The sequence below is a fragment of the Ovis aries genome, chromosome 7 (assembly GCF_016772045.2).
Source record: "Ovis aries strain OAR_USU_Benz2616 breed Rambouillet chromosome 7, ARS-UI_Ramb_v3.0, whole genome shotgun sequence".
Taxonomy (NCBI): Eukaryota; Metazoa; Chordata; class Mammalia; order Artiodactyla; family Bovidae; genus Ovis; species Ovis aries.
Window position 1 is genome coordinate 26217022 of NC_056060.1, and position 72089 is coordinate 26289110.

Consider the following 72089-nt stretch of genomic DNA (forward strand, 5'->3'; position numbering starts at 1 on the left):
AACACTTTCACAGCATCATCTTTCAGGATTTGAAATAGCTCAACTGGAATTCCATCACCTCCACAAGCTTTTTTCATAGTGATGCTTTCTAAGGCCCACTTGACTTCACATTCCAGGATGTCTGGTTCTAGGTGAGTGATCACACCGTCGTGATTGTCTTGGTCATGAAGATCTTTTTCCTACAGTTCTGTATTCTTGCCACCTCTTCTTGATATCTTCTGCTTCTGTTAGGTCCATACTATTTCTGTCCTTTATAGAGCCCATCTTTGCATGAAATGTTCCCTTGGTATCTCTAATTTTCTTGAAGAGATTTCTAGTGTTTCCCATTCTGTGGTTTTCCTCTATTTCTTTGCATTGATCGCTGAGGAAGGCTTTCTTATCTCTCCTTGCTATTCTTTGGAACTCTGCATTCAGATGCTTATATCTTTCCTTTTCTCCTTTGCCTTTCATTTCTCTTCTTTTCACAGCTATTTGTAAGGCCTCCCCAGACAACCTTTTTGCTTTTCTGCTTTTTCCATGGGGATGGTCTTGATCCCTATCTCCTGTACAGTGTCATGAACCTCAGTTATCATTCATCAGGCACTCTATCTATCAGATCTAGTCCCTTAAATCTATTTCTCACTTCCACTGTATAACCATAAGGGATTTGATTTAGATCATACCTGAATGGTCTCATGGTTTTCCCTACTTTCTTCAATTTAAGTCTGAATTTGGCAATAAGGAGTTCATGATCTGAGCCACAGTCAGCTCCTGGTCTTGTTTTTGTTGACTGTATAGAGCTTCTCCATCTTTGGCTGCAAAGAATATAATCAATCTGATTTCAGTGTTGACCATCTGGTGATGTCCATGTGTAGAGTCTTCTCTTGTGTTGTTGGAAGAGGGTGTTTTTTATGACCACTGCATTCTCTTGGCAAAACTCTATTAGCCTTTGACTTTGGAGGCAACAAATAGTAGAATAATGGAGGCAGAAGATAGGATTAGTGAAGTAGAAGATAGAATGGTAGAAATAAATGAACTAGAGAGATGTTAACTCTTCTCTAAATGTTTGATAGAATTTACTTGTGACGCCATCTGGTCCTGGACTTTTCTTTGTTGGGAGTTTTTAAAATACTGATTTAATTTCTGTACTGGTAATTGATCTGTTCATATTTTCTACTTCTTCCTGATTCAGCCTTGGGAGATAGTAACTTTCTAAGAATTTGTCCACATCTTGTAGGCTGTCCATTTTGTTGGCATAAAGTTGTTTGCAGTAGTCTCTTATGATTGTATTTCTGCTGTGTGGATTGTAACTTGAGTGTACTATTTTTTGCCCTGGCAGGATACAAAATTGAAGATTGAAACTTTTGTCTTATTACCTAACAATCACACTGTCCTGAAGTACTTGTCAAAAAAAGTTTGTTGTCGGTATTTTCAGATACATACATATAGGTACAGATGTAAATAGATAGACATAGAGATATTTATTGCACAAGATCATACTATGTGTGCTATTTTACTATCCACAGTTCCACTCAATAATGTGTATGGTGTCCTTAACTGTATAGAATTCGAACTTGCTTTTAGTGACTTTAGAGGATTTAACTGTATGGATGCATCATAATTTTTTAAATTTATCATCAGTTGGTATCTGTTTCATTCACTTTTAAGCTTTATTCACTGAACTTCTGTGTTGCTAAATCTTTATACACATCCATGTGCTTAGTCATTCAGACATGTCTGACTCTTTACAACCCCAAGAACTGTAACCCACCAAACTCCTCTGTCCATGGGGGTTCTCCAGGCAAAAAATTTGGAATGGGTTGCCATGCCCTCCTCCAGGGGACCTTCCCAACTCAGGGATCAAACCCAGGTCTCCTGCATTGCGGGAGGATCCTTTACTGTCTGTACCACCAGGGAAGCCCATATATATCCATAGTTAGTCAATATAAGATTGAATAAAAATTGTCACATATGTTCTGCTATCTAAACTATAACAGAAAAATTGATATGATTAGAGTTAAATTTTGAGTTAATATTTATCTATTTTGAGTTTATTTCTAATGGGTGATTACCAATATTTATAAAATTTTCAACCAAATGGCACAGAAATATTTTGTACTATTATATACAAAATATTCCACTTTTGTTTCCCTCTTTCTCTCTAGCGTCTTATTATGAGTTTTTCGATCCTTTGGTTGCTCTGGTCAAACCAATTAGTTCTCTAGGGGCAAAGTCCCATGATCCGTGAGCTCCTTCTAAACTGTTTTTGCACTATCATTTGGTCACTGTTCTCTCAAGCTGTAAATTGCTTCCTTCTAATGTAATTCTTCTTATGAAAGAATTTTATATGGCATTTTGTTTTGTGGAACATAGGAAAATCTCAGACTCTTCTCTTTATACAGGTAAAATGGAATCATGGAAATAAATTTGACAATGCAAAGAGTGCCTTAATTTCAGGCATAATTTATGTTGTCATAAGTACTATAAATAATAGTAATATCCTTAAGTTTATGAGTGTTATCCTAAAGCAAAGTAAATAGCATCCAGGATAAGGAATTGAATAATACGAAAAATAATTGTACAAAAGTTTATTGACACACTGGAAAAGGCTAACTGACCGTGACTTTTAGGTAGTATCACATTGTTCTTGGGGTAATGTGAAAGATATTAAAAAAGGTCAAATGGTTTTGTAATATTTTTGATTCAGCATTTGTTGCAATCAATCACATTTACAGTCAATGGCAATCAGTTCATTCATGCTGATTAAAAATGCTTCTCACCATCTGCCACATAATAAACAAGCAGTAAAAATTAATGACACTTGAAAATATTTTGTTAAAGGTAATTGTGTTTTTCTCTCCATTAGCTTTGCAAAAGAAAGTTGTATAAACTGATCATCTTCTGTGAAAAAGGGAAGCAATTTATTTGAACTCAAATTTATAAGGTGGGAAAGGATTACATAAATATCTCAATAGAAATAAAAGGTATTGAAACCAAGAGATGCAAAGTTGAATAAATAATTTCCAGTGTAATGGCGCTTTAAAATACGATGTGGAAAAAAATTTTAAACACTTAAAACTACCAAGAGCTTGAATTTGTTTTCCTGGTCTCTTGGTTATAAATAGATTATTTTGTAAGCTTAAGGAGAATGAAGAAAGGTTTAGAGAAAGTTAAAAAGTGAAATTTGGGCGATGTAGCTGAAAGAGGGAAAGTGAAAAAGAAGTCCTAGGAGGAAATTTTAAAAGGTAATGAGTTTGCTGAATCTGAAAACAGAAAGCTAAGGGATTACTTAATTTGTTGCATTTATGTACGTAAAGGTTATTGGAAAAGGTCACAGAATTATCTATATTTACCATTGTTATAGAAAGTAAAAGTAGAGATAGTCTTAAATTAGAGGAGGCAGTGTTTTACTTGGTTGTAAACAAGGTTTTGTAACAATTTGAAAAAAAATTTGAGCCGAGGACATTGTTAAGCTCACAATATTTTTAAATTGAGGGAGAAACATATAAATTATGATTAGGGTTAATATTTTGCTTAAATCAAACAGCTGTACATAGATCCCTTTCAATTTGGTGACTATTGTTTGAAACTTCAGTTACCAATATTTCCTTCATCTGTAAAGGATTAAATGTCTGGCAATCTGTTTGAAGGATTAATCAATTCTCCATGGAACAAAAAAAGGACTAATCACATCAAGAGGGCAAGGCATTATGCCTTGGCTTTTGAATTATGGGTATCTAACAAGTTTAAAAACATGGGCATAGCTAATTTGTTTAAGAAAAATTATTTCAAAACATAGCCAATAGACAAAAGATTTTAGAACACCTTCATTCAGTTTTCCCCTGTATTTGATGACTTTTAGGTGAATAAAGTCTCCATCTAGAATCGTCTCTATACTTTTTCTCTGAACTGAGATTGGGATCCTGTCTCAAGTGACTTTAAAACTGTGATGACACAAACTTTTCAAATTTTTATGTTCCTTGACATTTGGATAGATACACCTAAGTTCCATATTTATATCTCAGTCTGCTTTAAACTCACCTTTCTTAAAATTCTTGATTCTTGCCTAGTTGATAGGGATTGCAGAGTCAAAAGGCAAATAAATTCACAGCTGTATGCACATAGCTGATAAAAGCTTATTAAGAAATTCTGACCATCTGCCAGGCTGAATCCCTTTGCTGTTCACCTGAGAGTACCACATTGTTAATCAGCTAATACTCCAATATAAAATACAAGGTTTAAAGCTAAAAATAAAAGAAATTCTCCCCAGAGCCTTAGTACTAAAAGACACCTATAATTGTTTAATTACAGAATTTCTGAAGACTGGGTTGAGAAAGTACTGCAAATTACATCTCATAAACTACTTTTCACTTAATTTAAAGTAAGACTTATCCTTCTTTTCTTTGTCATAATACACATGAAAAGTGAAAGTGAAGTCACTCAATTGTGCCCAACTCTTTGCGACCCTATGGACTGTAGCCCGCCAGGCTCCCCCTTTGTCCATGGGATTTTTCCAGGCAAGAATACTGTAGCCCGCCAGGGTCCTCTGTCCATGGGATTTTCCAGGCAAGAACTCTGGAGTGGGTTGCCATTTTCTTCTCCAGGGATCTTCCTGACCCAGGGATCAAACTCAGGTCTCCTACATTGCCAGCAGAGTCTTTACCCTCTGAGCTACCAGGGAATCCATTATATACATACTTTCTTAATTTTTTTCACCCTTATTAGATTTTCCTTTTATTTCTTCTTTTTCCCTAAGTCTTCTTTACTTTTATAGTTCCTCATTTTCTATTATTCTTGGTTGCTTAAGAGCTATGCACAGGTTCCTTACTCATCTTCCTTAATTATATAATTATATGTACCTTGACCTGTTTTGAGAAACCTATATACAGGTCAGGAAGCAACAGTTAGAACTGGACATGGAACAACAGACTGGTTCCAAATAGAAAAAGGAGTACATCAAGGCTGTATACCATTACCCTGCTTATTAACTTATATGCAGAGTACATCATGAAAAACGCTGGGCTGGAAGAAGCACAAGTTGGAATCAAGATTGCCAGGAGAAATATCAATAACCTCAGATATGCAGATGACATCACCCTTATGGCAGAAAGTGAAGAGGAACTAAAAAGCCTCTTGATGAAAGTGAAAGAGGAGAGTGGGAAAGTTGGCTTAAATCTCAACATTCAGAAAACTAAGATCATGGCATTTGGTCCCATCACTTCATGGGAAATAGATGGTGAAAGAGTGGAAACAGTGTCAGAATTTATTTTTGGGGGGCTCCCAAATCACTGCAGATGGTGATTGCAGCCATGAAATTAAGACACTTACTGCTTGGAAGGAAAGTTATGACCAACCTAGACAGCATATTCAAAAGCAGAGACATTACTTTGCCAACAAAGGTCCATCTAGTCAAGGATATGGTTTTTCCAGTAGTCAGGTATGGATGTGAGAGTTGGACTGTGAAGAAAGCTGAGCACCGAAGAATTGATGCTTTTGAACTGTGGTGTTGGGGAAGACTCTTGAGAGTCCCTTGGACTGCAAGGAAGTACAACCAGTCCATCCTAAAGGAGATCAGTCCTGGGTGTTCATTGGAAGGACTGATGCTGAAGCTGAAACTCCAACACTTTGACCACCTCATGTGAAGTGTTGACTCATTGGAAAAGACCCTGATGCTAGGAGGGATTGAGGGCAGGAGGAGAAGGGGATGACAGAGGATGAGATGGCTGGATGGCATCACTGACTCGATGGATGTGAGTCTGAGTTTAACTTCGGGGGTTGGTGATGGACAGGGAGGCCTGGCGAGCTGCGATTCATGGGGTCGCAAAGAGTCAGACACGACTGAGCGACTGAACTGAACTGAACTGAATTATATTCATATAATTTTAGTTACCTAAATACATCCTCTTTTATCTTTCAAAAAATATTTAATTCCTGATATATTTACATAGCTCTTTTATGTCGAGGTATCATTCTAAGTTGGGGATATGTGGATAACTACACAGGTGTAGTCCTTAACTTTCTGGGAGTCACAATCTAACTGGACATGAGCACAAACAACAACAACAGAAAAATCAGTGAACTACATTTATAGTACTATAAAAAAATGCAGTGTTTCTTAGAAAGAAAACATATTTAATCTTCACAAGATGGTTTTTAGTTTGATTTCTAAAAGAATGTGTGTGAATAAGTGTGTCCAACTCTTTAACTGCAATCTGCCAGGCTTCTCTCTCCATGGAATTCTCCAGACTAGAATACTGGAGTGGCTAGCCACTCCCTTCTCCAGGGGATCTTCCCAACCCAGAGATCAAAGCCGGGTCTCCTGCATTGCATGCAGATTCTTTACCATCTGACCACGAGGGAAGCCCCTAAACAATATGAATATTATATTCTCCAATTATTATATGAAAGGAGATAATTATAACAGGTAATGAAATATCTTTTAGATATGGAAATTTGATATTATCTCCTGGCCAATACCATTTATTTTCTCATTATTAATTTATGTTTTATATTGAGCACTATTATAGATGTGTGAAAAAAGGAAAAATAACATTTACTGTATATTTACCTATAGTAGGTATACATTGAATGCACTATTGCAAAACTTAAATTATTTAATCATTATTCAAATGATTTTATACCCCAAATTCCTCTGAGTTAGTATTATTAATTGTAATCTTATGGATAAATGAAGGTTCAAGAACTTGCCCAAAACTACCTTGTCAGTAACTGAAGTACAGTTTAAATCTTGATTTACAGAATCCAAAGGGCATATTCCTTCCACTGTGCTCTGTTGCTCCTGTAACTTAAACTAAAATTACAAGATATTGTGATAAATTCTTACATAGAGGTTTGAACAAGATACTTTTTGCTATTGCATGATGCCCTTCACAGTTTTAAGCTTCACAGACTATGTGCTAAGTACTTTAGGGCAGTACTTCTCAAAGTATCTTTGGTGAAGAATCAGGTATTCTTCTTCAGTCCTTCATGGACTGACATTTTAACAAATGCAAAATTTTATACTTGTTTGCTATCCTGCGAAATTTCTACATAATTTTCTAAACCCTCAATTTCTGCACCTAACATGATGCAGACTTGTAACAGTTTGTGGACCTGCACCTCTGTGTGGCTCATTTTTCATTGCTTCAAGGAATCTAAATATGAATAAATCATAATCCCTGCCTTCCAGAAGCTTATAGCCTATGAGGTGAGTTAGACCAGTACTCAGTTTACTAAAATATAAGAAATAGTAAAATAAATGCTTGTAGTATAAAATAAGACCTCACAAATATGGTTAAAATTTAATAGAACTTGAAGACAAATATCTTCCAGAGATGGGGAGTCAAAAGGAAGTCCCACTGCTGGGCATACACACCGAGGAAACCAGAATTGAAAGAGACACATGTACCCCAATGTTCATCGCAGCACTGTTTATAATAGCCAGGACATGGAAACAACCTAGATGTCCATCAGCAGATGAATGGATAAGAAAGCCGTGGTACATATACACAATGGAGTATTACTCAGCCATAAAATAGAATTCATTTGAATCAGTTCTGATGAGATGGATGAAACTGGAGCCGATTATACAGAGTGAAGTAAGCCAGAAAGAAAAACACCAATACAGTATACTAACACATATATATGGAATTTAGGAAGATGGCAATGACGACCCTGTATGCAAGACAGGGAAAGAGACACAGATGTGTATAACGGACCTTTGGACTCAGAGGGAGAGGGAGAGGGTGGGATGATTTGGGAGAATGACATTCTAACATGTATACTATCATGTAAGAATTGAATCGCCAGTCTATGTCTGACGCAGGATGCAGCATGCTTGGGGCTGGTGCATGGGGATGACCCAGAGAGATGTTATGGGGAGGGAGGTGGAAGGGGGGTTCATGTTTGGGAACGCATGTAAGAATTAAAGATATTAAAATTTAAAAAATAAAAAACTAAAAACAAAAACAAAAGGAAGGCTCTGTCTATGAGAATAAGGCTTGTATTCTTAAAAGTTGATGGAAGAATTGAGAAGTGATGAAGAGTATGTGTGATTGGAGCTAGCCTATATTAGTTTTGAACCAAAAGTCAACAATTTCAGGTTGAATCCCTATTACCCATGTTGACCAATCTTGTATGTCCTGAATAACATCATAGCATCTACCCTAGAAGGAAGCAGAGTGGTATTAAATACAGAGAAAATTTGGTAGTTATGCTAATAATTTAAATTCTAGTAATAATAAAGTAAGACTTCATAGATGCAATCAATATGTAAGTAATATTGAAGATGAATGTGTTCCCAGAGGTAGGGACAAGGATGGAGGGGATAGATCTTTCTACTGGATGAAGGTTTATAAGGCTTCAAAGACATTGCAGTAGTGATTAGTGCTATATGACTGGGCAGATCATAATAGTTTTGAACCCAAAATCAAAAAGATTTGGGGTTAAATGCATATTACTCATGTTTATTTTCTAGTGTCTCATGAGTAATACAGTGTATCAACCCATGGAGGAAGAAAAGGCTATTAAATGCAGGGATAAGTTGGTGGCAAAAAGAGCCACCAGTTTTATTGTGTAAACACAGTTTAGAGGTCATGAACATTTTAGATCAGTTTTTATGGTAATATGTAAATTGGCTTTCATAACTTTGACCTTTCTTCTTCAAATTCATCAACACAGTTGTTATAATTTGCATTTTTCCTACTGTCCTCCTTCAGATAACAATGCTACCAAAGTCCATGGATGGAGCAAATCAGTCTGTGGTATCAGAGTTTCTGTTCCTGGGACTCACCAACTCCTGGGAAATGCAACTTCTCCTCTTTGTGTTCTCCTTCACATTTTTCATGGCAAGCATGATGGGAAACTCCCTCATTATACTCACTGTGACTTGTGACCCTCACTTACACTCTCCCATGTACTTTCTGTTGGCCAACCTCTCCTTCATTGACATGGGTGTTTCTTCTGTCACTTCTCCCAAGATGATTTATGACCTTTTCAGAAAACGTAAAGTCATCTCCTTTAGTGGCTGCATCACTCAGATCTTCTTCATCCACGTCATTGGTGGGGTGGAGGTGGTACTGCTCATTGCCATGGCCTTTGACAGGTATGTTGCCATATGTAAGCCTCTCCACTATCTGACCATCATGAGCCCACGACTGTGCATCTCCTTTTTAGTGGCTGCCTGGATGATCGGTCTCATCCACTCCACAGTTCAACTGGTTTTTGTGGTAAACTTACCTTTCTGTGGACCTAATATGTTGGACAGCTTTTACTGTGACCTTCCTCGGTTGATCAAACTTGCGTGCATGGACATAAACCAACTAGAGACCATGGTCACAGCCAACAGTGGGTTCATCTCTATTGGCTCCTTCTTCATTCTGATCATCTCCTATATCGTCATCATTCTCACTGTTCAGAAACACTCTTCAACAGGTTCATCCAAGGCTCTGTCCACACTTTCAGCTCACATCACTGTAGTAGTCTTGTTCTTTGGTCCTTTGATATTTGTCTATACATGGCCATCTCCCTCTATACACCTGGATAAGTTTCTGGCCATCTTTGATGCAGTTCTCACTCCTTTCCTGAATCCAGTCATTTACACACTCAGGAATCAAGAAATGAAGGTTGCAATGAGGAGGGTATGCAGACAGTTAGTGAGTAATAGAAAGATTTCTTAAGTGATGCCTGTATTGTAAAGGTCCCTTGTTGATTACTGACAGTCATTACTGATGATCAAACTCAGACAGAAGCTTTTGATTGTTCTACCTTAATTTAATTATGCACACTGATATCAAGTCTATTTTGTCTTTCACTTAGGAGGGAGTGACATTCGCTTCTGAAGAGAGAGGTGTTACGTATTAAGTATTTATAATCAAAGATTATAGTAATCTTGAGCCTCAGTTCCTAAGGAATAATATTCATATGAAGTAACTATTAGAAATACAAAACAGGTAAACTTCTTTATGGCCTTGAGAACAGGAGAACATGTCTCTCTCCTTTTAACAGGAGCCCTTCTCAGAGACAGGAATTCCTATCAGCACCTAGCAGGAGACTTGCTAAATGAGGACTGAAATGAGTCTTCATATTAAATGCTGCAACTTTCCCACATACCCTTCCTTGGGTCTCTGCCAGGGCTGTGCAAAAGAGGGCAGACTCTTCGAGAGCAAACACACAGTCTGAGAACATACATGTAGGAACCCAGTGGTCACACAACTCTGGGTAGAAGTCACAGAAGTTGTTCTTGGAATACAAAGATCTGGGAAATACCAGCTTTTTTCTCTGTGATTAGCGTTATTCTTGAACCCATTACATTTCCTTCCTTTTTTCTTCCTGTATCTTCCTCTTCATTTTTCTTCAGCCTAGGCTTATGGGCTCTGGGCTAGGAAAAATTTTCTCCCTTTCCCTCTCCTTTCTCAGGCCTTTCTTTCTTTTCTTTCTTCCCACCCTGTTGCTCCTCCTTGTTTCCCCCTGCCCTGCATTTGCTGCTCTGTCCACTTCTAACTTCCCTTCCTGATGTCCCTTTTTAATTGCTCTATTGTAATTAGTATAAGTCACCAACTCAACACATTTCATGTCTGCTGCTGCTGCTAAGTCACTTCAGTTGTGTCCAACTCTGTGTGACCCCATAGACGGCAGCCTACCAGGATCCCCCGTCCCTGGGATTCTCCAGGCAAGAACACTGGAGTGGGTTGCCATTTCCTTCTCCAATGCATGAAAGTGAAAAGTGAATGTGAAGTCGCTCAGTCGTGTCCGACTCTTAGTGACCCCAAGGGCTGCAGCCTACAAGGCTCCTCCACCCATGGGATTCTCCAGGCGAGAGTACTGGAGTGGAGTGCCATTGCCTTCTCCCATTTCATGTCTAAAAAGGATTTATTATTCTTCAGGAGTTCAGCTGTTGAGTGTGATTGAAGGGAAAATAAAAGGCAAGGGGAGGGTCCCTTATAGAAGTGATTTTCATACTTTTTGACAGTGATTCATAGTAAGAAATATAGTATACATTGTAGTACATACAATATCCCATCCCCATAAAGAACTGAACTAAGGTTTAACGTAGCAATATTTATATTTATGAAATTTTGCTTTCATTTCATTTTCTTCCTACAAAGAATTGTTTAAAACACACTTTGTGAGTTGTTTATAGAATCTCTGATTACTAAGAAAATTAAACAGAAGTAGAGCATTACATTCACTGCTTCTAGTTAAAAGCAGAATAAATATACCAAGATCAGTGTGTTACATCATTCTAACAGATATCCAAAATCTAGTCCTGCTTTAATATAATATTTAATAGTATAGCACTTCTAAATTTATTTAAATAAGCTTATCAAACCTTTACTGTGCAAATGTTGTCAAAACTAATATATACCATTGCTTCAATTTAGCTCATTATTTGAAATTATGTACATGCATATATAATTATATGATATATATCCAAAGCAAATAGAATTTGCTTCCTGAAAACCATCTATAGCTCTCTATATCCATTCAGGTCTTCTTTTATAAGTACACATTAACAATACCTTCTTTTTATTCAAAACACAGTGCATTATTTGTAGTGAAAGAAAAATCATGCCTTGATTAGCACAATTTTAATATATCAAACTCTTATTAAAGCAAATTATACATTTGATTCTTGGTGTCTATACTTAGTATTCTTTAGTACTAAAAATGATTACATGCATGTATCAAACCCATTCAGTTTTGTTGTTTACTAACCACTTTCAATTTCTGGAATAACATTTTATCTTAGGATAAATGTACCCTTTTTCCCCTTGATAGTTTTTGGTCATGTTAATTCTGGTATATCCTCAGTCACCCATATTAATTATTACTTTTAACCAACATAAGCAATTTATATTCCACTGAGAGTTCTTGAAGGAGAATAAAGGAGAATTGTCTGTCATATACAATCATTTTAGTAAACTAGCAAAACTCATGAACACACTAATATAACCCCTAACAGACACACACATATTCTGTTCACATTTTCTTATAGATAGTATAAGTGGTATTCTTAAAGTTGCAAAAATGAACATAAGCAGTAACTTGACCAAAAGATACAGACGATCTATAAAGATGTAAATAAGTTCTCACACACACCACTGAGTGTTTCAGCATTCAATCTTTGAATAATTCAAAACTTATTCAAAGAATATCTACTAATTACTATGTTTAATAGTAAACCAAGGTCTTAAAATTGCTGAAGATATTAAACATTTTGTTTAAATAGACACACTACAGAGCTGTCAGAATTATAACTCAAATTGAACACATAAGTTTGCATTTTTTCTAATTCTAAATGCTTGTCTTATAATCTTTACTTGGTAAGGTTGGAAAGGATATCTATCACTGTTTTATTAAAAATATAATAAACTGAATCTGAATTTTCCAAGGATTTGTTTTCACTATGTGAAGTTGGATTTTCATAGAAAAACACTTCTGAGTTAGCATTTTTATAAGAAATTTTCTGAAAAATCTAATTTAAAGGAGTAGAAGTTCATTTTAAAAATTTTGCAATATGGCTGTTTTATTGTAGATTCATGTCAGCCTCTTTTAGAGGCTTTGTACAAAAATTATTATTATCTCCTTGAGTCGGACTATTTCACATTCACATGAGTTTCTCAATTGCAGAAGTACAGCCACACATAAAGTTCTCATGTTCAAATTTACAACCTTACCTACAGACCAAGAGTAGAATCAGATTTACCAAGACATCAAAAGAAGAGACACACACAGGCATTAGATCGCAAATAAACTTTCTACTTATAGAGAAAAAGAGACATATTCTTACACAAATAGATTTTTTTTTAATTTTTAGTTAAGTAACAGAGCAAATTCTCTATCACTTCTCACCTGATAAAGAGTAGTTTTTGTACTAGTTTGCTAGGGCTGCGATACAGCATACTACAAACTGGCTGGCTTGCATAATAGAAATAGTTTCACATTCTGGAGACAGTAACTCCTGACTTCCCTTACTGCTGCCCCTTTTTAATCGCTCTTTTGTAGTTATAAGTTGCCTCCTCAAACATACTTCATGTCTTGAAGAGTTTATTACTCTTCAGGAGTTCAGCTATCTAGTATGAGTGAAGGGAAAATAAATGGCAAGGGTGGGGTTCTGAGGGTACTCAACCCATGATGCTTCCTGATGTCTCTGACCTCAAGAGGGCTCTAGCAGTTCATGGCTTATTGTCACTGCTACTTGAGTAACTGAATTTTCTTCCTATATTGCCTAGATGGGCTTTAAGTTGGTGTTTTGTCACTGTCTGCGGGGTGGGAGAGTCTGCACTTAAGTCCCTCAGTTATGACCCTCCGTGTCACATCACAATGAGGATAAGGTTGGATTCACATGGATATTGTGTCTCCATCTTTCCTCACCTCTATGCAGGAGCTGTCAAATCTCCCCTCAGGTCTTCTTCAGGAAAAGTTGCTCTGTATATAGCTTTAGATTTGTTGTGTCCATGGAAGGAGATGAGCTCAGCATCTTCCTATGCTGCCATCTTGCCTTTCTTCCAGTCAGGGAATAACCTTTAGTTGTACACTTCTCTTGGAAGGGGAGATGGCCTATTGTACAGATCATACTAATTTGTGAGGAGGGCTAGTGATTGATTTGTTTCTTTAAGACCTAAGAAAGAACACGAGTATAAATTTTTTATGGTGGAGTCTGAGGAGAAGTATATATGGATGGACTTTTCAGAAAGGACACAGAGACTGCCCATGTAAAAGACTATTGGAGATTATTCACTATACAGGAACAAGAAGACTTCCTTCTGTAATGTAAAACAACCTCTTTTCCCAGCTATCCTGGTATTGTTTTATGGCATCATATACTAGTCATTATTCAGTTCAGTTCAGTTCAGTCGCTCAGTCATGTCCAACTCTTTGCGACCCCATGAGTCGCAGCACACCAGGCCTCCCTGTCCATCACCAACTCCCGGAGTTCATTCAGACTCACATCCATCGAGTCAGTGATGCCATCCAGCCATCTCATCCTCTGTCGTCCCCTTCTCCTCCTGCCCCCAATCCCTCCCAGCATCAGAGTCTTTTCCAATGAGTCCACTCTTCGTATGAGGTGGCCAAAGTACTGGAGTTTCAGCTTTAGCATCCTTGCTTCCAAAGAAATCCCAGGGCTGATCTCCTCCAGAATGGACTGGCTAATTGGTACTAAACAGTGCTGATAGAAGCATAGTTGAAGCCTCTGCATAGATGAAGCAATGTGAATTTCCCTCTCACTATGGGTAATCTATATTGTTGAGTGCCAAAACTTCCCATGCAGATGTAAAGCTTCCCTGTATGGTGCCACACCTCATCATACTCTCCATAGACTCACTGTCTACCTTTCCTGCAAGTATTAAAGATTTGTCTCCACACTGTGCTGATTTTTCTTTCCCAAATGTGGTGCTTCTGCTAGCACTACCATTTGTGGACTTACAGAATACCTTTCTGCCTTAGCTGTTCCTATGATGTCCTATGCAACTTTGGCTCTGGACATAATTTTATAGGAAATGAAGTGTGATAATAAGCTTACACGCATGGAATTTACTACACTTACCAGAAGCATCTCATTGATGGAGTGGCAGAATGGACTAGTTAATGGTCAGATTTCTATCAACTGGGAGGTGAACAACTTTCAAATTTAGGATGCTTCCTATTTGGTGCACTACATATCTTAAGCCAGTGAACAATATATCTTGCCTTCTATCCTAAAGGCAGCATATATAAACTCACAGTATAAAAAGTCACTTTTACAAAGGACCAAATCATTTACAATGTCACGAACCTCTGTCCATAGTTCATCAGGCACTCTATCTATCAGAACTAGTCCCTTAAATCTACTTCTCACTTCCACTTTATAACCATAAGGGATTTGATTTAGGTCATACCTGAATGGTCTAGTGCTTTTCCCTACTTTCTTCAATTTAAGTCTGAATTTGGCAATAAGGAGTTCATGATCTAAGCCACAGTCAGCTCCTGGTCTTGTTTTTGCTGACTGTATAGAGCTTCTCCATCTTGGGCTGCAAAGAATATAATCAATCTGATTTCAGTGTTGACCATCTGGTGATGTCCATGTGTAGAGTCTTCTCTTGTGTTGTTGGAAGAGGGTGTTTGCTATGACCAGTGTGTTCTCTTGGCAAAACTCTATTAGTCTTTGCCCTGCTTCATTCTGTACTCCAAGGCCAAATTTGCCTGTTACTCCAGGTGTTTCTTGACTTCCTACTTTTGCATTCCAGTCCCCTATAATGAAAAGGACATCTTCTTTGGGTGTTAGTTCTAAAAGGTCTTGTAGGTCTTCATAGAACCGTTCAACTTCAGCTTCTTCAGCGTTAATCGTTGGGGGATAGGCTTGGATCACCGTGATATTGAATGGTTTGCCTTGGAAATGAACAGAGGTCATTCTGTTGTTTTTGAGATTGCATCCAAGTACTGCATTTTGGACTCTTTTGTTGACCATGATGGCTACTCCATTTCTTCTAAGGGATTCCTGCCCGCAGTATTAGACATAATGGTCATCTGAGTTAAATTCACCCATTCCAGTCCATTTTAGTTCGCTGATTCCTAGAATGTCAACGTTCACTCTTGCCATCTCCTGTTTGACCACTCCCAATTTGTCTTGATTCATGGACCTAACATTCCAGGTTCCTATGCAATATTGCTCTTTATAGCATCAAACCTTTATAGCACCAGTCATGTCCACAGCTGGGTATTGTTTTTGCTTTGGCTTCATCCCTTCATTCTTTCAGGAGTTATTTCTCTGCTGATCTCCTGTAGCATATTGGGCACCTACTGACCTGGGGAGTTCCTCTTTCAGTATCCTATCATTTTGCCTTTTCATACTGTTCATGGGGTTCTCAAGGCAAGAATACTGAAGTGGTTTCCCATTCCCTTCTCCAGTGGACCACATTCTGTCAGACCTCTCCACCATGACCCGCCTGTCTTGGGCAGCCTCATGGGCATGGCTTAGTTTCATTGAGTTAGAGAAGGCTGTGGTCCTAGTGTGATTAGATTGACTAGTTTTCTGAGAGTATGATTTCAGTGTGTTTGCCCTCTGAGGCCCTCTTGCAACACCTACCATCTTACTTTGGTTTCTCTTACCTTGGACATGGGTTATCTCTTCACAGCTGCTCCAGCAAAGTGCAGCCGCTGCTCCTTACCTTGGACAAGGGGTATCTCCTCACCACCGCCCCTCCTGACCTTGAACATGGAATAGCTCCTCTAGGCCCTCCTGCGCCTGCGCAGCCACTGCTCCTTGGACGTGGGGTAGCTCCACCTGGCTGCCGCCCCTGACCTCGGACTGGGGTAGCTACAAGAATTGTTAGAGCTCAGCAAATTTGAAAAATACAAGATAGTACACACACAAAAACTGCTAATACACGGATATAAAGCTGAGAAATAAAATAAGACGATTTAAGTCAAAATAAGGCTCCCCAGCCTGGCAGCTCAAATGGTAAATGCTTGCAGTGCAGGAGACCCAGGTTTGATCCCTGGGTCAGAAAGATCCCCTGGCGAAGGAAATGGCAACCCACTCCAATATTCTTGGCTGGATAATTCCGTGGACAGAAGAGCCTGGTGAGCTACAGTCCATGAGGTAGCAAAGAGTTGCACACAACTAAATGACTAACACTTTCACTTTTCACTTCTAGAAGGGATAGTTAGGGAGTTTGGGATTGACATGCACACACTGCTATACTTAAAATGGATAACCAACAAGGACCTATTGTATAGCACAGGGTACTCTACTGAGTCTGTAACAACCTAAATGGGAAAATAATTTGAAAAAGAATATATACATGTTTACATATAATTGAATTACTTTGCTGTACACCTGAAACTACCAAAACATTGTAATTCAACTATAAAGAGAAAAAGTGTTAGTCGTTCAGTTGTGTCCGACTCATTGTGATGCTATGTACTGTAGCCCACCAGATTCCTCTATCCATGAAATTTTCCAGGCAAGAATACTAGAGTAGGTAACCATTCCCTTCTCCAAAGAATCTTCCTTAGTGCCACCTGGGAAGCCCTGGAAAGCAAGACAATTATATGCAAAGAATCAGACTGGACTACTCTCTCACACTAGGCACGAAAATAAATTTAAATGGCATTACTTGGTGCTTTTATGACTGAATCATATTCCACTGCATTATATATACCACATGTGCATTATTGATTCTTCTGCTGATGGTCCTTTAGGTTGCTTCCATGTCTTGGCTATTATAAATAGTGCTGTAACGAACACTGTGATGCATGTATCTTTTTGAATGGGGCATATATTCAGAGAAAACCACGATTTGAAAAGATACATGGGCCTAAGAGTGGCATATGGTAGCTCTATATTTAGTTCAGGTGAGGAAAATTAAGAAGGTACAAACTTCCAATTGGAAAATAAATGTCACAGATATGAAATACACTGTGGGGTGAATATAATCAATAACTATGTAATATCTTTTTATAGTGAGATAGCATAACTAATTGCAGTGAATTAAAGAAATATCTAACCACTGTTTCTCATATGATCTGATATTGTGTTGTAAGTCAATTTTATTTCAAAAAAAAAAATCATAGAAAAACAGATCAGATTTGTGGTTACCAGAGGTGAGGAGTAAGAGGAGGGGAAAATTGATGAAAGCAGTCAAAAGGTACAAACTTCCCCTTATAGGATCGATAAGTACTATAGATCATAAAGTACATGATAAATATAATTAATGCTTTTCTGTGTTATATGTGAAAATTATTAAGAGAGCAAATCCTTAGAATTCTGATCATAAGGAAAAATTGTTCTACTGCTTCAATTTTGTATTTATGAGATGATGGATATTCACTAAACTTATTGTGACAATTGTTTCACCATATATGTAGGTCAAATCTTTGTGCTATATACCTTAAACTTATACCGTGCTTTATGTAAATTATATCTAGAATAAATAAAGAATAAAACTGGAAGAAGAAAAACAAGAAATTTGCTAAATAATTAATGTATGGAACCAGTATGCAAACTTGGGTACATTGAAGTGCTAGTATGTTCTATGGGCCTATGGCATGTTTGAAAAATAAAAAAATTAAATCACTGGCAAGAGAAAAATAAATTTCTAAAGTGGTAACCGTGTTTCAGCCCAATTATGGCACAGGTCATAATCATAGAACTAGTGAAATCAAGACATATGAAGGCCATTTACAGGCAGGATTCATTCACTCTTAGGAACTTAAAGGCAGATATCGTATATCTTTTACATATGGAATCTAAAAAAGGATACAAGTGCACTTATTTACAAAACAGAAATAGAATTACAGATATAGAAAACAAACTCGTGGTTACCAATGGGGAAAGAGAGGAAGGACAAATTGGGAGACTGGGACTGACATATATACACTACTACATATAAAAAAAATACTATATATCAAATAAAATAGACAATAATGATCTACTGTACAGCACAGAAAACTGTAATGGCTTATATGGGAAAACAATCTAAAAAAGAGTGGAAATATATATATATGCATGTATAATTGATTCATTTGCTGTACAGCAGAAACTAATGCAACATTATAAATCAACAATACTTCAATACAAATGAAAAACACTTGATTGCAATCAGCTTTCAATTTTGTTGTTCTCTCATTAGTGAGTTAAATAAATAATTTATATGAATCATGTTTTTAACTTCTTGAAAATGATGATTTGATCATTTTGGAGGCTCATCAAGATATCCAAGTGGACACATCTTCTGAAGTCAATATATTTTATTTCCAGAACAATGCCCTTATAGGGACATTTAAGCCCAGACACGTCTCTTCCTAGTTTCCAGAGTGGATCTGAAGCAGAGTGAAGTTTACCTTCACAGACACTGATCTCTGTTTTGCTTTCTGCTTTGGTAGTTTTTTTGCTGTTGATTTGTTTGTTTTGGGGTCTTGGCCAAGTTTGGTTCCAGTCCTGGTTTATACAGGGCTGATAGATTATTCCACACTGGTGGTAACATAGATTGTGAATTTCATTTCATAATCTGGACATTTGGCAATCTCTACTGAGATGGTTGAAAAGCAGAGATATTACTTTGCCAACAAATGTCCGTCTAGTCAAAGCTATGGTTTTTCCAGCGGTCGTGTACGGATGTGAGGGTTGGACTGTGAAGAAAGCTGAGTGCTGAAGAACTGATGCTTTTGAACTGTGTTGTTGGAGAAGACTCTTGAGAGTCCCTTGGACTGCAAGGAAATCCAACCAGTCCATCCTAAAGGAGATCAGTCCTGGGTGTTCAATGGAAAGACTGATGCTGAAGCTGAACCTCCAATACTTTGGCTACCTCATGCAAAGAGCTGACTCATTGTAAAAGACCCTGACGCTGGGAGGGATTGGGGGCAGAAGGAGAAGGGGACGATAGAAGATGAGATGGCTGGATGGCATCACCGACTCGATGGACATGAGTTTGAGTGAACTCCAGGAGTTGGTGATGGACAGGGAGGCCTGGCATGCTGCAGTTCATGGGGTCGCAAAGAGTCGGACATGACTGAGTGACTGAACTGAACTGAACTGAGATGGTGAGGATCTGTCATGGGTTGGACTGTCTTCCCTCAAAATTCATTTGCTGAAGTTCAACCCCCAGTACTTTAGCTGCTGCTGCTGCTAATTAGTCATGTCAGTCATGTCCAACTCTGTGAGACCCCATAGATAGCAGCCCACCAGGCTCCTCTGGCCCTGGGATTCTCCAGGTAAGAATACTGGAGTGGGTTGCCATTTCCTTTTCCAACGCGTCAAAGTGAACTCGCTCAGTTGTGTCTGACTCTTCATGACCCCATGGACTGTAGTCCAACAGGCTCCTCTGTCCATGGGATTTTCCAGGCAAGAGTACTGGAGTGGGTTGCCATTGCCTTCTCTGCAGTACTTTAGAATGTGAGGTTATTTGGAAATAAGGTCATTACAGAGGCAATGAGGTACAATGAGGAAATTACAGTAAACCCTTATGTACAGTAAGGAAATTACAGAGCTTTTTTTACTCTCTTCCTTCACTTTCATCAAGAGGCTCTTTAGTTCTTTGCTTTCTTCCATAAGGGTGGTGTCATCTGCATATCTGAGGTTATTGATATTTCTCCTGGCAATCTTGATTCTAGCTTGTGCTTCATCCAGCCCAATGTTTCTCATAATGTACTCTGCACATAAGTTAAATAAGCAGGATGACATTATACAGCCTTGACGTACTCCTTTTCCTGTTTGGAACCAGTCTGTTGTTCCATGTCCGGTTCTAACTGTTGCTTCCTGACCCACATACAGATTTCTCAAGAGGCAGGTTAGGTGGTCTGGTATTCCCATCTCTTTCAGAATTTTCCACAGTTTGTTGTGATCCACACAAAGGCTTTAGCATAGTCAATGAAGCAGCAGTAGATGTTTTTCTGGAACTATCTTGCTTTTTCGGTGATCCAGTGGATGTTGGCAATTTGATCTCTGTTTCTTCTGCCTTTTCTAAATCCAACTTGAACAACTGGAAGTTCATGGTTCACATACTGTTGAAGCCTGGCTTGGAGAATTTTGAGCATTTCTTTACTAGCATGTGAGATGAATGCAATTGTGTGGTAGCTCAGCATTCTTTGGCATTGCCTTTCTTTGGGATTGGAATGAAAATTGACCTTTTGCAGTCCTGTGGCCACTGCTGAATTTTCCAAATTTGCTCTCATATTGAGTGCAGCAGTTTCACAGCATTGTCTTTTTTTTTTTTTTTTTTTTACTAAATAAGTCATTTATTTAGTTGTGGATATAAAATCTGCTGTTCAACCAAAATATGACATTTAGTGTCCCAGGTTTCCCATCACATTTTTCAAGTGTACATTGAAAGACAAATATGAGTTTAAAACTGAGGCATTGCTTTGAACTATTGTTAGATTTTATCTTAAATAAGACACATATTTCAGTTTGTACTATATATTAAGAAGCTCCACTTTGCAATCTGAATTGCATAGATCAACTCCTGGTTTTTCAACTTACCTGATTTCAATACCTGAACAATTTGATTACATTCACTCAACATTCAATTGTTGTGACATTTATATGTGATTATGTATAAAAAGATATTAACCTATGGAATGGTGTATAATAAACACTCAATACATTTTATCTCATTATTGTTATTATCATCATTGTTATTTAAATAATGTCTGTAGAAGATGAAAAACCATGTAAAGACAAGTCTCAACTAAAATGTTTCTTTGAACATGAACTGTAGTTTTTTTGTTTTTTGTTTTTTACTTTATTTTACTTTACAATACTGTATAGGTTTTGCCATAAATTGACATGAATCCAGCACGGATGTATATGCGTTCCCAAACATGAACCCCCCCTCCCACTTCCCTCCCCATAACATCTCTCTGGGTCATCACCATGTACCAGCCCCAAGCACACAGCATTGTCTTTTAGGATTTGGAATACCTCAACTGGAATTCCATCACCTCCACTAGCTTTGTTCATAGTGATGCTTCCTAAGGCCCACTTGACTTTGCATTTTAGGATGTCTAGCTCTAGGTGAGTAAGCACACCATTATTATTATCTGAGTCATGAAGATCTTTTCTGTATAGTTCTTCTGTGTATGCTTGCCACTTCTTGATGAGGTTAATGGTGACCTCTTCCAAGAGGGCTTTTGCCACACCCAGGTCTTCTGCATCCAGAGCTCCTGCCCCTGGGGCAGGCCACTGCTGACCTGTACCTCCACAGTAGATACTCAGAGACTCAAAGGCCTGTCTGGCTCAGTCTCTGTGGGGTCTCCTGGTGTGCACAAGGTTTTGTTTGAGCCTTCTGAGCGTCTCTGGTGGATATGAGGCTTGATTCTAAATGTAATTTCACTTCTCCTACCAACTTGCTGGGGTTTCACCTTTGCCCTTGGATGTAGGGTATCCTTTTTGGTGGGATCCAACATTCACTTGATGGTTCTTCAGCAGTGAGTTGTAATTTTGGTGTCCTCACAGGAGAAGATCATTCCTACTCTGTCATCTTGATTTTCTCTGGTGAATATTCTCTTGAAGAATACTGGCAACCTCCTTATTTGAACCTCCTTGACATCAATTTTTATCCCTTGCCTCTAAATTAAATTCTGAGAATCTGTTCTTCCTGCTGTTGAAGAACAGCTAAACAACCTCATGAGATGCTCAAATAAGAGAAATAAACCTTCAGCAGCAGCTGGAATAGGAGCCTTGTATAAACTGAAGAATTTTACCCACCATCCAGTTCTACAAGGCCTGAGTTATCAGCCACAACAGTCACTGACCTGCAATACAATAGTTTTCTCATGTGCTTCCAGTGAAATTCCTGGTTCCTTGCCCTCTACACTGCTTCTTTATAAGCCTTATCTATGCTGCCTGGGCTACAGTTACATGGGCAAGGCTTCATCTGAAAGATAGTTTTCAGTGTGTTACATTGATCACTGAGTGGCCACTGCTGCTTTCGTGTGTCATGTATGGATGTGAGAGTTGGACCATAAAGAAAGATGAGCACTGAAGAATTGATGCTTTTGATCTGTTGTGCTGGAGAAGACTTTTGAGAGCCCCTCTGACTACAAAGAGATCAAACCAATCAATCCTAAATGAAATCAGTCCTAGATATTCATTGCAAGGACTGATGCTGAAGCTGAAGCTCCAATACTTTGGTCACCTGATGTGAAATACTGACTCACTGGAAAAGACCTGGATGCTGGGAAAAATTGAAGGCAGGAGGAGAGGGGATGATAGAGGATGAAATGGTTGGATGGCATCACCTACATGATGGACATGAGTTTGCACAGTCTCTGGGACTTGGTGATGGACAAGGAAGCCTGGTGTGCTGCAGCCCACGGGGTTGCAAAGAGTCAGACATGACTCAGTGGCTGAACTGAACTGAACTGAAATTACTACATTAAATTTGTTAGCCTTTTTAGAAAAAAATTTTCATAAGAAATCACTAGTTCAACAGTGTTTTTATACTATCCAGATTCACACAATCAAAATATATTCTTGGACAATTCAGACTGATTTGATAATATTTTTTATAAAGCAGCTATAGGTCTTGTCCCTGACCTTATCAGTATAGACTGTAAAATAAGAATTTAAAATTAAAAAAAATACAAAACTAAATGATTAACCAATTTCAGCAATACTTCTAAGAGTTCTGTGGTGTATCCAGTTAAACTTGACATTTAATATCCTTAGCAATTTTAAGACCTTGGTTTAGTAATAAATACGGTATTTAATGGATATTCTTTGGGTAATTTTTAAGTAAGATTGAATATTGAAACACTGGTCAGGGTGTGTGTGTGTGTCTTCACATGTGTGACTTTTATGTATGTCTTAATATACTATATCATTTTATCAAATTACTGAGCACGTTCATTTTTGCTACTTTAACATTTACCATGTGTAAGAAGGTGTGAATAGAATGTGTGTAGGCTGTTGAGGGTTTTTCTCATGAGCTTGCTGACTTACTAAAATGATTGTATATGATAGATTTTATATGTAAAATATATATATATACATAATTTTGAATAATCAGTCTGAAACAATGCAATGAATGTGTTTAAATAATTTTGGCAAAGTTTACACAACTCAGGTTTTTAGGCTTCTTTAAATTTAGGAATGTTTTACTAAAATATCACATTAAAGGAAAACTAGGAGTTAGTTTTCTCTGTTAGAATGACATAAATTTATCTTGAGAAGTTCTTTTTTTTTTTTAACTAGAAGCAGTGAATGTTATTATCCATCTTCTGTGTAATTTTCCTAGCACAGAGCCTAGTTCACAAAGTCTCTTATTAAAAAAAAAAAAAGGCTTTTAATTGAAGAGAAGAAAGCAAATTTCCCCCCTAAGTGCATATTGTTATGTAAAACTTTATTTCGGTTTCTTACGAAGATGGCATGTGGTATATACTATAATAAATGCAATATTATTTATTGTGCATCTATGCTAAGTCGCTTCAGTTACGTCTGACCCTTTGTGACCCTGCCAAGCTCCTCTGTCCACGGGATTTTCCAGGTAAGAATATTAGAGTGGGCTACCATTTCCTCCTCTGTGGGCTCTTCCCCACCCAAGAGGGATCGAACCTGGATCTCCTGCATTGCAGGAAGATTCTTTACCACTAAGCCACCTGGGAGGCCCCTACTCTTGCCATTTAGCTATTTCCCCCTTACTCAAACACCACAGCTGAACTTCTGTGACCAAAGAGTTCTTGAAGGTGTGAAACTGTTGAGTAGGCAACTCATAATAATACAATAGAGTAATTGGAAAGGGTAGAAGTAAGGGAAGTTAAAAGGGAACAGAGCAGGCAATGCAGAAAAGTAGGAAAAGGAGGAGGAATAATGGTACAGGAAGAAAGAGAGGGAAGTCTAAGAAAGGAGAGGGAAAGAAGAAAAAGTTTTTCCTAGCCCAAAGACCATAAGTGACTGAAGAAAAAATGAAAAGAAAGAATTTAAGAAAAGGGAAATGACAATCTAATGGGGTTGAGTAGCAAAATGCTAATTACAGAGAAAAACTGTGGTGTTTCCCAGCTCTTTTTCTTCCAAGAATAACTCCCATGGCTTCTACTGGAGATGTGCGACCTCATACATGCATGTTCTCAAAGATTCTGTGTGCTTGCTCTTGAAGATTCTGCCCTCTTTGCACAACCCTGGAAGAGAGCCAAAGGAGGGGGCAAATGTGGGCAAGCTACAGCATCCAATATGAAGACTCAGTTCAGTTCTCACTTAGTGAGTCTCCCATTAGGTGCTGATAGGAATTCCTATCTGTGAGACATGTTGTTCAATCACTAAGTTGTGTCTGATTCTTTGCCACTCCATAGACTGTATCAGGCTCCTCTGCCCTCCACTGTCTTCCAGAATTTGCTCAAATTCATGTTCATTGAGTTGGTAATGCTATCTAAATATCTCTGTGAGACATGCTTCTGTTACAAAAAGACAGATTCTCCTGTTCAAAGGCCTTAAAGAAGGATTCCATGTTTTGTATGTGTAAAAATTACTCCATATAAATATTATTCCTTAGGAACTGAGGCTCAAGATTACTGTAAACTTTGAAAATACTTCATATGTAATTTCTTTTCTCTTTTCAGAAGTGAATGTCCCTCCCTTCTAAGTGAAAGACAAAATAGATTCTACATTGGTGTGCTTAGAAAATCAAAGTAGGATGAAGAAAAGATTTTCTCTTGAGTTTGGCCACCAATAATTAACATCAGTAATCAACAAAAGCTCTTCACAATACAAGCATCACCAAAGAGATCTTTCTATAACTCACTAGCTCTCTGCATACCCTCCTCATTGCAACCTTCATTTCTTGATTCCTGAGTGTGTAAATGAGTGGATTCAGGAAAGGAGTGAGAACTGCATCAAAGATGGCCAGAAACTTATCCAGGGGTATAGAGGGAGATGGCCACGTGTAGAAAAATATCAAAGGACCAAAGAACAAGACTACTACAGTGATGTGAGCTGAAAGTGTGGACAGAGCCTTGGATGAACCTGCTGAAGACTGTTTCTGAACAGTGAGAATGATGATAACGTAGGAAATGATCAGAATGAAGAAGGAGCCAACAGAGATGAATCCACTGTTGGCTCTGATCATGGACTCTAGTTGGTATGTGTCTATGCAGGCAAGTTTGATGAACCGAGGAAGGTCACAGTAAAAAGTATCTAACACATTAGGGCCACAGAAGGGTAATTTTACCACAAAAGCTAGTTGAACCATGGAGTGGATAAGGCCAATAATCCAGGCAGCCACTATAAAGAAAACACACATCCTTGGGCTCATGATGGTCAGATAATGGAGAGGCTTACATATGGCAACATATCTGTCAAAGGCCATGGCAATGAGCAGCACCATCTCCACCCCACCGATGACATGGATGAAGAAGATCTGAGCAATGCAGCCTCCAAAGGAGATGACTTTATGTTTTCTGAAAAGGTCATATATCATCTTGGGAGAAGTGACAGAAGAAACTCCTAGGTCAATGAAGGAGATATTGGCTAACAGAAAGTACATGGGACAGTGTAAGTGAGGGTCACAAGTCACAGTGAGTATAATGAGGGAGTTTCCCATCATGCTTGCCACATAAAATGTGGAGGAGAACACAAAGAGGAGAAGTTGTATTTCCCAGGAGTTGGTGAGTCCCAGGAACAGAAACTCTGATACCACAGACTGATTTGTTCCATCCATGGACTTTGTTAGCATTGCTATCTGAAGGAGGACAAAAGGAGCAAGTGTAAATTATATAATGCTGAAGAAAAAAAGGTCAAACTTGTACAGCTTATTTCAACTTTAGCATTAAAACTGACCTAGTATACTTATGGCCTATAAGTGTCATCACACAGAAAAATTAGATGTTCTTATGTGAGGTTGTTCTTATCACCAACTTGTCTCTGCAGTTAATACCTTCTGCTTCCTGTCAGGGTTGATGCCCTAATATTAGTCATGACATACAAGATGGTCAGCATGAGTAAGAGGAAGTCAACCCCAAAACTTTTAATTTTGCATTTAAAAATATCATGTTATGACCCCAGTTCCACTGAAGTAAGAGGTGCATACAGGGAAGTGCAAGTCCATAAACTGTCTTTCTAGTTTGCTCGTTGAGGTACAGAATTTATGAGTATTTAGAAACTTCTTTAGCAATCTGACGTTACAGTGACAGTCATGTTTCTGATTTTGTTTGTTTCCCAAAGAAATAGTCCATGAAAGACTATGGACTAAAGAAAAATCCTTCAACAAAGGTAATTTGAGAAACACTGCTTTAGTGTACTTAGAACATGATTTGAAATTTTAAAGCTATGAAATGTGTAACACAGTGAAATCCAGTTTGTACAAGTCTTGATATAAGGTCTTATCACATTATTTTGTAATTATGTATTCTTATTTAGAGATATATCCTAGCTTAGAAAAGAAAATAATATTTCTGGATTTAGATTACAAAGATATAGACATATATAATGTTCAGTCACTGACAGCTTTATCTTGGGTGAGTTACTTAAACTCTTTGAGCCTCATTTTATTTATCTATGGAATCATAATTAGTAAAATAATTAATGTATATTAATCATATGGCAGTATTAAGCATTCAGTAAGTGTTATGCTTCTATTTATTTCAACTGCCCTGATAGCACTCAATACTGTGGAGTGAATGAATAATAAAACAAAAAATATTGACCCACAGGGACTATCAAACTTTCATATCACAAAATATACTTCAGTAAATAATTATAAAGACTATAACATTTATATCCTATTAATTATATTAAGTAAACTATCTTCTACAAGTTTAATTCCTTTGCTCTCAAAGAACACTGTATATATTAGTAATAACACCACAAATGTAATTTATTATTTGTTTCTCTTTCCCAACTAGGCTGCAAGCTACATGAAATTATGGACCATATTTGTCTTCTTCATTGCAATGAACCAAAAACTTAGAATCACAAATATAGATTTGCTGAAAAGGTAAATTATATGTATTTACTCTGGTTAGAGACTGATTATGTGAAGAAAGAAGGAACACAGTTATGAGTTGGGGAATTTAGGAAAAACAAAATTCTGCATAAAGAAAAATGAAAATAAGGAATAGGATTAAAATTAAAGTTTTCAATCTAGTGAAAGAGACTAGTGAACTCAATGAGATCAACTTTAGGAACTGTTGTAGCCACGCATTCTGGGAAACAAACTCACTCAGAAGGACAATGCAGATAGTGGAGTCCAGTTTATCCACCGGTGGGCCCAAGGTAGAATCTCCTCTTAGCCAAGGACCCCGATCAGTTTTTGTGAAAACCTTATATACCCTGACTGTATATGCACAAACCCACCTCCCCAAATTCCCTGACAATCAAAGTTAACCTATGATTCATTTGCCTTAAGCCTAGGTAGTTAACAGTGGACAATTATTAATAGGCCTGTGGTTATACCCCAATAAGCATAATAGAATGTATGACTCTATTCTGTTACACGGATAATTAGGGTATTCTTTTAGTGACAGAGAGCCCTGGGGTTCTTCCATCTGGGTGGGTGGGGGGTCTGGTTTTCCAGTTGGTATGTCGTTTCCATAGATACTGGGCATATAGCTCAAAGTCCACAGTCCGGCCCAAGATGGAGTTCTGATTTCAAGATAAAGCCTGTTCTGTTTCCTCCTTCAGAACTATTGATAAAATCAATATCCTTTATTTATTAAAATCCTTAGTCATTATAGATGTGGAAATAAATGCCTAAATATGTAAAATAACTTGATCCAAACCATAAGTTTACTTAGTGTTAGCACTTATGCTAAAACCCAAATCTACTGACTCCAAGATCAGTCCTATTCTCTGTTTATTTTTTCCTTAATCTTAACTTTCTGAGGATACAGTTTCAACAAAAACATGTGACAGAGTGATAGTAGAAACTGTTGAGGAAAGATAAGCCCCTATTATAGCTGATGACAGTCATTTATTATCAAGCTGGTAACTGCTGCCTTGGTCTTCATGATTAATTACCTACAACAACTTTGTGTCACTAATTAATGTACCTCAGTGTCCTGGGAAACTTGGAAGCTTGCTAAAACATTTGTTCTTACTCTACTTGTCCAAGAAAGTACTCTTATTTGGAACATAAGGTTTTTTGGATGAACTCATGATAAAAAATGCCAGCTTAATTTGTTCTACTCAACCTCTCTATCTCCTAAGGGGCCTCAGACACCATAAGAGGATCATTATCACCTAACCACTCAAAAGTCTCCATAAAGTTGCCTGTATTCAGTTTCTACCTCCTTAAGAAATCATTCTTAATTCCTCCAACCTGAGTAGTTTTCTGCTTCTAATATTTTCTTTTTACTCCCTCAATAAATTATAGGGCTATTCTACCACTATATTTCTTTATAAGCACCACAGTACCTAGAGGAATTAACAGGTCTTCAGTAAAATGCTTGAGTGCCTCATTCTAGTCAAAGTATATTGAAGTTAATCATCAATCTCAATGTGGAATCAGGGACAAGAGACTCCATTTGGGACTTTGTATTAAATAGACTGATTACATGATTTCATTATTCTTTGAGTTCCTCTTAATTTAGCTCTTATCATATTCTATAACAACTGTTTCTATTATTTTTAAAAGAAGCTGCATGGGATAATGAAATGAGTATAGGATTTAATATCTGAAAAATTATATTTCACCTTCTGTCACCTAATACTTGGTGACTTTGATAACATACATTTCATATCTGACCCCTTTTCCCATTTGTAGAATGGAGAAAATGAATGTCTTTCAGAACTGGGAATGTGAGACAATATTTGTCATCAAATCTAATTAATTTCTCTTCTTTAATGTCTCTGGTAAAGGGAGTAATATATATATATATCCACAATGAGGTTATATATAAGTAAATTGTAAGTTAATACAGTGAAATGAAATGAATTATTTGGAAAGTAAATAAACCAGATTTATATTTATCATCATGAAAAACTCAAATATTTTATATTGAATGAAAAACATAAAATTATATACTAATATAAATATCATTTTATATTTTTCAAAACATTATTGAATATAAATATATATGGATGCAATAGAAAGTTTGAACAAGAATGCTATCCAACAATGTCAGAATAGTGATTTTCTCTGAGGAGGAAAAGAGAGGAATCTGATAGGATGAGTGATTTCAATTTTACTTGTAACGATATACTCTCAAAACAAATTTGTTAAATAACAAGTGTCCATTAATCTTGAAATTAAATACCCAGTCATACAGTTTTGGGTACTTTTTAAATGAGTGAACTATGTCAGAATTTCTTTTTGTAATTTAATGCATTTGCCATGGATCCATTCCTTTCTCTTTCCATTACCCCTAATTTCATCAGTTCTAGCTACATCTATCACAAAAATTTCATCAGAGTTATCTTCTCTTTCAAGTACTTTCCTTCCAACAAAAATACATCAATTCTCACAACAGATCCAATCATGTTGTTAAAATTTTAGTGTGTCCCTTTTTGCCTTCATGTAAACCGCAAAGTTCTAACAGAGCATTCAAAGTCCTCTGGAGTCTGGTTCTTTTCAACCTCATTTCCTATCTCCTTTTCTTGCTTCTTTTCTTACACTCAATGATCCAGCAACACTTGTTTATTATCTGAAAATGCCACACATGTATATTCTTCCATGTCTTTAATTATACAGGTTCTTGTCCACCAACTCCCTTTCCACCATCTCCACGCACTGCTCACACCGGAAATTAAACACATGGTATAATATTTAGACTCCCTTTTTTAACCAACTCTTCACAGTTTAAGTAGAGTCATACCTTCTTAATCTATATTCCCACTCATAACTCTATATTCATGATCTAAATCACCATTTATTGCATTACAGTATGCTTAGTTTTTATATAAATGCATTGAGGGTTAGAACTGTGCTCACACTCTCTTATAAACTCAACTGCTAACAAACATTCAGAATAAAAAAGGGAAGGAGGGAAACATTAAAAACATTGTCTTAGCAAAATTTTGCTAAAGGTTTCAATGATACAAAAGTGTGAAAGTGTTAGTTATTCAGTTGTGCCTGACTCTTTGTGACCCCACGGACTTAGCCCCCAGGCTCCTCATCCATGGAATTATCCAGGCAAGAATACTGGAGTGGGTTGCCATTTCCTCCTCCAGGAGATCTTCTTGACTCAGGGATCGAACCCAGGTCTCCTGCCCTGCAGGCAGATTCTTTACTGTCTGAGCCACCAGTGAAGCCCCCTTCAATGACTTGGCAATTATGACTTACACATAATAAAGACAGCCTCAAATAGGAAGATAAGATTGCAATTGAAATAGAAATAGGAATACAGATTATGTAGTTATAACATAACAATTCAACAAAGATAAAAGATAATATAATTAGATGATTGAAAACCATAAAAAATATGCCTGCTTTGTGTATCTATGGCAGGAGTTTAAAAAACTGATAGGAGTTTTGAAGAGACAGAAGAAAATAGAAACAGATTATAAAAATGAAGGAGGATTAAGGAAAAATGAGTAGCCCATGTCAAAAAGAAGGGAGATAAGGAAAGTGTGTGTATAATGACAAAGAAAGACAAAGTCCACTTTAAACAAAGTAAATGGTAGCTTATGGGGTATGAGTTATATTCATTTCTGGGCCCATTCTGCAGAATTTTTTAATTATAGCAACTTTTAGGACCATGTCTACAGGTATCTTTTAAGTACTCAGTCTCTTTGAAGACTTTTTCCATATGCCTATACTAGTAACACACATCTAGTTATGAATTTAGTTTCCCTTTGGATCTTGAATATCTTCCACAATGTAACAACTGGGAATTTGAGGAAAAGTGCATCTAAAGAGGGAAGAGCTATAAATATGGAAACTACTGGGGTAACACTGATTGTTCTTTAACTACCCTGCAATAACTACTAGAAGAAAAGAAAGAAGTGAAAAATGAAATTTCCCTATATGTTCCAAAAGGGAGAGAAATATACAAACAAATGACAGAATATAGAAATTCATAGTCTGATGTGTGAAACTCTAATGTCAAAGATTTAAATGCATCTGAGGCACAATAAGAATTCTATTTATGTCCTGAGAGTCAAAGAGAGGGTTCTAGATGGAGACACTAGGGTATGATGTCCAGTCACCTAGGAGTCAACAAATACCTACAATCAATCTCCCAGTTGATTAGATTTTGAAACCATTTTCTTATAGATTGGTTGTGCATCCATTTTTACTCTTAACAATAGTTTCCACAAATATCAGAGGCAAGTTCTTTTCTATCTGCTGGCTCAGTGACACGAGGCACCTCAAGTTGTCAGAGGCCAGTCTTAGGTGTTCCCTTTGGAAGCATTCTTTCCTGGGGCACAGAGCCATCTGAAGCCAACTGAATCATAAATGATCAAGCGATAATTATTTAAGCAATTAAATTTAAGTGGTAAAAAAAGAAAAGGTCCAGTTCTTTACCTTTTACTGTATTAATTTTTTCTTGACTCATAGAGAATTGATCAATCTTCCAGAAACACATTGCCAGACATTTAATTCTTTATAGATGAAGAAAATGCTGGTAGGTGGGGGTTCCAAATAATGGAATTATCAAGCTGAAAGATGGTATCCACAGATACCATAGTGGTCTCATAGTTTTGAAAAATCTAAACCACTATTCATATACATTTCCTTCTCAATCTAAAATTATTGAGAGGTTTGAAAGTCCCTCAGCTGAAATGTTTTGCATTTTAAAAAATTATTCATTTATTTAATTTTGCTTGTGCTGGGTCTTCATTGCTGCACATGTGCTTTCTCTAGTTGCTGCAAGTGGGGGCTACTCTCGGTTGTGGTGCGTGGCTTCTCATTGTGGTGGCTTCTCTGGTTGTAAAGCATGGGCTCTAGGTGCACCAGCTTCGGTAGTTATGGCACATGAGCTCAGTGGTTGTGTTGCATGGACTTTGTTGCTCTGTGGCATGTGGAATCTTCCTCTACCAGGGATCAAACCTGTGTCCCCTGCATTGGCAGGTGGAGTCTTATCCACTCTACCACCAGGGCCGTCCTGAAATGTCCTGAATTTTAACTTTCAAATTGTCATAAAAATCTTTCTTCATACCTAAGTAAAATTCTGTTCCCCCTAATTTGACTGTTTCTTTTACTTTTCATAGCTGTGTGTATAGAAATCATTTTCAGCATCTTTTTCAATTACTCCTTTATATATATGAATTTTAAAAGACTGAGTAACCCCTTAGTTTTCTGTTTCTAAAACTCAAAGTCTTTTATGTTTCCTCTTAGTATTCCTTTCTCATCTAAATCCTTACTACTCTTACTATTTAGAGGAAAAAATTAATAAAAAAAATTTTTAAATTGTACAGCACATAAGAGAGCAAGAGAACCAATTTGATCTCCTGGTAGTTTTTGTTTTGTTTTTAAATTTTGCACATCATATTTTAAGTTGACATTTTATTGAAAACAACTTATTCATATTTGGAACTCTGAGTGTCTTATCTATTTAAGTGTCTCTAAAATTCTTTTCCACCTTGAAAATTTTACAAGTTAAATAAATTTGCTGCCCTTTTCAGAGAAGAAAACCAGTTTATAATTTATCTTTTTTGGAAAACCAATGGAGATTACAGCATTACCCTTGCTTTCTTAGTTTCATGTGTCACCGACTTTTCTTACGTTTTTAATAAATTGCAGAGAATGGGAATCATTCATTTCAGTATCACTGAAAATAGAGTGCTAAACCCCAAACATTATAAAAACCATTTGATTTTTCCTAATATCTTTCACATTACCCTAACACTGTGTAATTCTAGTTAAAAGTGATATTCAGTTTACATTCTCCAACGTGTTAATACCCTTTTTCACAATTATTCTCCACGACTAGTCAATTTTTTACCCAGGATGCTAGCTATGCTGGTTTAGGATATACTTATGCATTTTAAGATATGATTCATTTCCACAGTAGTTTCAAAATAGAATCATATCTGACAGAGAGCTACTTTCCTTATTGTTCAGTTTATTCTCATTCTTCTATTTTACCTTACAAAGAAAAGAAGCCTCCTCATAGAGTGTTAGATATTCTTGTGTTCTCTAAGTGCCATAAGATCTTGCCATTATAGAAATGAAGTTTATTAATAAGTCTAGAGGAAAATGACCAAATAACACTGTAAAGACTGAAGTTTAGGAGTTCATGGATCATGGGACTTTACCTCTAGGGACCTATTTAGCTTGACCAGAAAAAATGTCCTAAAGACTCATAATAGGACACTAGAGAAGAAGGGAAATAACATATGTTTATTAATGTAGGACAGAACACAGTGTACTCAAAATTTTGTTACCTTGATTTATAACTTTCAAATATTTAAACGTATGGCTTATGAGCATCCATTTTTACTCTTGCAATAGTTTCCACAAATATCAGAAGCAAGTTTTTTCCATCTGCTGGCTCAATGACACGAAGCACCCCAAGTTGTCAGAAGCCAGTCTTAGTTATGTTCCCTTTAGAAGCATTCTTTCCTGGGGCACAGAGCTATCTGAATCCAATAAGCCAAAGTTCACAGGAATAGGAAGCATAAATTTACATTGTAAATGATTTCAGTTCAGTTCTTTGGCTCAGTCGTGTCCGACTTTTTGCGAGCCCATGAATAGCAGCAATCCAGACAACCCAGTCCATCACCAACTCCCAGAGTTCACTCAAACTCATGTACATTGAGTTGATGATGCCATCCAGCCATCTCATCCTAGGTTGTCCCCTTCTCCTCCTGCTCCCAATCCCTCCCAGCATCAGAGTCTTTTCCAATGAGTCAACTCTTCTCATGAGGTGGCCAAAGTACTGGAGTTTCAGCCTCAGCATCAGTGCTTCCAATGAACACCCAGGACTGGTCTCCTTTAGGATGGACTGATTTGATCTCCCTGCAGTCCAAGGGACTCTCAAGAGTCTTCTCCAACACCACAGTTCAAAAGCATCAATTCGCTGGCGCTCAGCTTTCTTCACAGTCCAACTCTCACATCCATACATGACCACAGGAAAAACCACAGTCTTGACTAAGCAGACCTTTGTTGGCAAAGTAACGTCTCTGCTTTTGAATATGCTATCTAGGTTGGTCATAACTTTCCTTCCAAGGAGTAAGCATCTATTAATTTTATGGCTGCAATCACCATCTGAAGTGATTTTGGAGCCCAAAAAAATAAAGTCTGACACTGTTTCCACTGTTTCCCCATCTATTTCCCATGAAGTGATGGGACCAGATACCACGTGCTTAGTTTTCTGAGTGTTGAGCTTTAAGCCAACTTTTTCACTCTCCTCTTTCACTTTCATCAAGAGGCTCTTTAGTTCTTCTTCACTTTCTGCCATAAGGGTGGTGTCATCTGCATATCTGAGGTTATTGATATTTCTCTGGCAATCTTGATTCCAGCTTGTGCTTCTTCCAGACCAGCGTTTCTCATGATGTACTTTGCATAGAAATTCAATAAGTAGGGTGACAATATACAGCATTGACGTACTCCTTTTCCTATTTGGAACCAGTCTGTTGTTCCATGTCCACTTCTAACTGTTGCTTCCTGACCTGCATACAGATTTCTCAAGAGGCAGGTCAGGTGGTCTGGTATTCCCATCTCTTTCAGAATTTTCCACAGTTTATTGTGATCCACACAGTCAAAGGCTTTGGCATAGTCAATAAAGCAGAAATAGATGTTTTTCTGGAACTCTCTTCCTTTTCCATGATCCAGCGGATGTTGGCAATTTGATCTCTGGTTCCTCTTCCTTTTCTGAAAGCAATTTGAACATCTGGAAGTTCACAATTCACATATGCTGAAGCATGGCTTGGAGAATTTTGAGCATTACTTTACTAGCATGTGAGATGAGTGCAATTGTCCAGTAGTTTGAACATTCTTTGGTATTGCCTTTTTGGGGATTGGAATGAAAACTGACCTTTTCCAGTTCTGTGACCACTGCTGAGTTTTCCAAATTTGATGGCATATTGAGTGTAGCATTTTCACAGTATCATCTTTCAGGATTTGAAATAGCTCAATTGGAATTCCATCACTTCCACTAGCTTTGTTCATGGTGATTCTTTTAAGGCCCACTTGACTTCACATTCCAGAATGTCTAGCTCTAGGTGAGTGATCACACCATCGTTATTATCTGGGTCGTGAAGATCTTTTTTGTATAGTTCTTCTATGTATTCCTGCCACCTCTTCTTAATATCTTCTGCTTCTATTAGGTCCATACAATTTCTGTCCTTTATCAAGCCCATCTTTGCATAACAGAATGTGTCCACTGGAGAAGGTAATGGCAAACCACTTCAGTATTCTTGTCTTGAGAACCCCATGAACAGTATGAAAAGGCAAAATGATAGGATACTGAAAGAGGAACTCCCCAATATGCTACAGGAGATCAGTGGAGAAATAACCCCAGAAAGAATGAAGGGATGGAGCCAAAGCAAAAACAATACCCAGCTGTGGACATGACTGGTGCTATAAAGGTCCGATGCTATAAAGAGCAATATTGCATAGGAACCTGGAATGTCAGGTCCATGAATCAAGACAAATTGGAAGTGGTCAAACAGGAGATGGCAAGAGTGAACGTTGACATTCTAGGAATCAGCGAACTAAATGGACTGGAATGGGTGAATTTAACTCAGATGACCATTATGTCTAATACTGCAGGCAGGAATCCCTTAGAAGAAATGGAGTAGCCATCATGGTCAACAAAAGAGTCCAAAATGCAGTACTTGGATGCAGTCTCAAAACCAACAGAATGATCTCTCTTCATTTCCAAGGCAAACCATTCAGTATCACAATAATCCAAGTCTATGCCCCAACCAGTAACGCTGAAGAAGCTGAAGTTGAACAGTTCTATGAAGACCTACAAGACCTTTTAGAACTAATACCCAAAAAAGATGTCCTTTTCATTATAGGGGACTAGAATGCAAAAGTAGGAAGTCATTGCACTCATCTCACATGCTAGTAAAGTAATGCTCAAAATTCTCCAAGCCAAGTTTCAGCAATACATGAACTGTGAACTTCCAGATGATTTTTCCTGTGGTCATGTATGGTTGTGAGAGTTAGACTGTGAAGAAAGCAGAGCACCAAAGAATTGATGCTTTCGAACTGTGGTGTTGGAGAAGATTCTTGAGAGTCCCTTGGACTGCAAGGAGATCCAACCAGTCCATTCTGAAGGAGATCAGCCTTGGGATTTGTTTGGAAGGAATGATGCTAAAGCTGAAACTCCAATACTTTGGCCACCTCATGCGAAGAGTTGACTCATTGGAAAAGACTCTGATATTGGGAGGGATTAGGGGCAGGAGGAGAAGGGGACGACAGAGGATGAGATGGCTGGATGGCATCACTGACTCGATGGACATGAGTCTGAGTGAACTCCAGGAGTTGGTGATGGACAGGGAGGCCTGACGTGCTGGGATTCATGTGGTCACAAAGACTTGAACACGACTGAGCGACTGAACTGAACTGAACTGAACAATTCTTGTGATTGGCTGCCTATTGTTTCTCCAGGAAGTAAAGGGTATGTGCACACATCTCTCTGTCACTGTCTCTGCTTCCATCCTGTCTCTCTTCTGCTCTGTTTCTACTCCAGGTATTCCCATCCTTTTCCATTACTCTAAGTCTTTCATATTTACTCATGCTTGCTGCTCCTAATTGTTGTTGAAACTTGGAACACACAGTGAGACTTAGTTGACTTTGTCAAGTCAACTTATCTTGACTTTGTCAAGTTATCTAATTTCTGTCTTTTCAAGAAACTGTTGGACTTCTTCCCATTTAAGCATTAGAAAAATATACATTCCTTCATTAGAGATACCATTGGGTCATGTAATGAAATAAGTGTATAAAAAAACAATGGTAAATGTTTGCATTTTTTATAAGAAAACTATACATTCCCTTTTCTCCTCTCTCACAATCCTGTGGGACAATTCCCTGTCCTGATGACCTCAGTCAGAGCATCCCAGAACTCTTAATGCATCACTTGGTCACCACCTTCTCCTAAAGCTAATTAGTCACATCTCTCAAAGTAGCAGCGTTTTATATATTATCAATAATAGCTTCTTATCCTAGGGAGGAGGGTGGAAGGATGCACAGAAGAAAATTTAGTTTGGGAAACTTCTCCAAGTCCTTGACCATGCTGCCATCTGAGATCTTTTGATAGATTAGGTAGGTGGGGTGAGGGGTTGGTGGATTGTACTCTACCACAAGAAGAATCTCCTCAGGAAATGAGATTGTTTTCTTTTTCTTAGTTTTATTGAGTAATAACTGAAATATACCACTGTATAAGTTTAAGGTATACAACATGATGGTTTAATTTGCATACATTGTGAAATTATTACCACAATAGGTTTACTTAATATCCATCATCTCATAAGGTAAAATAGAAAAGAAAAACCTATCCTTGTGATGAGAACTCTTAGGCTCTACTTTCTTAACAATTTTCCTGTGAATCATACAGCAGTGATAACTATAGTTATCACATTGTAGTGAAGCTAATTTTTAATAGAGAACTAAGATTTGAGAATCAAGATAGAGGAGAAAGAGTAGTTATCATAAACTGACAATTGCTGTCCCTGTTTTTAAGATTTCTGGTCCTATATTCTATTTTCTCTACATCGGGTCATTTTTGGTTTCACTTGCTGTGTTTCCCAGAGTGAAATTTGGTTAAACAATTTCAGTGTGACCTCTAACCTTTAAGGATCTCTGTCTCATTTGATCCTCCTTTCTGCATATTATGCAAAACAAATGTGCTACTCAAAAATGCCAAGTATTAAATAATTCCTGAGTTCTTCTGAGTGGTGTCATAAAAATATTCCATCTATCTCTTCTCCAAGTTCGTGATTCCAATCTTCAAGATTTTCACAGTTGCTTGGAAATTTTATTTACCTTTTAACTGTTTATAAATTCCCACCTTCTGCAAATTTTGTACACATAGCATATTGTCTGATTTTCCACATTTCCCCTGAAACCCCTTTTCTCTTATATAACTGAAATAGGTTGCAGTCCATGGGGTCACTGAGAGTCAGACAGGACCAAGTGACTTCACTTTCACTTTCCACTTTCATGCATTGGAGAAGGAAATGGCAACTCACTCCTGTGATCTTGCCTGGAGAATCCCAGGGATGGGGGAGCCTGGTGGGCTACCGTCTATGGGGTCACACAGAGTCAGACACGGCTGAAGCGACTTAGCAGCTGCAGCAGCAGCAGCAGCATTCATCATTTCTGACTTGCCTTCTCTGTCACCATTTGTTACTTCCCTACAATCTTGATTCTCACTTTACTGTTTGATTTCATCTGCTCTCCTTTACGTCACCAAAGATATCGTAGCCCTAAGTCATACTATCTTCTTAGTGTTTCTTTTTGATTTCTTTGAAGCATGTGAAAGTGACAGCCCTTGTTTAACTCTCTGACATTTCATTCTCCTTTGATTTTTGTTGCTGGGCACAGAAATGGTGTTTTAAAGGCAGATGTAATAGTAATAAAATAAGGATGGTGACAAATTCAGGGTATTTTCTCTTTGGAGGCTATGTATAGTTTCTCCATTAATTTTCTTTTATCTCTTTATATGCTATCCTTTAGATAAGCATTTTTATCATGACTTCAAATTTTAGATACCTTCCAAATTTTTCTTCTGGTTAGAATCTGTCTGGTCTGTCAGTTATTACAGCTCTTTGATAATAAATTGCCTCCTGACTTTGGTGAATCATTTATTGACACCAAATCCTTGGTGTACTTTGTTTCTTTCCTATTCTAACCAGCAGACCACCTTTCTCCCTTCCCTTTAAGCTGTAGCAATAATGTGTGGATTTAAGTCTAGGCTCTCCTACTAGTAGATTTGAAATCTTAGGTGAGTTAATTTATGTACATGTTAAGTATTTACATGTAAATGGGATTTTCTGAGTAAAATGGGATTCTTTATTTTCCAACTGTATAGAGATAAAAGTGACATACAATACTGTGTAAGTTTCAGGTGCACATTTTTTAAAATTCGTGCTTAAAATTTGTAATCATGAACAAAAATTCATATTGGCCTGATGGATTCAAATAGCAATGGGTTTGGAATCAGAATATTTGGTTTTTGGTTCCAAACTAAATAACTCTATATTCTGGGATAAATTCTAACTTTTCTGAACTTGAGATTCCTCACCTATAAATGAAAATAATTTTATTATGGAAAGATTTGCCCAAAAGGTAATCATAAGCATCTAATATATGACAGTACTTAGTATATATATGCCATACAGATAATGTGTGTTTTTTCAGTTCTAAAATATCATTAACTATTTTAGAAACTTTTAAAATACGGTTTTAAAGCATCTGTATTTGCTTCCCTGAATTTCAGAGTAGCATGGAAGATGACTGTTATTTGTATTGTGAAATTTGGAGGATAGAAACTAGCTCCCTCTATTTTAGTTGCTATTGCTTCTTTCAATCTCTATCTATCTCCCTGTTCCCTCCTCTACCTTTCTTTTTTACATGCTTCTTATTGTCTTCTAAAATTTCAGAAGTTAAACCGTGGACCTCTAGAAGCCTTGAGCTGAGGCTTCCTTACTAGACAACTGGGAATTTAAGGTAAGAATATCAGGCATTCTCTTCAGAGTTGTTGGGAAAGTTTTAATGGTTGGTTTTTAATTTCAACTTCTTTTATGCCTACTGGACTTGGTAGGAAAATATGTTAGACTATTAAAGCAGGAACTGTGGAAAATTACAGAACTGAAACAAATGGCCTTACTTCAGAGGAATGTTACTGCCTAAACAATCAAGAAATCTTAGCTGTTTATCACATTTGTTATTTTTAAAAACACAAGAGCTAGAAGAAATGGTATTTATCCTCCTCAGACTTACAATATATTTGGGGAGAGAATCTACAGATTAAAAATTAAAATCACTGAAGAAGTATGGTAAATAGCCAAGGATTTGCTCTAAATAAGGGATACTTATTATATTTTCTCAGAATACTTTGCCCCTTCCTCTCAGCTTATTAAACTCCTACTGATGTTTCAAAACTCACTTCGAACCCTTTCTTCTTTGTGAAGCTGTCTCTGAATGTCCAGTGGACTCTTGTGTGTCCTTCCTGGTCAACAACAAGCACCTGAAGCCTCTCCCATGATGTCATATATTTATTTTTATATGGGGAATTATTAATTATTTAACTTTCCTGACTTCTGGGAATAAGAGAAGGAAGATATTAATATAGAGTAGCTAGGGAAATGTTCACGGAGAAAATGGGATGTTGATTTACCTTCAAAGGATGTTTGTTGCTTAGTTGCTAATTCACGTCTGACTTTTTGCAACTCCATGGACTATAGCCCACCTGGCTCCTCTGTCCATGGGATTTCCCAGGCAAGAATACTGGAGTGGGTTGCCATTTCCTACTCCAGGGGATCTTCCTGAGCCAGGGATGGAAGCTGTTGTCACCTGCATTGGCAGGCAGGTTCTTTACTGCTGAGCCACCTGAGAAGCCCTTAAAGGATGAGTGCTTTCCAGAAATGGTCTATTGCACCATCCATTACATAAACAATAGTGATTGAGCACTGGAAATGTGACCAGTGCATCTGAGAAAACAGATTTTTAGTTTCATTTAATTACAACATATAACTAGTAGCTACTGTTTTTGCACTGAATAGATCTAGGGTTTGGCTGATGTCTTCTCACTTATTGCTTTTCTAGTGGGTAAACTCTGAAGCCATACATCAAATAGAAAATCTGGATTATCTGTCAATAACTAGTTGCTTGTTTCTCACTGGACCCCTTTCCTCATTCTCAAATGGTTAACTTGGAACCGAAGGGGCAAAAGAAACCCAGCAATAGAAAAAAATGGATTCCAAAACTTTGCCTTTTAATATGGCTGTTATTACGAAGATTGCTGGGAGATAAATCAATAACCTCAGATATGCAGATGACACCACCCTTATGACAGAAAGTGAAGAGGAACTAAAAAGCCTCTTGATGAAAGTGAAAGAGGAGAGTGAAAAAGTTGGCTTAAAGCTCAACATTCAGAAAATGAAGATCATGGCATCTGGTCCCATCACTTCATGGGAAATAGATGGGGAAACAGTGGAAACACTGTCAGACTTTATTTTGGGGGGCTCCAAAATCACTTCAGATGGTGATTGCAGCCATGAAATTAAAAGACGCTTACTCCTTGGAAGAAAAGGTATGACCAACCTAGATAGTATATTCAAAAGCAGAGACATTACTTTGCTGACTAAGGTCTGTCTAGTCAAGGCTATGGTTTTTCCAGTGGTCATGTATGGATGTGAGAGTTGGACTGTGAAGAAGGCTGAGCACCGAAGAATTGATGCTTTTGAACTGTGGTGTTGGAGAAGACTCCTGACAGTCCCTTGGACTGCAAGGAGATCCAACCAGTCCATTCTGAAGGAGATCAGCCCTGGGATTTCTTTGGAAGGAATGATGCTAAAGCTGAAGCTCCAGTACTTTGGCCACCTCATGCGAAGAGTTGACTCATTGGAAAAGACTCTGATGCTGGGAGGGATTGGAGACAGGAGGAGAAGGGGACGACAGAGGATGAGATGGCTGGATGGCATCACGGACTCGATGGACGTGAGTCAGAGTGAACTCCGGGAGATGGTGATGGACAGGGAGGCCTGGCGTGCTGTGGTTCATGGGGTCGCAAAGAGTCAGACACAACTGAGTGACTGAACTGAACTGAACTTATGGCTGTTTATATATTCACATAAATGCATACCTCATTGTGCATGAGGAATGAAATTGGTCATAAATTATTATCCTACAACCCTCAGTAGTGATTATGTAGTTCTGGTTGTTGTTCAGTCCTTCAGTCATCTCCAACTCTTTGTAACCCCATGGACTGCAGCACAACAGGCTGCCCTGTCCATCACCATCTCCCGGAGCTTGCTCAAACTCATGTCCATTGAGTCGGTGATACCATCCAACCATCTCATCCTCTGTCATCCCCTTCTCCTTCTGCCTTCAATCTTTCCCAGCATCAGGGTCTTTTCTAATGAGTCAGCTCCTCATATCAGGTGGCCAAAGTATTGGAGTTTCAGCTTCAGCATCAATCCTTCCAATGAATATTCAGGACTGATATCCTTTAGGATGCACTGGTTGGATCTCCTTTTAGCCCAAGGGCCTCTCAAGAGTCTTCTCCAACATCACAGTTCAAAAGCATCCGTTCTTTGGTGCTCAGCTTTCTCTATAGCCCAACTCTCATATCCATACATGACTGCTAGAAAAAAAACATAGCTTTGACTAAATTGACCTGTGTCAGCAAAATAATCTCTCTGCCTTTTATATGCTGTCTAAGTTGGTCATAGCTTTTCTTCCAAGGAGCAAGTGTCTTTTAAATTCATGGCTGCAGTCACCATCTGCAGTGATTTGGAGTCCAAGAAAATAGTCTATAACTGTTTCTGTTATTTCCCCATCTATTTGCCATGAAGTGATGGGACCAGAAAGAAAGAAAGTGGAGTCGCTCAGTCATGTCAAACTCTTTGAGGCCCCATGAACTGTAGCCTATCAGGCTCCTCTGTCCATGGGATTTTACAGGCAAGAGTACTGGAGTGGGTTGAGACTTCCTTCTCCACGGGATCTTCCTAACTCAAGAATCGAACCCAGTCCTCCTGCATTGTAGGCAGACACTTTACTGTCTGAGCCACCAGGGAAGTCTTTTGCCAAACAGTGCTCAAACTACCACACAATTGCACTCATCTCACAAGCTAGCAAAGTCATGCTCAAAATTTTCCAAGCCAGGCTTCAGCAATACATGAACTGTGAACTTCCAGATGTTCAAGCTGGTTTTAGGAAGGGCAGAGGAACCAGAGATCTAATTGCCAATATCCGCTGGATCATCAAAAAAGCAAGAGAGTTCCAGAAAAATATCTATTTCTGCTTTATTACCTATGCCAAAGCCTTTGACTGTGTGGATCACAAGAAACTGTGGAAAATTCTGACAGAGATGGGAATACCAGACCACCTGACCTGCCTCTTGAGAAATCTGTAAGGTCAGGAAGCAACAGTTAGAACTGGACATGGAACAACAGACTGGTTCCAAATAGGAAAAGGAGTATGTCAAGGCTGTATATTGTCCCCCTGCTTATTTAACTTATATGCAGAGTACATCATGAGAAATGCTGGGCTGGAGGAAGCACAAGCTGGAATCAAAATTGCCAGAAGAAATATCAACAACCTGAGACATGTAGATGACACCACCCTTATGACAGAAAGTGAAGAACTAAAAAGCCTCTTGATGAAAGTGAAAGAGGAGAGTGAAAAAGCTGGCATAAAGCTCAACATTCAGAAAGTGAAGATCATGGCATCCGGTCCCATCACTTCACAGCAAATAGATAGGGAAAGAGTGGCTGACTTTATTTTTCTGGGCTCCAAAATCACTGCAGATGGTGAATGCAGCCATGAAATTAAAAGATGCTTACTCCTTGGAAGGAAAGTTATGACCAACCTAGAAAGCATATTCAAAAGCTGATATATTACTTTGTCAGCAAAGATCCATATAGTCAAGGCTATGGTTTTTCCAGTGGTCATGTATGGATGTGAGAGTTAGACTATAAAGAAAGCTGAGCACAGAAGGATTGATGCTTTTAAACTGTGGTATTAGAGAAGACTCTTGAGAGGCCCTTGGACTGAAAGGAGATCCAACCAGTCCATTCTAAAGGAGATCAGTCCTGGGTGTTCACTGGATGGACTGATGTTGAAGCTGAAACTCCAATACTTTGGCCACCTGACGGGAAGAGCTGACTCATTAATAAAGAACCTGATTCTGGGAAAGATTGAGGGCAGGAAGAGAAGGGGATGACAGAGGATGAGATGGTTGGATGGCATCACCAACTCAATGGACATGAGTTTTGGTAACTCTGGGAGTTAGTACTAGACAGGGAGGCCTGACATGCTGTGGTTTATGGGGTCGCAAAGAGTCAGACATGACTAAGAGACTGAACTGAACTAATGGGACCAGATGCCATGATCTTCAATTCAGGTCAGTCACTCAGCCATGTTTGAGTCTTTGCGATCCCATGGACTGCAGCACTCCAGGCTTCCCTGTCCATCACCAACTCCCGGAGCTTGCTCAAACTCAAATCCATCGAGTAGGTGATGCCATCCAACCATTTCATTCTCTGTCGTTGTCTTCTCCTCCCACCTTCAATCTTTCCCAGCATCAAAGTCTTTTCTAATAAATCATTTCTTCACATCAGGTGGCCAAAGGATTAGAGTTTCAGCTTCAACATCAGTCCTTCCAATGGATATTCAGAACTGATTTCCTCTAGGATGGACTGCCTGGATCTCCTTGCAGTCCAAGGGACTCTCAAGAGTCTTACCCAAGACCACAGTTCAAAAGCTGGCGGTCAGCTTTCTTATAGTCCAACTCTCATATCCATACATGACTACTGGAAAAACCATAGCTTTGACTAGACAGATCTTTGTCAGCAAAGTAATGTCTCTGCTTTTTAATATGCTGTTTAGTTTGGTCATAGCTTTCTTTCCAAGGAGCAAGTGTCTTTTGATTTCATGGCTGCAGTTACCATCTGCAGTGATTTTGGAGCCCAAGACAATAAAGTCTGTCACTGTTTCCATTGTTTCCCTATCTATTTGCCATGAAGTGACGGGACTAGATGCCACGATCTTCATTTTTGAATGTTGAGTCTAAGCCAGTTTTTTCACTCTCCTCTTTCACCTTCATCAAGAGACTCTTCACTTTCTGCCATAAGGGTGGTGTCATCTGCATGTCTCAGGTGATTTGTGTGCTTTGTGTGAATTGCAAATGTAGTTGTAGGTAGTGACATAAAATGATTCAAGACACATATTATGTGCCAGAGATGAGGTGAGGTTAAGAAATGACACAACTTGAATGGCTGAAGGATTGCTTTATGAACAATTTAAAAATGGAATATGTGTGTTTTGGCAAATGCCATCTCTACTTCTTTTTCTCTTTGTGGTGTACTATACCACCATCCCTACTCCTCCAATTCTGGCCATGGACATCTACTATGTTAGCATGTTTGTTCTATTCTCTTATTTATAGTTGAGTAGTCTAAGGCAATGGCACCCCACTCCAGTACTCTTGCCTGGAAAATCTCATGGATGGAGGAGCCTGGTAGGCTGCAGTCCATGAGGTTGCTAAGAGTCGGACACGACTGAGCGACTTCACTTTGACTTTTCACTTTCATGCATTGGAGAAGGAAATGGCAACCCACTCCAGTGTTCTTGCCTGGAGAATCCCAGGGATGGGGGAGCCTGGCAGGCTGCCATCTATGGGGTCACACAGGACTGGACACGACTGAAGCGACTTAGCAGCAGCAGTAGCAGCAGCAGTAGCAGCAGCAGTCTTGGAGACTGTGGTGAAAGGGACATTGCACATGGAAGTGACTCTACTACTTTAGATGACCACAGGAAAAATGCTATTTAGTAGGTATATGGTCCTGAGAAGGAATTGAGGAGATTTATAGCCTTCAGAGTGTGAATATCCTTGAATAAGTGATCATTATGTTAATAATATAAAAAATTATTAATATTTTAGTTTCCTTTTCTTTTTCTTTAGTTTTGTTTTCAACATTCTAACTGATATATCAATTCATGGAATGAATCACTCCATGGTGTCGGAGTTTGTGTTCCTGGGACTCACCAACTCCTGGGAGATTCAACTTCTCCTCTTCCTGTTCTCTTCCATCTTCTACATGGCCAGCATGCTAGGAAACTCCCTCATTGTTCTCACTGTGATGATGAACCCTCACTTACACTCCCCCATGTACTTTCTGTTGGCCAACCTCTCCATCACTGACCTGGGAGTTTCCTCTGTAATTTCTCCCAAAATGATTTATGACATTTTTAGAAAACGTAAAGTCATCTCCTTTGGAGGCTGCATCGCGCAAATCTTCTTCATCCATATCATTGGTGGTGTGGAGATGGTGCTTCTTATAGCCATGGCCTTTGACAGATATGTTGCCATATGTAAGCCTCTCCACTATTTCACTATTATGAGCAGAAAAATGTGTCTTCAGCTTCTTGTTGCTGCATGGATAATTGGCTTTATTCACTCTGTGGTTCAACTGGGTTTTGTTGTAAAATTGCCAATCTGTGGCCCAAATGTAATAGATAGCTTTTACTGTGACTTTCCTCGGTTCATCAAACTTGCCTGCACAGACACCTTCAGGCTGGAGTCCATGGTCACAGCCAACAGTGGATTCATATCCCTGGGATCATTCTTCACATTGATCATCTCCTACATTTTTATCCTCATCACTGTTCGGAAACACTCATCAGGTAGCTCATCTAAGGCCCTCTCCACTTTGTCAACTCATGTCATGGTGGTGATTTTGTTCTTCGGTCCTTGCATCTTTGTTTACATCTGGCCTCACTCCACGTCACACCTAGACAAATTCCTTGTTGTTTTTGATGCAGTTCTCACCCCTTTTTTAAATTCAGTCATCTATACATTGAGGAACAAAGAAATGAAAGTGGCAATGAAGAAAGTATGCAGTCAATTTATTATTTACAGAAGGATTTCTTAAATGCCCAAAGTATTATAAAGTCTCTTTACTGAGTTGGAGTGATATTATATTTCTATTTTTAATATTGGGAGTTTCCAAGTACCATACTCACATTTAGATGACCCAGATTAAAATAATATGATTCTTTTAAAAATGTTAACTGAGAAACCATGTCACTGCCTATGGTTGGAGGAAGTATATGGTGTGGTAAAAAGTATCATCTGGAGAAGGCCAATTGCTTGTCTCTCAAGAGACATTATCTGATAGATTTACTATGGTCTAGACTTCTATACAGAGGATGAGATGGTTGGTTGGCATCACAGACTCAATGGACACGAGTTTGAGCAAGCTTCAGGATTTAGTGATGGACAGGCTAGTCTGGTGTGCTACAGTCCATGGAGTCGCAGAGAGTCAGACACTACTGAGCAACTGAACTGAACTGAAACTTCAAAACTGTCTCTTCAGTGTCATAGTGGGTTATGTAAAAGATTGCCAGTTGACACTTAGTAAAGCACTATTACATGGAAATATATACATCAAGATGCCTATTTATTAACTTGTCATAGAAAAATCAGTTAAGTGGCCTGAACTTCCACATAAATGTAACTCATTCTTCAACTGTAGGAAAATTTCTGGGAAGTTAAACAATGACATAAACATTAATGAGCAGGGAATCAGAGCAAGAGTTAGCTGGATTATACAAATATTTAATCATATCAGATTTTTATATTTAATGACTATATCTCCACACTAGGATATGCCTACCATCACACTGGAAAAATAAGATCCTTAGGTCAGGAATTCTATCTGGACAGTGTTGGCTGGGCATCACAAAGTTTACCTTTTGACTCTTTTTCATACTACGTTCCAGGTCATCTAACCCCTATGCTCTTACAGATACTTTCTTCTTTCCGCATGTAACTAGCCAGGTTCTTCCTATTCCTTCTCCCTGTGACTATCCCTGTTGCATTTGAATGAATTGCAAGCTAAATTTAAGTTTGAAAAGTGCTTTGCATATGACTATATTCTCTTATAAAGAAATGAAGGATTTGCATCAACAGGTTTAGAATTCATACCCATTTCAACAAAGAACTAAGGCTCATTCTCAAGGATGTACTGCAAATAACTCTGATTTGTATAGATTCTTATATAGTTTATCAATATTCCTTTGGTCTTACAAGCAGTCGTTATTTACTTTATATCTTATCTTACTTGATAATTTCTTTCCCTTTTCTCTTTATTTCCATTGCCCTTATATCATTTATTCATTGTTGAGTCGTTTTTTGGACCTTGGGAAACTAATACCTGTATATCCGTTTATTTTGTTGTTTAGTCGCTAAGCCAAGTCCTACTCTTTTGTGACCCCCTGGACTGTAGCCCATCAGTCTTCTTTGTCCATGAGATTTCCCAGGCAAGAATATTGGAGTAGGTTGCCATTTCCTCCTCCAGGGATCTTCCCAACCGAAGGATCAAACCCGCGTTTCCTGTATCTCCTGCATTGGCAGGCGTATTCTTTTACCACTGAGCTACCTGGGAAGCTCTTTTTTTAAAAAAATTATCTTAAATTTCTTTTTTTTATACTTGTACTTTTTCATGTTATTAATCTGAACTCTTTGAATTACATATGTCAGGAATCCAATCGAAGAAAGCTTAAAGTAACTAAAACAAAGAATTGAAAATTTCAGTTGTTCAAGAGGAAAAGATCTATAGATCTATTGTACAACAACTTGAATATCCTTAACTTACTGAGCTGTGCTTAGAACTGGTGCAATGTATGTTTATATACTTAGATTTTTACCACAATGCAAAAACTCTTTTAATATTTTTTAAAGGAACTTATTGCCTCAGGTTACTGGGATGTCTAATAGTGGATCCAGCCTCACAGACTCCAGAGAGTCACTTAGTTGCACACTTTTGGATTTTCTCTCTTATTCACTCCATTTCTCTTGCTCCTTGCTCTGTTTCTTTCTCTCCTCCTTCTCTATTGACTATTTTTTTTTCTGTACATTGGTCTTATTTTCTTCTGTTGCACATGGACTTTTTTATGCATCTTGTAGGGAGAGAAGAGAGGCTGCAAATAACTCAAATTTTAAGTCATTTCAGCAGAGCAACCCTGTAGGAAAGGGAGAGGTTTTCTTTCCTAACATCTATATTAAAACACAATGAAAGAATTCTAGTTAGCATTGTTTTAGCTCTATGCCAGATCTTTCATGGACTATGTCTTGATGCCCACCTTAGTAGCAAGGGCCAAAGTGTGTGGTTGACAACCTCCAGAGAACTATATGAATTTAAGGAGAAACATTTCTCAAATGGGGGAGATGGGGTACTATCATCAGTGGAAGGAGAAAAATTATTCAAGACAGACAAAAATTTGTCACATGTTTTTTCTTATTGAAATAGAAGTTAATATCCCATGTTGAGATGTTCGTCCACCCTGTCCTCATCAGTGGAATACTAGCTTTTGCATATTGATTTATCAGTTCCACATCTATGCTAATGATATTAATTCCTTTATTATAATATTTGTATTATTTGCTTTCAAATATTGTAGTTGAATTTTTGTATTTGTATAATACAAATATGTTGTATTTGTATTCAAATGTCTTTGAATATTTGTATTCAAATATCTCCCCCCAATTTGTTGTTTTCTTTTTAGCTTTAGCTATCACTTTCTGCACCATAGAACTTGTATTTTTCATGACTGCAACTCCATAGAGCTTTTAAATTGTGACATCATAATTTTACTAAAAAATCTTTTCCATTCCAAAAAATTCTTTCTTCTTTTTCTCTGTTCTGACTGGGTGATTTCCACTAGCACAGCGTACAGATTGCTTCTCTTCCATATCATCCAGTCTTTTGTTTATTCCTTCTAGTTATTTTTTATTTCAGTTATTGAATTCTTCATTTTTGATTGGTTCTTTCTTACATTATCTAAGATTACATCATCTAAGATTGCATTATCTTTCTTATGTTATCTAAGATTTTAAGTTCTCACTGAGTTCCTCCTTTGTTTTCCCAGGTATTATGAACATCCTTATAGTCATTTTTTTGAACTCTTTATCAGGTAAATTGCTTATCTCCATTTCATTAGGGTTTGTCTGGTGTTTCATTTTGTTCTTCTGTTTAGAACATACTTATCTGTCTTTTCATTTGGTTTGACCAGTGGTTCTTGTTTCTATGAATTGGGTGAAACAGCGACCTCTCCTGGTCTTGAAAAAGTTTCCTTGTGGGGAAGCATCCTCTTAAGTGAACTATTTGTACTTCGGGGCTTTGGCAAGCTGGCTGTAACGTGAACATCCAGACTGGAGGCAGTGCCTGGGGAGTGCAGCACCTAAGACAATCTTAGAGGGATGGCTGGGCACTGAGGAGGTACAGACCATGAAGATTCTCCACAGTGGGAGGGGCATCAAAAATGGAGCTCCTTAGCACCTCTGACCTCTGAGAGAGCTCCAGCTTTCCTGTTTGTTTGACAGGTGACCTACGGTTACTAAATAGGTTGTCTTCTCATATAGTTTAGGTGTACTTGAAACTACTATTTGTTCAGCATGTCTCAGGGGAGCAAACCAGCCGTATCCCTCCCTGTTGGAGGTCTCTATGACTGGTGGGGTTCCCATGAAGGGTGGTTGTTCAGTCTCTAAGTCGTGTCTGACTCTTGGCAACCCCGTGGACTGCAGCATGCCAGGCTTCTCTGTTTTTCACTATTTCCTGGAGTTTTGCTCAGATTCATGTCCATTGAGTCAATGATGCTATCTAACCATTTCATCCTCTGCTGCCCCGTTCTCCTTTGCTTTCAGTCTTCCTCAGCATCAGTGTCTTTTCCGGTAAGTCAGCTCTTTGCCTCAGGTGGCCAAAGTGTTGGAGTTTTCAATGATTATTCAGGGCTGATTTCCTTTAGGATTATTGGTTTGATCTCCTTACAGACCAAGGGACTCTCAAGAGACTTCTCCAGCTTCACAATTTGAAAGCATCTATTCTTTGGTGCCGGAGTAGGCGATGGCACCCCACTCCAGTACTCTTGCCTGGAAGATCCCATGGACGGAGGAGCCTGGTAGGTTGCAGTCCATGGGGTTGCGAAGAGTCAGACACAACTGAGCGACTTCACTTTCACTTTTCACTTTCATGCATTGGAGAAGGAAATGGCAACCCACTCCAGTGTTCTTGCCTGGAGAATCCCAGGGACAGGGGAGCCTGGTGGGCTGCTGTCTTTGGAGTCGCACAGAGTCGGACACGACTGAAGCAACCTAGCAGCAGCAGCATTCTTTGGTGCGCTGCCTTCTTTATGGTCCAACTCTCACATCCATACATGACTACTGGAAAAACCATAGCTTTGACTATGCAGACCTTTGCTTTTTAATACACTGTCCAAGTTTTGTCATAGCTTTCCTTCCAAGGAGCAAGCATCTTTAATTTCATGGCTGCAGTCACTGTCAGCAGTGATTTTGGAGTCCAGGAAAATAAAATCTGCCACTGTTTCCACTTTTTCCCCTTCTGTTTGCCATGATATGATGGGACTGGATACCATGGTCTTAGTTTTTTGAATGTTGAGTTTTAAGCCAGCTTTTTCACTCTCCTCTTTTACCCTCATCATGGGTATTCCATTTTTATGTAGACTAACTCTGTGCAGTAGATGGTCAATGAATCCTCAGATCTTCAGAAGCAGTTGCTCTTTGTGTAGGTATATATTCAATGTGCCTGTAGAAGGAGATGAGCTCAGGGTCTTGCTATACATCCCATCTTTCCCTTCCCCCAGACAGGGAATATCTGTAATTGTATACTTTCCTTGGAAGAAAAGATGTCCTATGATACTTACTAATCTTACTTACTATCAGTTCAGTTCAGTTCAATTCAGTCGCTCAGTTGTGTCCAACTCTTTGCGACCCCATGAATCGCAGCACGCCAGGCCTCCCTGTCCATCACCAACTCCCAGAGTTCACTCAAACTCGCGTCCATCAGGTCAGTGATACCATCCAGCCATCTCATCCTCTGCCATCCCCTTCTCCTCCTGCCCCTAATCCCTCCCAGCATCAGAGTCTTTTCCAATGAGTCAACTCTTCACATGAGGTTGCCAAAGTACTTACTTACTATAAATACTTACTATAGATGTTACTAATTTGTAAACAAGGCTAATAGTTGGGTTTTTTTTTTTTCCTTAAGACCTAAGAAAGACCAAAAGTATAAATTCCTTGACACGAAGTCTAGGGAGGGAATGTGGAAGCAAGTTTTACGTCACAGAGGCAAATCATCTTTGTCCCTGTATAGTGAGTGATCTCTAACAGTCTTTTGCATAGGCATTCTCTGTGCCCTCTCTGAAATATAAAGCCTCAGAACCCTTTATGGCGCCATACCTCACCATACTCTCAGTAGACTCATCATCCAGATTTTCCAGGATTGCAGACCTGTCTTCATAGTGATATAAATTTATTCAGGGTACTGATTTTTCTTTCCCAACCATGGTGCATCTGCAGAGACTATCATTTATAGGCTTACAGAATACCTTTTCTGCCTTATCTCTTCTTGCGGTGTCCCATGAAACATCAGCAGCTCTGGGCACATTTTTACAAAAAATGAAGTATAACAACAGACCAAAAGAATTTACTATAGCATGCATACATACATGCATGCTCCATAACTAAGAAACAGCTCACTGATGGATTGATGGAATGGCCTTGTAATGTTCTGCTTTTGTATCAGTTGGGAAGTGAACATCTAGCAAGTTTAGGAGGCTATTCTGTGCAGAACATATCTTAAGCCAGTGGTCACTACATATTGTCCCCGGCCCTATAGCCAGTATATGTGAACCTAAGAGGGGAAAAGTCACTTTAGCAATAGGATCAAATCATTTACTATGGGAATTTTTACTCCCCATTCTTGTGAACTTTGGATTAGTAAACTCAGAGGTCCTAATGCCTCCTAGGAAGAATATTCCAAAGGGAATACAGCTAAGACTGGCCTCTGACAACTTTGGGCTCCTCATATCACTGAATCTGTAAATGAAAGAGTTATTGCCTATGACAATTGCGGGGACATGGGGAGGAGTGAAAACAAAAGTATGTAAGCTATATATTGAAGTATTTGAGGGACTTCCACAGTGGTCCAGTGGTTAAACTCCAAGCTCCCAATGCAGAGGCAGGGGTTTGATCCCCTGGTCTGGAAACTAGGATCCCACATGCTGTGCACTGCAACCAAAAGATTTTTTTTAAGAAGAAAGAAATATTTGAAAGCTATAAGTCAAATTAACAAAATTTTGATTACAGATCTTGTATTCTGTTTTTCAATGTTAATAAACATATGTTGTTTCCTCTCTGTCTCTAGTGTCTTATTATGGGTTTTTTAGGATCTCTGCTCTGGTCAAACCAAATAAGTCCCCAGGGGTAAAGTCCCTAGGCCCATGAACTCCTTGTAAACTCTGGTCTAGGCAGTATCACTTGATCACTGTCCTCTGGAACTATTAATTAACTTTATTTCTCTAACAGCAATATTTTATGGCACTTTATATTAGAGAACACAGAAAAGCTAAGACTCTGTGAAGATATTCTTTTCTTTGTACAGGTAAAAGTGAATAATAAGGGTAAACTTAACAATAAGGAAAGTAATTCTAATGTCAGATATGAGCTGCTAAGGATGTGAGTCATATGTTCAAATGCATGAGTGTTATCCTAAAACTGGGTAGCTAGTGTCTGAGGTAACAAACTGACAAGCAGTGGAGTATAAGTGTAAAGGGGGTATTGATATGTTGCAGAAAGTAAACTGACTTTGGCTTTTACTAGAGTCACACAGCTTTTGCATTAGGGTAACAGGAAAGATATTAGGAAAAGTCACATGTTCTTTTAATATTTGGGGTTTAGCACTCTGTTGCCAGGATGATTATCTGAATGATTCTCATCCTGTAGTTTGATAAACAGGTAAGAAAAATTGCTGACATAAGAAACTAAGAAAACAGGGTTCTTGTCATCTCCATTAGTTTTTCAAAAGAGATAAATTATAAACCAATCTATAAAAGGGAAAAAAATTAATTAGGTACTTGTAAAATTTTCAAGATGAAAAAAGTCTGAATAGGAGCTACCTGAATAGAAGAGATATCCAAAAATGTGAAACTGAATAAATTATTTCCAGTGTAAATGTCATCTTATGATATGGAAAGTATACAAATAAAATGAAAACTTAAATATTGGTTGGCTCTACTACTCTCTTAAGTGCTTTATAACTTTAGAATTTTGATTTTTTAATTTTTTCTCTAAACTGTAAGTAGAGTACAGAAGGTTTAGAGAGAGTTGACTTATGTGATTTTTTTTTTGGACATGGGAAGTACACGAAAAAGATCCCAAGAGAAAATGTAAAAGGGATTGAGTTTTTGAGTCTTGAAAACTGAAAGCTTAGTTTGCTGAGTTTATGTATATAAAAAGTTAATTGAAAGAGACATTGAAAATCATTTTATTGCACACAGTTTTAAAAACCAATACAGTATTGTAAAGCAAAATAAAGTAAAAAAAAATTTTTTTTTAAAGAACTGGTCTTAGTTTAGGAGAGGCAGATATTTACTTCGGTGTGGAGACAAATTTATGACAATTTTTAAACAAAATGCAGGGCTGAGGGAAATTATACCCTCTCAATATTTTTAGGTTGAGAAGGAAATTTATAGTAATGATGGTCTAGATTTTCAAAACCAAAAGATGTCATAGTCCCCTTTCAGCTTAATAATTCTATAATTTGGAACCATAGCTGCCAATATTTCCCTTATCTATAAAGATTAAATGTCTTAGAATCTATTTCTGGAAGACATTGAGTCTATATGGGTCAAGAAAGGGAATTAATCACAATAAAAGGCAAAAGGATTGGGTCTTTTCTTTTATATCTGAATATTTAATTACTTTAACAAAGAATTACAATTAACGTGTTTGAGAAAAACAATTAACAACTTTCTCTTTTGAGAAAAACCAATCTGTAAGAGAACCGAGTTTTACAACATCATCAATCAGGAGGTGCTGCTGCTGCTAAGTCACTTCAGTCGTGTCCGATTTTGTGCAACCCCATGGACGGCAGCCCACCAGGCTCCCCTGTCCCTGGGATTCTCCAGGCAAGAACACTGGAGTGGGTTGCCATTTCCTTCTCCAATGCATGAAAGTGAAAAGTGAAAGTGAAGTCACTCAGTTGTGTCTGACTCTTCACGACCTCGTGGACTGCAGCCCACCAGGCTCCTCCATCTATGGGATTTTCCAGGCAAGAGTACTAGAGTGGGGTGCCATTGCCTTCTCTGAATCAGGAGGTGGTTTGTAGATATTAAGTGACTCCTAGGTGACTAGACATCATGGCACTTCCCTGGTGGTTCAATGGTAAAGAATCCACCTGCAATGCAGGAGACACAGGTTTGATCTTTGGGTCAGGAAGATTCCCTGAAGAAGGAAATGGCAACCCACTCCAGTATTCTCACCTGTGAGATCTCATGGACAGAGAAACTTGGCAGGTTACAGTCGGTGGCATCACGAAAGAGTTGGACACGACTTAGTGAGTAAACAAGAGGTGACTAGACTTCGTATCCTGGTGTCTCCATCTAGAATTTCACACTTAAAACTGCGAGTTTCTGTATTATGATATTTGATGTATATTTTTCTTCCTTTTAGTACATCTAGGGAAATTTTAATTTTGACTTCTTCTAAGCATTCTTTTTTTCAGTACTTATTTCATGCTAAGTAAATCACTATTAGCATTATCCTATCAGGCTTCACGGTTATAGTTCTTTACCCTGTAAACTCATTTTCCTCAAATTCCAGTTCTTAAGTAGTTGAAGGTATTGGAGATCCAAAGGGCAAATAAACCTTACAACTTGATGTGTATAATTGATAAGACTTATGGAGAATGTCTTCCAAGAGACTGAGTGCCTAAAAGATACCTGAAATACAGTATTAAATGTTGTTTATGATTATAAAATTTCTGAAGAGTGGGTCCAGAAAGTCATGAAAGATAGTCTTAAACTATCTCATGAAGTGGTCCTTGTCTTTTCTCCTCTTGTCATTATATACATACTTTCTTTAATACTTCTTTCTTTTTAGTACTCCTGTTAACATAGTTTCTTTTCCTATCCCTTCACTTTTATAATCTAGTCTCTAATTTTTTTGGCTCTTGAGAACTCTTCTCAGTCTTTAGTGCATCTCACCAGTTATACAATCAGGGATATTTTAATGTTTTTTTAAACATCCAATTATATCCATTCTATCTTTGTTGACTTGTTATAAGTATATAATCTGCTATTACATATTACTATAAGATTTGCAGTCTGATTCTCCTATGTTGAAGGCTATTTATTTACATCCTGTTTTTTACATCACTGAAAATTTTAGCCAATTTTTCACAGAACCAATATTTTTGATATCTCCCCCTCTTCTTTTTTGGGCTTCCCTCAAGGCTCAGTGGGTAAAGAATATACCCACAATCCAGGAGATGTGGGTTTGATCCCTTGATCAGGATCCATGGGCTTGCAGAGTCAGACGTAACTGACCACGCACACATTCATACTGTATTCTTAAAATCAAGTCAGCTAGAGAAAGAAAATATTTTTAACTTTTTATTTTATATTAGAGCATAATTGATTAACAATGTGTTAGTTTCAGGTGTACAACAAAGTGATTCACTTATAATACATATACATGTATCTGTTTATTTTTCAAATTCTTCTCCTAATTAGGGTGTTACAACATATTGAGCAGAGTTTCCTGTGCTTATACAGTAGGTCCCTGTTGGTTACCTATATTAAGTGTGAAAGTGAAGTTGCTCAGTCATGTCCAATTCTTTGCAACCCCATGGACTGTAGCCTACCAGGCTCCTCCATCCATGGGATTTTCCAGGCAAGAGTACTGGAGTGGGTTACCATTTAGTATAGTAGCGTGCAAATGTAATAAGGAAGAGAAGATATATTTACAGCACTGTAACTTTACATCATCTGTTTATAAGATAAATCTTCTGTCTATACCCACATCTATATATCTTGTAGGATACAAAATATTGTGTATATTACACATATTACTAACACTAGACATCAAAAAAGAAAAGATAAAGTGGACAGAGACTGATACTCAATCATAACAATTTATATACTGATAATGAAGAAGCAGTAATATAATTGCCTCAAAGTAACCTAGAGTAATCAACACAATTGTTTCATGGTAGCCTTGCTGATTTGATAATGAATGAATCACTATAAAATTTTATGGTATATCACTCAGTTCAGCCACTCAGTCGTGTCCAACTCTTTGTGACCCCATGGACTGCAGCACACCAGGCTTCTCTGTCCATCACCAATTCCCAGGGCTTGCTCAAACTCATGTCCATTGAGTCAGTGATGCCATCCAACCATCTCATCTTCTGTTGTCTCCTTCACTTCCTGCCTTCAATCACTCCCACCATTGAGGTCTTTTCCAATGAGTCAGTTTTTCACATCAGGTGGCCAAAGGATTGGAGTTTCAGCTTCAACATCAGTCCTTCCAACAAATATTTAGGACTGATTTCTTTTAAGATTGACTGGTTTGATCTCCTTGCAGTTCAAAGGACCCTCAAGAATATTCTCCAATACCACAGTTCAAAAGCATCAATTCTTCAGCGCTCAGCTTTCTTTATGGTCTAGCTCTCACATCCGTACATGACTACCGGAAAAACCATAGCTTTGACTAGACAGACCTTTTTCAGCAAAGGAATGTCTCTGCTTTTTAATATGCTGTTTAGCTTGGTCATAGCTTTTCTTCCAAGGAGCAGGAGTCTTTTAATTTCATGGCCTCAAACACTATCTTCAGTGATCTGGGACCCCAGAAAAATAAAGTCTGTCACTGTTTCCATTGTTTCCCCATCTATTTGCCATGAAGTGATGGGACCAGATGACATGATCTTTGTTTTTTGAATGTTGAGTTTTAGCCAGCTTTTTCACTCTTCCTCTTTCATCAACAGGCTCTTTAGCTCTTCTTCGCTTTCTGCCATAAGGGTGGTGTCATCTGTGTATCTGAGGTTATTGATACTTCTCCCAGCAATCTTGATTCCAACTTTTGCTTTATCCAGCCCTGCGTTTCACATGATGTACTCTGCATATGTTAATAATCAGGGTGACAATATATAGCCTTGACGTACTCCTTTCCCTATTTGAAACCAGTCTGTTGTTCTATGTCCGGTTCTAACTGTTGCTTCCTGACCTGCATACAGATTTGTCAGGAGGCAGATCAGGTGGTCTGTTATTCCCATCTCTTGAAGAAGTTTCCAGTTTGCTGTGATCCACACAATCAAAGGCTTTGATGTAGTCAATGAAACAGAAGTAGATGTTTTTCAGGAACCCTGTTGCTTTTTTGATGATCCAATAGATGTTGGCAATTTGATCTCTGGTTCCTCTGCCTTTTCTAAATCCAGCTTTAACATCTGTCAATTCACAGTTCACATACTGTTGAAGTCTGGTTTGGAGAATTGTGAGCATTACTCTGCTAGCATGTGTGATGAGTGCAATTATGCAGTAGTTTGAACATTCTCTGGCATTACCTTTCTTTAGGATTGGAATGAAAACTAACCATTTCCAGTCCTGTGGCCACTGCTGAGTTTTCCAAATTTGCTGGCATATAGACTATAGCACTTTAACAGAATCATCTTCACAGATTTGAAATAGCTCAATAGGAATTCCATCACCTTCACTGACTTTGTTCATAGTGATACTTCCTAAGGCCCACTTGACTTCAGACTCCAGGATGTCTGGCTCTAGGTGAGCGATCACACCATCATGGTTATCTCGGTCATGAACATCTTTTTTGTATAGTTCTTCTGTGTATTCTTGCCATCTCTTCTTAACATCTTCTGCTTCTGTTAGGTCCATACCATTTCAGTCCTTTATTGTGCCCAGCTTTGAATGAAATGTTCCCTTGGTATCTCTAGTTTTCTTGAACAGATAACTAGTCTTTCCCATTCTACTGTTTTCCTCTATTTCTTTGCACTGATCACTGAAGAAGGCTTTCTTATCTCTCCTTCCTATTCTTTGGAACTCTGCATTCAAATGGGTATATCTTTTCTTTTCTCCTTTGCCTTTAGCTTCTCTTCTTTTTTTTTTTTAGTTTTAGTTTTTATTTTTTTAATTTTAAAATCTTTAATTCTTACAGGTGTTCCCAAACATGAGCCCCCTCCCACCTCCCTCCCCATAACATCTCTCTGGGTCATCCCCATGCACCAGCCCCAAGCATGCTGTATCCTGCGTCAGACATAGACTGGCGATTCAATTCTTACATGATAGTATACATGTTAGAATGCCATTCTCCCAAATCATCCCACCCTCTCCCTCTCCCTCTGAGTCCAAAAGTCCATTATACACATCTGTGTCTTTTTTCCTGTCTTGCGTACAGGGTCGTCATTGCCATCTTTCTAAATTCCATATATATGTGTTAGTATACTGTATTGGTGTTTTTCTTTCTGGCTTACTTCACTCTGTATAATCGGCTCCAGTTTCATCCATCTCATCAGAACTGATTCAAATGAATTCTTTTTAACGGCTGAGTAAAACTCCATTGTGTATGTGTACCACAGCTTTCTTATCCATTCATCTGCTGATGGACATCTAGGTTGTTTCCATGTCCTGGCTATTATAAACAGTGCTGTGATGAACATTGGGGTACATGTGTCTCTTTCAATTCTGATTTCCTCGTTCTCAGCTATTTGTAATGCCTCCTCAGACAACCATTTTGTCTTTTTGCATTTCTTTTTCTTGAGGATGGTCTTGATCACTGCCTCCTGAACAATGTCATGAACCTCCATCCATAATTCTTCAGGCACTTTGTGTATTAGATCTAGTCCCTTTAATTTATTTGTCACTTTCATTGTATAGTCATAAGTGATTTGATTTAGGTCATACCTGAATGGCCTATTGGTTTTCCCTACTTTCTTCAATTTAAGTCTGAATTTGGCAATAAGTAGTTCATGATCTGAGCCACATCAGCTCCTGGTCTTGATTTTGTTGGCTGTATAGAGCTTCTCCATCTTCGGCTGCAAAGAATATAATCAATCTGATTTCGGTATTGACCGTCTGGTGATGTCCATGTGTAGAGTCATCTCTTGTGTTATTAGAGGAGGGTGTTTGCTATGACCAGTGCATTTTCTTGGCAAAACTGTGTTACCCTTTTCCCTGCTTTATTTTGTATCCAAGGCCAGAATATATACTCTTGGAACACTGGAATGGATAGCCTTTCCCTTCTCCAGGGGATCTTCCTAACTCAGGGATAGAATCCAGGTCTTCTGCATTGCAGGTGGATTCTTTCCTGCTGAGCCACAGGGAAGCCCAGGAATACTGGAGTGGGTATCCTGTCCCTTCTGCAGTGGATCTTCCTGATCCAGGAATCAAACCAGGGTCTCCTGCATTGCAGGTGGATTCTTTACCAACTGACCTATCAGGGAAGCCCTTTATGGTATACAGCATCACAATAATATTTATAACTTAGCATTGGAAACATTGTTAGAGTTTTTAAAACACACTTACTTGTGATCACAGACTGATAGGTAGTGTCTCCAATTACTATATAGTAAAGTAATTTTAGAAACCCAAGTTATGAAAGATTAAGGAAACTAGCACACTGTTTTAATCACCTTATGTCTATATAAGGACAGGCTATCCACTTCAATATAAGTTTTGCACAATGTTCTATGGGTATATTTTTGTATATTTATGGAAAAATCCACATGTAAATGGACTCACAAAATCCAAATTCATATTGTTCAAGGGACAACTTTACTTGTTATTCAGAGTTTTAGCAAACAATTATTTTTGATTGTAAATTTTCAGTGAATGGGACTGAGGAAGGCAGATGCAGTTCTTAACTTTGTAGAACTTGCAGCCTAGGTGGGAAGGAGAAATTGAACAAACAATTACATATCTGTTAATACTGTTAGAATACAGTGTGCTTTGAGAGCAAATCAATTAAACTTATACAAGATAATTTCTAAGAAAATGTAAATATTAATATTTTTCTTATTTGTGAAATATATTTTCTGATAGAAAAGTCTGCTACTCCCTGTATGTCAATAGTGTTTTATTTTCTTATTCACTCTCATTATGTCTCATGTACTGAGTGCTATGAGGGCAAGTGAAATAAAGTAAGCATAATATTTCCTGAATACTTACTATCACCTAACTTCCCTTGTAGCTCAGTCGGTAAGGAATCTGTCTGCAATTTGGGAGACGTGGGTTCGATCCCTAGGTGGGGAAGATCCCCTGGAGAAGGAAATGGCAACCCACTCCAGTATCCTTGCTTGAAAAATCTCATGGACAGAGGAGCCTGGTGGGCTGCAGTCCATGGGGTCACAAAGAGTCGGGTATGACTGAGCGACTAACACTTCCTCACTTACTATCACCTTATGTCTCGATGCATTAGTTATTCTACTAATTGCAGTTCCATACGTAAATAAACTGAAGCTCTAAGAATTTAAGCAACTTGTCCAAGATAAAGCTATCAATGGATGAACTTTAGTATAAATCTTGAAATCTAAATCCAAAACCCATATTCCCTTCACTAAGTTATGTTGTATCTCTAGAATTAATAATCACATGATACTGGGATAAGGGCTTATACAGAGATTTATACAAAATGGTTTCCACTACATAGTGCATTTCATAGCTTTAAGATTTTCAGATCATATGCTAAGAACCCTAAGACAATGTTTCTCAAATTACCTGTGTTAAAGGATAAGATTTTTCCCTTTATTTCTAGTTCTTCATGGACTATTACTTTTATAAAGTACAAAACTTGGCATCACTGTATATCAAATTGCTAGAGAAGCTTTTATTTTTTTTTTCAGGTGGAGGAAGAAAATGTTTAATTTCAAATAGCTTTTAAATTGAAAAATACATTTTTAGTTAAGTGAACTTCGTGGGGAACTTCATGGGGAACCCTTCAGCAATGTTTTTCTACCAATTGCTTCTTATTGTATACATTTTCTTTTTTTTTTTTCTTGTTTCTTTTTTTTTATAATTCTATTTTTTTTACTTTACAATACTGTATTAGTTTTGCCATACATTGACATGAATCCACCACAGGTGTACCTGAGTTCCCAATCCTGAACCCCCCTCCCACCACCTTCCCCATATCATCTCTCTGGGTCATCCCAGCGCACCGGCCCCAAGCATCCTGTATCCTGTATCAAACCTAGACTAGCGATTCGTTTCTTACATGATAGTATACATGTTTCAATGCCATTCTCCCAAATCGTCCCACCCTCTCCCTCTCCCACAGAGTCCAAAAGTCTGTTCTTTACACCTGTGTCTCTTTTGCTGTCTCACATACAGGGTTATCATTATCATATATAATTAATTCCATATATATGTGTTAGTATACTGTATTGGTGTTTTTCTTTCTGGCTTACTTCACTCTGTATAATCGGCTCCAGTTTCATCCACTTCATTAAAACTGATTCAAATGTATTCTTTTTAATGGCTGAGTAATACTCCATAGTGTATATGAACCACAGCTTTCTTATCCATTCGTCTGCTGATGGACATCTAAGTTGCTTCCATGTCCTGGCTATTATAAACAGAGCTGCGATGAACATTGGGGTACACATGTCTCCTTCAATTCTGGTTTCCTCGGTGTGTATGCCCAGCAGTGGGATTGCTGGGTCATAAGGCAGTTCTATTTGTAGTTTTTTAAAGGAAACTCCACACTGTTTTCCATTGTGGCTGTACTAGTTTGCATTCCCACCAACAGTGTAAGAGGGTTCCCTTTTAGAGAAGTTTTTAAATACTGACTCACAGACTTTCTACCTGGTATGATACAAATTGGTAACAGACAGTTCATGGACCTGCACCTCTCTGGACCACTTTTTAGGGAGTACAAATATGAATAAGCCAAAATCCCTGCCTTCAAGAAGCTTAGAGTCTACTTGGTAAGATGGAATTATTATCAGTTCACTATAATACAGGGACAATAAAATAAAAGCTACTAATAGTAAGCCAAAACTGTGTAAATATGGTAAACCTTTAAATAATATTGAAGGTGAATGTGTTCCCATGGGTGGGGCCAGATGAAAGTTTGTAGGCTTGAGAGAGATGGCAGTAGTGATTAGTTCATTGTAACTAGGATTGGATCATATTGGTTTTGAACCCAAATTCAAAGGGTTGAGGTTGAATTCCTTATACTAAGGCTGAACATCTTATATCTCATGAGTAAAACAGGGCATCAATCCTGGGAGGAAGCAGAGGGTATTAAATGCAGAAAAAATAAGGTGCTAAGAATAGCCCCATATGATGGCCATCAGTTTTCCTGTGTAAAGACATTTTAAGGTCACGAGCATATTAGGTCAGTTCTAATACTAATGTAGAAATAAGCTTTCATAACTGTAATCCCTTTCCTTCTAATTTATTATTAACATAATTATCATGATTTACACTTTTTCTATTGTCCTCCTTCAGGTAGTAATGCTAACAAAGCTAATGGATGGAGCAAATCAGTCTGTGGTGGCAGAGTTTGTGCTCCTGGGACTTACCAACTCCTGGGAGATCCAGCTACTTCTCTTTGTGTTCTCATCCACATTTTATGTGGCAAGCATGATGGGAAATTCTCTCATTATTCTCACTGTGACTTGTGACCCTCATTTACACTCTCCCATGTACTTTCTGTTGGCCAACCTCTCCTTCATTGACCTGGGAGTTTCTTCTGTCACTTCTCCCAAGATGATTTATGACCTTTTCAGAAAGCATAAAGTCATCTCCTTTAGAGGCTGCATTGCTCAGATCTTCTTCATCCACATCGTTGGTGGTGTGGAGATGATGCTGCTCATAGCCATGGCCTTTGACAGATATGTTGCAATATGTAAGCCTCTCCATTATCTGACCATCATGAACCCTAGAATGTGCATCTCCTTTTTAGTGGCTGCCTGGATAATAGGCTTTACCCACTCCATGGTTCAACTGCCTTTTGTGGTAAACTTACCCTTCTGTGGCCCTAATGTGTTGGACAGCTTTTACTGTGACCTTCCTCGGTTGATCAAACTTGCCTGCATAGACACGTACCAACTAGAGTTCATGGTCATGGCCAACAGTGGGTTCATCTCTATTGGCTCCATCTTCATTCTGATCATTTCCTACGTTGTCATCATTCTCACTGTTCAGAAACACTCTTCAGGTAGTTCATCTAAGGCTCTGTCCACACTTTCAGCTCACATCACTGCAGTAGCTCTGTTCTTTGGTCCTTTGATTTTTATCTATACATGGCCATTTCCTTCCACACACCTGGATAAGTTTTTGGCCATCTTTTATGCAGTTCTCACTCCTTTCCTGAATCCAGTCATTTATACATTCAGGAATCAAGAAATGAAAGTGGCAATGATGAGAGTATGCAGACAGTTAGTGAGTCATAGAAAGATCTCTTTATTGATGCCTGTATTGTAAGGCCCTTGTTAATTAATGATGTTCAGTGCTGATGATCAAACTCAGAGGAAAACTTTTCTTTATCCTACTTTGGTTTCATTATGCACACTGATAGCAAGTCCACTTTGTCTTTCACTTAGGAGGTAGCAAAATTCACTTCTGAAAAGAGAAAAGGAATTACATATGAAGCATTTATATTCAAATATTATAGTAATCTGAGCCTCAGATCCTAAGGAATAATGTTTATGTGTAGTAACTATTAGAAATACAAAACATGGAACACTTTTTTTTTTTTAATTTTAAAATCTTTAATTCTTACATGCATTCCCAAACATGAACCCCCCTCCCACCTCCCTCCCCATAACATCTTTCTGGGTCATCCCCATGCACCAGCCCCAAGCATGCTGCATCCTGCGTCAGACATAGACTGGCGATTCAATTCACATGATAGTATACATGTTAGAATGTCATTCTCCCAAATCATCCCACCCTCTCCCTCTCCCTCTGAGTCCAAAAGTCCGTTATACACATCTGTGTCTCTTTCCCTGTCTTGCATACAGGGTCGTCATTGCCATCTTCCTAAATTCCATATATATGTGTTAGTATACTGTATTGGTGTTTTTCTTTCTGGCTTACTTCACTCTGTATAATCGGCTCCAGTTTCATCCATCTCATCAGAACTGATTCAAATGAATTCTTTTTAACGGCTGAGTAATACTCCATTGTGTATATGTACCACAGCTTTCTTAGGAACACTTTTTTAAGGCTCTAAGAACAGGGAGAACCTGTCTGACTCCTTCTAACAAAGCATGCCTCATGGTCAGGAATTCCTAGCACCCAATAGGAGACGTGCTAAGTGAGGACTAAACTAAGTCTTCCTATTGGATACTGCAGCTTGCCCACATTCTACCCTTCCTTTGGCTCTCTGCCAGGGTTGTGCAAAGACGGCAGAATCTTCAAGAGCAAACACACAGTATCTTTGAGAACAACCATGTATGAGGTCACGTATCTCTCAGTAGAAACCAAAGGAACTGTTCTTGGAATACAAAGAGCTGAGAAACACGAGGATTTTCTCTGTGATTAGAATTATGCTGCTCAAACCCCATTACATTTTCATGCCTCTTTTCTTCCTATGTCTTCCTCTTTAATTTTCTTCAGCCACTTATGGTCTCTGGGCTAGGAAAAACTTTTCCCCCTTTCCTCTCCTCTCTCTTTTTCTTCCCCTCCCACTATTCCTCTTCCTTTCCCCACTTCCCAGAATTTGCTGCTCTTTTCCCTTTGAACGTCCCTTACTGTTTCCCCTTTAAAATTGCCCTCTTGTAATTATTATAAATTACCTCCTCAATCAGTTTCATGTTTTGAAAGACTGATTGTTTTGGTCCTGGGAGCTGAGCCCTGGAAAGTGAGTGAAAGGAGAATAACTAAATGGCAAGGGTAGGGCTCACTTACAGAAGTTTCTTTCATATCTTCAACTGACCCACAGTAAGGAACACTGTAGATGCTGTAATACATACCACACTCCATCTCCATAAGGAAATTAAAAGAACTTAAAGTTTTACATAATTGTATTTATTTTTTGAAAAATAGTGTTTTCTTCTCTTTCATCTTTTTTCAACTTCTGTTTACAGTCAATTTTTTGAGTAACAGAATCTATGCTAAGAAAATTAAACAATAGATGGATAGTAATATTTACCACTTCTAGTTCAAAGCAGAATGAACACTCTGAGATAAATGTGTTATGTCATTGTGATGGTGAATGTAAAACTCCAGTCTTGATGTAATATGATATTCGGTACTACAGCATTTCTAAGTTTTTTTTAAATAAGTCCATCAAAGCTAAGCTGTGAAAACTTTGTCAGAATTTTAACACGTGATTATTTTGCTTCCAACTCATTACTTGAAATTTTATATATATATATATACATACATATATATATATATATATCCTCTTATAAAGGCTTTGGTTATTATACAAAATGAGACAAGCAACTGGATTTTGAACTAGGGAACAACAGGCTTACATTTTCAATGTAAGCTGAAAATGGATCATTCTGGCTGCTTCATGCTTCAGAGCTTCAAGGATACAGTCAGGGAAATTATTAGAAGCCATTGCAATAATTATAGCAAGAGATGATGCTGACTTAGATCAGAGTGATAAAGGTAGAGATAGTGAGACATGGTACAGTCTCGATAGATTGACATGATGCGTAATGAAATGTCCAGCACTATAGATATCCTTGACCATTTGGAAACTGTGAAATAGTGCACCTCATTACAGAATTTTCATATAAAAATAAACAAAACCCCAAATCTACAAAATTATGAAAGTTACTAATAGGGTAAATACACACTTAGTCACTAACTTTTAAAAAGACTCCAGAATAAAGAGGCATTTGAAGCTTTAAAAAGGAGTCTGAGGGAAATAAAGTGAAGTGATCCCTTACACAATAGCTCAATAGCACAAACAGTGACACAGGATTAACATATTATCAAGGCCCAGCCCAAGTTTTTGGTATATGATATATATCATGAAAAACATATTAGCCACATATACTACAATAAAGTGCTTCCCTGGTGGCTCAACTGGTAAAGAATGCGGGAGACCTGGGTTTGATCCCTGGGTTGGGAAGATCCCCTGGAGAAGGAAAAGGCTACCCACTCCAGTACTCTGGCCTGGAGAATCCCATGGACTCTATAGAAGAACATGGGGTCACAAAGAGTCGGACACGACTGAGCAACTTTCACTTTCACTACAATAAATGGTAAATGGTACAAGGAAGTCATTCTCTTTATGTGTTTTATGCATTTGTTCCATGGAGACATCTAGAGCTATGGTAAAATTGGGTATATTTAACTGGAGACCCCAGAAGTAAACATTGAAATATTATAGCCAAGTGTCAGTTGTACCTCTTAAGTTTACTCTGCATCTCTAAGGAGTTAGCCTCTATTTATAGGTATAGAGCCAGGGTGAATTAAAACTGAAGAATATTTACCTCTGGAAGTAAAGAGCTAATAACTGTCACTACTATACTAGAACAATTTTTCTGTAACTGAAATCTGATAATTATCTGAAACCTAGGCAAAAGGAAATTGCAAACATTCTTCCCACTTCCACCAAAGCCAATAGGTAAAGAATTCCTATACATATTCAAAGTTTCATAGGACTGAGTGAGGAGAGAGAAAGCATTTAAAATAGTATTCAAATGACTCCATGAAAGATAGAATTAAAATTACATAAAGAACCATGACATTTCATGAAGACTTTCAAAATGCTCCAAACTAAAATATAAGAGAAAGCTATCAGCAGATGAATGGGTAAGAAAGCTGTGGTACATATACACAATGGAGTATTACACAGCCATTAAAAAATACATTTGAATCAGTTCTAATGAGGTGGATGAAACTGGAGCCAATTATACAGAGTGAAGTAAGCCAGAAAGAAAAACACCAGTACAGTATACTAACACATATATATGGAATTTAGAAAGATGGTAACGATAACCCTATATGCGAGACAGCAAAAGAGACACAGATGTATAGAACAGTCTTTTGGACTCTGTGGGAGAGGAGAGGGTGGGATGATTTGGGAGAATGGCATTGAAATATGTATAATATCATATATGAAATGAATCGCCAGTCCAGGCAATGCATGATACTGGATGCTTGAGGCTGGTGCACTGGGACGACCCAGAGGGATGGTACAGGGAGGGAGGAGGGAGGGGGGTTCAGGATGGGGAACACATGTATACCTGTGGCGGATTCATGTCGATGTATGGCAAAACAAATACAATATTGTAAAGTAATGTCTCCAATTAAAATAAATAAATTTATATTTTTAAAAAATAAAATAAATAAAGAGAAAGCACACTGGGCTTTCAATAAATGAAATGATGTAAGCAAAGGAAGGACTGATGCTGAAGCTGAAACTCCAATACTTTGGCCACCTGATGCAAAGAGCTGATTGTTTTGAAAAGACCCTGAAAGATTGAAGGTGAGAGGAGAAGGAGATGACAGAAGATGAGATGATTGGATGACATCACTGACTCAATGGACATGAGTTTGGGTAAACTCCAGGAGTTGGTGATGGGCAGGGAGGCCTGGCATGCTGCAGTTCATGGGGTCACAAAGAATCGGACATGATTGAGCGACTGAACTGAAATGAACTGAATGAGTAGAGGCCAGAAATGCTGCTAAACATCCTATAATGCACAGGATAACAGTATAGCCCACCCCCCAGAACAAAGACTTATTCAGCCCTGTATATGCCAAATTTGAGAAAATATAAATTCTAAATTAAATTCTTCATAAAATTCTAAGTTTCAAAAGTCTGAGTGTTTTATACTATTCTGTTCTCCCAGGACACTTGCTCTTTGAAAGACACACTATGACAAACCTAGACAGCATATTAAAAAGCAGAGGCATTACTTTGCCAACAAAGGTCCATCTAGTCAAGGGTATGGTTTTTCCAGTAATCATGTATAGATGTGAGAGTTGAACCATAAAGAAACTGAGTGCTGAAGAATTGATGCTTTTGAACTGCGGTGTTGGAGAAGACCCTTGAGAGTCCCTTGAACTGCAAAGAGATCAAATTAGTCAATGCTAAACGAAATTAGCTCTGAATATTCATTGGAAGGACTGATGCTGAAGCTGAAGCTCCAATACTTTGGCCACCTGATGCAAAGAACTAACTCATTGGAAAAGACCATGATGCTGGGGAAGATTGAAGGCAGGAGGAGAAGATGACAGATGAGATGGTTGGATGGTATCACTGATTCTATGCACACGAGTTTGAGCAAGTTCTGGGAGTTGGTGATGGACAGGGAAGCCTGGTATGCTGCAGTCCATGGGGTCATAATGAGCTGGAGACAACTGAGCGACTGAACTGAACTGAACTGAACTGATTCTCCCAGGTGTGTGTATATATATACACATCACATCTTTATCCATTCATCTGTTGATGGACACTTAGGTTGCTTTCATGTCTTATCTACTGTAAATACTGATGATATAAACTTTAGGGTGCGTGTATCCTTTTGAATTATGTTTTTCTCCAGATATATGTCTAGGAGTGGGACTGGAGGATCATATGGTAACTCTATGTTTAGTTTCTCAAAGAATCTCCTTACTGTTCTCCATAGTGGCTGTTCCCATTTACAGTCCAATCAACACTAGGAGGCTTTCTTTTTCTCCACACTCTCTTCAGCATTTATCATTTGTAGATTTTTTGATGTTGGCCATTCTGACCACTGTGAGGTAATACCTCATTGTAGTTTTGATTTGCACTTCTCTAATAATTAGCTTTGTGAATATCTTTTCATATGACTTTTGGTCATCTGTATATCTCCTTTGGATAAATGTCTTTTGAGATCTGCTCATTTTTTTAATTGAATTGTTGATATTGAGTTCTATACATTGTTTTATATTTTGAAGATTAATTCCTTATCATTTTCATTGTTTACAAATACGTTCACTCATTTTATAGGCTGTTTTGTTGTTTGTGTTTTTTTTTTATGGTCCCCTTTGCTATGCAGAAGCTTTTAAGTTTTACTAGGTCCCATTTGTTATTTTTGCTTTTATTTCCATTACTCTAGTAGACAAATTCAAAAGGATATTTCTTCAATTTATGTCAAAGTGTTCTGTTTTCCTTTAGGAGTTTTATACTATCTGATCTTACATTTAGGTCTTTAATCCATTTTTAATTTATTTTTGTGAATGATGTTAGAGAATGTTCTGATTTCATCTTTTCCATGTAGCTGTCCAGTTTCCCCAGCACCACCTATTGAAGAGATTGTTTTTCCTCCATTGTATAGTCTTGCCTCTTTTGTTGTAGATTAATTGACCGTAAGTGTGTAGGTTTATTTCTGGACTTTCTATCCTATTCCATTGATCTTTATTTCTGACTTTGTGCCAGTACCACACTGTATTGATTACTGTAGCTTTCTAGTACAGTCAGAAGTGAAGGAGTCTGAGTCTTCTAGCTCTGCTTTGCTTTCTCAGGATTGCTTGGTTATTTGGGATCCTTTGTGTTTCCATACAAGGAAACACACAAAAAAATTATTTCCATATAAAATTCTTTAATTCTATGAAAAATGCTATTGGTACTTTGATAGAAATTTCATTAATTCTGTAGATTGCCTTGGGTAGTATTGTCATTTTGACAACATTGGCTCCTCCAATGTAAGAACATGGTATATCTCTCCATCTGTTTATGTAATCTCTGATTTCTTTTATCAGTATCATAGTTTTCAGAGTACAGACTTTTTGCCTCCTTAGGTAGGTTTATTCCTAGGTAACTTTTTTCTTTTCAGTGTGATGGTAAATGAGATTGTTTCCTTAATTTCTTTTTCTGATCTTCCATTATTAGTGTATAGAAATACAACTGATTTCTGTATATTAATTTTGTATCCTGCAACTTTACCAAATTCATTGATGAGCTCTAGTACTTTTCTGGTAGCATATTTTGGATTTTTTATATATAATATCTTGCCATGTGCAAGCAGTGACAATTGTACTTCTTTTCCAATTTTGATTCCTTGTTTTTCTTTTTCTTCCCTGATTGCTGTGGCTAGGATTACCAAAACTATGTTGAATAAAAGTGGTGAGAGTGGATATTCTTGGGTTGTTCTTGATCTCAGAGGAAGTGTTTTCGGCTTTTCACTGTTGAGTGTGATGTTAGCTGTAGATTTGTAGTGTGCTGTGCTGTGCTGTGCTGTGCTTAGTCACTCAGTCGTGTCTGACTCTTTGCAACCCCATGGACTGTAGCCCACCAGGCTCCTCTGCCCATGGGGATTCTCCAGGCAAGAATACTGAAGTGGGTTGCCTTGCCCTCCTCCAGGGGATCTTTCCAACCCAGAGATCAAATGCAGATCTCCCTCATGCAGATGGATTCTTTATCATCTGAGCCACCAGGGAAGCCCAAGAATACTGGAGTGGGTAGCCTATCCCTTCTCCAGGGGATCTTCCCAACCCAGGAATTGAACCGGGGTCTCCTGCATTGCAGGTGGTTCTTTACCTGCTAAGCTACCAGAGAAGCCCATGGCCTTTATTATGTTTAGGTAAGTTCTCTCCTACCCACTTTCTGGAGAGTTTTTATCTTAAGTGAGTGTTGAATTTTATCAAAGGCTTTTCCTATGTCTCTTGATCATATAGTTTTTATTCTTCAATTTGTTAATGTAGTGTATCACACTGATTGATTTGCAGATATTGAAGAATGGTTGCATCCCTAAAATAAATCCTTCTTGACCATGGTGTATGATCTTTAATGTGTTATGGATTTGGTTTGCTAGCATTTTACTCAGGATTTTTGTGTCTATATTCATCAGTGATATGACCTGTAATTTTCTTTTTTTGTATTATCTTTATCTGGTTTTGGTATCATGGTGTTTGTGGCTTCACAGAATTAGTTTGGAAATGTTCCTTATGCTGCAGCTTTTGGATAGTTTCAGGAAGATAGGTATTAACTCTTCTTTAAATGTTTCATTGGGGACACAGAAGGAGGAAAATAACAAATTGCTTCTGTAGCTTATCACAGACTTATAGGCCATCCTAGAGTATAGCATGTCATTATCAGAAGTGGTGCTCCAACTATCAGGGTAACTCTATCTCTGCAGGCCATTCCACAAATCAAGTTAGTTGCTTATAACTGATAGTACATATAAATGAAATGAGTTCCATATGTATACGGGCCCCTTATTATACTTGATTTTCTATCTTCCCCTAGTAAGATGCAATGTTGTGCAGATATCATCGAAAGGATAAGGCATTCTGTAAATCTTTAAAAGACTAGGCTGATAAACATGTTGAAGGTGTATTGTTCAGAGTTTGATCAGAGTAGAATCACATGAGTGACTTACAATAGGG

At 38.0% G+C, this 72089-nt stretch overlaps 4 protein-coding genes across 4 annotated transcripts; 3 read left to right on the top strand and 1 right to left on the bottom strand.

Moving 5' to 3' along the window:
• The first annotated feature begins 8702 nt into the window (after positions 1–8702).
• LOC101120581 (olfactory receptor 4F3/4F16/4F29-like) lies at positions 8703–9656 on the top strand. The gene has a single exon (XM_004010408.3). It carries the CDS (start codon positions 8703–8705, stop codon positions 9654–9656), a length of 954 nt encoding a protein of 317 aa, XP_004010457.2.
• A 13891-nt stretch (positions 9657–23547) lies between these two features.
• Positions 23548–27764, bottom strand: LOC101108922 (olfactory receptor 4F3/4F16/4F29-like). The gene has a single exon (XM_060418509.1). It carries the CDS (start codon positions 26127–26129, stop codon positions 25158–25160), a length of 972 nt encoding a protein of 323 aa, XP_060274492.1. The 5' UTR covers positions 26130–27764; the 3' UTR covers positions 23548–25157.
• Positions 27765–45934: 18170 nt separating this feature from the next.
• LOC101120837 (olfactory receptor 4F3/4F16/4F29-like) lies at positions 45935–46885 on the top strand. Its single transcript, XM_004010409.5, has one exon. It carries the CDS (start codon positions 45956–45958, stop codon positions 46883–46885), a length of 930 nt encoding a protein of 309 aa, XP_004010458.2. The 5' UTR covers positions 45935–45955.
• A 16393-nt stretch (positions 46886–63278) lies between these two features.
• On the top strand, positions 63279–64250 carry LOC101109184 (olfactory receptor 4F3/4F16/4F29-like). The gene has a single exon (XM_004010963.3). The coding sequence runs from the start codon at positions 63279–63281 to the stop codon at positions 64248–64250; it is 972 nt and encodes a 323-aa protein (XP_004011012.3).
• The last annotated feature ends 7839 nt before the right edge of the window (positions 64251–72089 follow it).

Coding starts and splice junctions, on each gene's coding strand:
- LOC101120581 (XM_004010408.3), top strand. CDS start 8,703: ATGCTACCAAAGTCCATGGATGGAGCAAATCAGTCTGTGGTATCAGAG.
- LOC101108922 (XM_060418509.1), bottom strand. CDS start 26,129: ATGCTAACAAAGTCCATGGATGGAACAAATCAGTCTGTGGTATCAGAG.
- LOC101120837 (XM_004010409.5), top strand. CDS start 45,956: ATGAATCACTCCATGGTGTCGGAGTTTGTGTTCCTGGGACTCACCAAC.
- LOC101109184 (XM_004010963.3), top strand. CDS start 63,279: ATGCTAACAAAGCTAATGGATGGAGCAAATCAGTCTGTGGTGGCAGAG.